This window comes from Rhinolophus hipposideros (genome assembly GCF_964194185.1).
Source record: "Rhinolophus hipposideros genome assembly, chromosome: 9".
NCBI classification, from domain to species: Eukaryota; Metazoa; Chordata; class Mammalia; order Chiroptera; family Rhinolophidae; genus Rhinolophus; species Rhinolophus hipposideros.
The window spans coordinates 8226160-8278935 of record NC_138055.1 but is presented as its reverse complement, the minus strand read 5'-3'; the positions used below and the strand labels follow the sequence as shown (position 1 = coordinate 8278935).

Genomic DNA, 52776 nt, shown 5'->3' with positions numbered 1-52776 from the left:
AGGGGAGAGGCCACTCCAGCATCAGATACTTTAGAGAGCATTTCCAACAAGAACAGACACACAGTCTGTTCCTGAAGTGCAATGGTGTATCGCTCAAAACAATGTTTTCTTTTTTCTTTTTTAAAGATTTTCTTCTTTTTTTAATCGGGAAAGGGGAACATGACTTTATTGGGGAACACTGTGTACTTCCAGGACTTTTCCAAGTCAAGTTGCTGTCCTTTCAGTCTTAGTTGTGGAGGGTGCAGCTCAGCTCCAGGTCCAGTTGCTTTTGTTAGTTGCAGGGGGCGCAGCCCACCATCCCTTGCGGGACTTGAGTTGTTGAATCGGCAACCTTGTGGCTGAGAGCCCACTGGCCCATGTGGGAATCGAACCGGCAGCCTTTGGAGTTAGGAGCACGGAGCTCCAACTGCCTGGATCCACCGGCCGGCCCTCAAAACAGTATTTTCGAGTGTCTACCGTTTATCAGACACTCTTTTCTGTGCTAGAGACCAACTTGTGTTATCCTAGTAACTGCAGCTTTTATTATCATTGGAATAAGTTGATGATGACGTCAGCCTTCCTCCGGCTGTCTGGAAAGACACACCAGCATCTCCTTGGAAATGGGCAAGAGGGGCCCCAGGCTTTAGAGAGCCCCAAAGCAATTATCTCAAAAATACCTTTGATAGCTGGTTTTGCCTAAATTATGATCCAGGGCCAGGGCAAATTATGATCCATTTGCTTACATCCGTACATGTTTTTTTTTTAATTTAGAACTGTTCTTATTTTCCTAATGTGACTTGAAGGGACTAAGCCATTGTCCTGTAGAATGTTTTCTGGATATGTCTGATTGGTTCCTTGTTGTGAGTTCAGCTGATCCTCTTGTCTCCTGTTCTCCCCGTGTCTCATACGCTTCACTCAGTGATTTAAATGCAGCAAGCAGCCAAATAAAACAAATCTGTGAGGATAAAGGAATTATGGGATTACAAGCTTCACAAAATGGGAATTTCCAGGACGCTTCACCAAGTAGCTGGAGGGATCACCTTCTTTTCACACGTACCTGGAACATTTATGATAAGTGACCATTTATATCGCCAAAAAGCAATATCTAGTTAATGTCAAAATGTTGGATTGAACAGATACCATTTTCTGACTACTACATAATTAAAGAAGAAGTCAATAACAACAACAACAACAAAATAGAAATGGAAAAACCCTTTAAATAATTCATGGATTTAAAATAGAAAGCACAATGGATTTTAGAATATGCTTAGAAATGAGCAATAATGAAAATCCCACATATCAGAACGTATGAGAGGCTTACATGAGATAAAAGTCTAAAAAAAATCAATAAACCAAACATGCAACACAAGAAGTTAGTAAGAGAACAGCTGAATAAACTCAAAGAAAGTAGGAAAAAAGGAAACGTAAAAGATAAGAGCAGAAGTACATGAAATAGAAAACCACAAAATAAACGTGACTAATAAAGCTGACTCTGGTTCTCTGAAAAGACTAATAAAACCGGCAAACCGCTGGCAAGACTGTTAGGAAACAGAGAGATGGAACCATAAACTATGGAAAAGAATTGAAAGGAAACATGACTTCAGATGAAAAATAAACTTAAATATAATAAGGGCATATTATGAGCAGCTTTTTGCCAATAATACAAGTATGCAGTTCTATTATACAGGGTATATTAATTCTCTATGGCCACTATAACAAATCACCACAGATTTAGTGGATTAAAACAACATGAATCTATTATCTTACAATTCTGGAGGTCAGAAGTCCAAAATCAGTTTCACTGGGCAAGGTGCCTTCAAGGCTGGAGGCTCTGAGGGGAGACTCCACTTCCTTCTCCAGGCCACCTGCCTTCCTTGGCCCATGGCCCCTTCCTCCCTCTTCAGAGCACATCAGTCTAACCTCTGGTGCTGTTGTCACATGTCCTTTCTCTGACTCTGACCCTTTTTCTCCCTCTTCTATGGACCCTTGTGATTACATGCGATCATGCAGGATAATCTCATCTTAAAAATCCCTAGTTTTCTCACATCTGCAAAGTCCCTTTTGCTTTATAAGGCAACATATGCACAAGTTCTGGAATGAGGGCATGAACGTCTACCAGGGGTGGATTGTTTTTCAGCCTACCACACTAGGCTCGCGTTCTAATTGTTCAACTTAATCGTCCTCCCTTCAGCGGCAGGAATGCCTCAGTTATCTTCCTCAGGCCGCCTGCTGGGACTCAGGTCTGACTGTTGGAATATTCTCAAGGGCAGGGGTCTGGCAAATGGTGAAAGGCAGAGGAGTCTTACACGGTGTGTACCAGTAGTTCAGGGGGGACCTCTCTGACACCCCACCTCTGAGCAACCCCAGGAGGAAGGCTCTCTGCAAGTGCCTCCGAGCAGGCATTCAGATCTATGAACATTCTACGAATATTCTCAATATCCTTCTTTGAAGTCGTTGTTATATTGTTTTATAAGATTACTTAATCTGGAGTGACTTCATTGTGTTGATTTTGTGGGCTTCCTTTCTTGGCATTAGATTTCTTTGTAGGTTTTGGAAAGTTGCGTTTGTACACTCATTTTGAGAGGAAACTTTTGAGTTCGCTGTTTTTGCCCCCTCTTTCCCTCCCTATCACTCTCCCTGGTCCGCATGTTTCAGTTGCTGGGCCTTTTTTTTTTAATTTTTATTGGGGAACAGTGTGTTTTTCTAGGACCCATCACCTCCAAGTCAAGTCATTGTTTTTCAGGCTAGTTGTGGAGGGCGCAGCTCCCTGGCCCACGTGGGAATCAAACAAGCGACCTTGGTGTTATGAGCACTGCGCTGTAACCACCTGAGCCACCCGGCCACCCCAGTTGCTGGGTCTTGCAAGCCCCCAGCCTTGATCCCATGCCACAGCGGTAGCTTAGCTGGTTCCTGTTCTGTGGTTACATTGGGGGGTGACTGATCGATTATACAGTAGTGGGAGCTCGGCGTTACCCCTGGTCACAAGGGTGGTGTTCTTCCCTCCCTCCTAGGCTTCCAGATCTTTTCATAAGCAGGAGACTTCAAATAATGAGCCTGGGCCTTGTCCGCCATTTTGTGAGTCATCTTGGGGGCAAATCAACTCATTTCTTGGTGGGACTTACTTCTGTGCATACTGTCAGGTATCAGCGGTTTTCTCTTTTCCATCAATTTTCAGCCTTTCAGATTATTTTCTTCTCTATGACTTTTTTCCCTTTTTCTTCTTAATTATGGGTCTGTCCCCTTGTTATTCTTTACTACCCTCTTGGAGGCGTCTCCAGAAAGGAATGGGTTGAATGCATGTGGTCACCTCAGCCGCGTCCACTGGCAGTCTGTATTATAGTTTAAAACTATCCTTGCAACAACATGGATGGACTTAGATAGATGGTGTTAAGCTAAATGGAATAAATAAGACAGAGAAAGACCAAAAAATGTATGATTTCACTTATTTGTGGAATCTAGAAAAACAAAACAAAACAAATGAATAAAGAAAATAAAGCAGAAACAGACCCCAAAACAAACTGACAGTTGCCCGAGAGGAGGGGGTGGGGGGGGGGAATGGGTGAAAAAGGTGAAGGGGGTGAAAAAGAAAAACAAACAAACAAACAAACTCCCCTTAGAGTTTGGGAAGAATATTTATGGGGAGCAATATAAGTCGGTGGGGTTTTCTCCTCTACTTATGCTTTAGTAGCAAAAATTTTTTTAAAAAATACAGATTTAAAAAGAAAAGAAATGAGTGAAATACAACTATACATGATAATATGGAAGTTTTAGTTATATGGGAAAAAAAACAAGACCCCATTCTTCCATCTACACATATTTTGGTTCATAAAATATTAGATGACTAATTGATTTAGAGACTTTTCTAATGAAAGGATAAAAGTTTTCATTAGTAGATTTAGCAGGGGAGCAGGGACAGGAAGAATGAAAGGTGATTCCATGTTTGCTAGCCTAAGGAACTGGAGTTTAAGAATCCAGGATGGTGAAGTACATTTGGAGGCAAAGACAGGAGGCCAAACCTCTGAAACAGATGGAAAGGAGGACAGAGAGAGAGAACCAGCAAAGTGGTCCAGACTTTGTGTTGTTCAAGGTCCTCAGTAAGGGGTAAGAGGAAGAAGGAATATAGTTGAGGAGTTTGCTATGAGATGCATTGCTTTAAAAGTGGAGTCTCAAGGAGGGGAGGGTCGACCCTTCCAGGTGCCAAAGACAGGCCGCAGAAAAGGGTCAGCCATACTTTACACTCAGTTCTGGTCCAGCATCGCTAGAGCACTCTTCCGTGAACTCTGTGCTTCAAAGCCATTCACTGACTTGAGTAAGAGTCTTCAAGCAGAAAAGCATTGTGACTTGGCTTAGAAATTGCTCTTAGGCAAATCCACAAATGCCCAGTCCCTTTATATCTGCTTACCCCAGAAGATAACAGTCGGCTCTCCCCTTTCTCCATGCATGGGTCCAAATGGAAAGTGTTCCTGTGTAGTTTTTGGTTTTCAGACCTATCTTCCAGCCCCTAGGGGAGGGTTGTAATAGTTCACAGCACAAGCTCTGGTGTAAATCTAGTTACTCCAGCAGCAGGAGTGAAACCTATGAGAGGCAGGGAGGCTCTGCTGTCAGACTGACTGGTACAGGGCAATAAGGCCAAGGGCTAATAGGACTCACCTGTGTGGGACAGGAGGCGCCCATCTGGCGCTGTCCATGGTTCTGAACCATAGCTGTTGGCCTCCATTGCACTGTTATTCCACTTCTCATCGGGGCAGTGGTGATTCCTGTTCAACCCCTCCCAGAAATTGGAAATCAAATGAGCAAGGATGTGAGAGAGAGACTGAAGAGAGGAAAACAGACTGAGTTCTTCAATTTAGTTCTCATGGGAGATTTATCACAAAGTACCCACTTAGCAATCAGGCTCATAGAGACAAGCCCCCTGAGTGAGATCCCATTACTCTTATGTGGTGAGTCTAAGGCTCAAACCAGGTCCTGCCGACCCCAAAGGCCATATTTCCCCCCCACACGCACACTGGATACTTTCTTCTTATACAAAGAGAGAGACACACAAATTCCATTAGGGAAAAATGGTTTTGTAGTCCATACAAGCATATTGTTTAATGTCTGGAGGTCACGTTAAAAGGTTAAAAAGCTGATTTTGTTATGGCGACTATTGCTGATCAGGGTTTGGAGCCAGGAACTTATGTCTAGGATTGGGGAGGGCAAGAGGATGGACTCAAACCTCAGCAGGGAGCAGGGGTTTTCCTTGCCTCAGTACCTCATACGTGTTCCAGTTTGGGACAGCAAAAGTAATGAGTAACTTCCAATGACAGACGAAGTCGTTAGGGCCACCAAAAAGACACACCAGCTCTGGCAGGGGAACAAGTAACACAGGTGATGTGGTATGAATCTAGAGCCAGGGGTTTTTCTCCAGCTCCTGGATGAATCAGCTTGGCAGCCACCCAGACTTCGATCAGATCCAGAGGTGCAGCCAACTCTGGATCCAGGTCAGGCCAGCTCTCTTCCCATGTCACCAGGGAATGGAGGTTTTTCTAACCTAATGGGGGCTTATCCTGATTCTACTTAGCCTACTGAGTGCTGCTGTCCATTCATTGGGCAGCAGAGTCCATCTGCTTGTGAACTGTCGCCTTTGAAAGGTCCACTTAGCGGAGGATGTCAGGGTGTCTTCCAAAGGATTTGTAGACACACCTTGAAGTGCTTACTGAGCCAATGTCCCCTTGGCTGCCATCTTCCCTCCTCCCTTACACTGGTGGGCCCCTCAGGCTTCTATGGCTAATTGGACCAGGCATATTTACCTGATGCAAGATGCACCAATCAGATTCTCTCTTCTGGAGATTTAGACTTGAGAGGCAGTAGTTCTCCTAGGTTAGCTTTGGCTACTGGACCTGGAAGGTCAGGGAGACCTGGGGCGGAGGGGCCCTTTTTGGGACAGGCATGATAGTCCTTGTGCCAACAGAGAAACATGACAGATGAGAGGATGGAATGAAGGAACTGAAGAAGGAGAAGCAGAAATGGAGAGGACGAGGTGGACAGAGGCACTGCCTGGGTGAGGCCAGCTTGCAGGGAACACTGATATTTTGGGGCTGGTGCCTGGACAGCACAGAGGTCAGAACATGGAACAGCAGAACTTCTGGCCTGATGCTTCCAGCTCTCTCCCTGCTATTTACCGATTCCATTCCCTATTTGAAGAAGGAATGAAGGAGCGTTTCATTAGGGGGTATGAATTTGTAATAACTGTTTAAGCATTTGCTACTTAGGAAAACGGGGATTTGCAAAGGGTATTCATTGGGTGTTAGATCTTTGAAGAGTCCTCTTAAAGCACAAGTCCTCAAAGTTGTCACCCCACGGATCACCACTTTGTAGCGCAAAAAGCAGAGTTTCATCAATGATTTTAAATTACAAGATAGTATTTTAAATGTTAAGAGTTGTTCCATATGGGAGAGCTCTCCCTCCCACCCAGGGGTATTGCTGCTGCTTTGCAGGCTTTTTGCCATTATGGTTGGGGATGAGCCATCAGTGCGTGCCACTCCCAGCTACACTGTGATTGGTTTAGAATTGCACATGTGACCTGAGTCTTTCCAATCATGTGAATCTCAGGACTTTTTCTGTGAATTCTGGGACACGGCTATTCTTGGTTGGTCTGGATGGTGTGGGATGAACATGTGGGGCTTCGTGGTGTGGTAACTATTTTTCTGCCTCAAGGAAAGCTGGTCTGAAAAGAAGCCAACATGGGGAGGACAGAGCCAAGGCACCTGCAGTGAAATGGAGCCAGAGCCCTGACATCACAAGTGATCTAATTAGTTCCATTTCTTGTTTTATTAATCCACTTGGAATTGGGTTTCTGTCATCCTTGACAGACAGCATCCTGACCTGTAATTTACCTGTTTTTTCTCAGAGCATGCTGAAAAGATATGCCTTTAACTCTGCCAGGATTAGATGATATTCAGGTTTTTTGTTTGTTTGTTTGTTTTACTTCCTGTAACCTGGAACCAAGAATCGAGGTCTGGATGCATTTTGTTGACCATTAACTCATCTGTGAATAAAGCAGCGTGTGGAGACACCTCTTTTTTTTCCCAGAGCAGAGTCCTTCCTATGGCGGTCACTCCTTCTATTCTGGCACTGATCCCAAGTATCATTTCTAACACATGACTCACAAAGTACATAATCTATAAGTGAAAGCCTCTTATCATACTCTGGAACGACAAACAAACTGATAAGCCAGAGAGCATTTTCCTTCATGGGAGAACCCCACATGTGCCAAAAGCCTTGCTTCATACCCCATCCATATACATGCAAAGCAGCTCTTAGCACGTGTATCGCTAATTGTTTTTCTACTTTGTGTTTTCTTGCTGTTGTGCAACGTCCAACAGTGTTATCTGATAACGGGGTTTTGTCCAGTCTTTCTGCTCTTCCCCAAGCATAGACTTTATCATTCTTTTTGCAGCTGGTTCACAGGCTTCTTGGTCATTGTATGACTGGCTTTTATGTGCACTTAAGAGGGCAGCAACTTAGAACGATCCTTGTATAGCTTTGGTCTCCTCTGCCCCTTTAGAAACAAGAATAATGAATCTTACATTAGAAAGCATTATTTTGTGTGTGTTCTGGAAAAACTGGATTGGTTGCTTTCTTGGAAGATAATGGAAAACGTTTTTTTATGGCTTCAGACTGCTATTTAGCAAAGCTTTAATTTTAATGGCAACATATTGAGGACTAGGGGCAAATGGACTGCTGGTGCAATAAATGAAAACACTGAACTTATACACACAATTTGCATTTATGGCTACATGCGTAAATCATTACCTGAGAATTTGTGTGCCCTAGAATATGCAGTTTCATATTTCATAGTTACACTGGAGAACTATTTATTCATTATGTTTATTGTGTTCTGAGGATGTATGTTGTCATTTTCATCATTACTTTACATCTCGAAGAACTTGTTTGGGGCCATTGATCCATTTTTGTGAACTGGAGATATAATGCAACATAATAGTAACCACAAAAATTCAAAAATAGCAAACATAACAACTTGCAAGCGAGAAAGCCCTATGTCAGTCTGATTCTTGGTGCTTTCTAGGCAATCTATCTCCTGGAACTGGTAGCTTTTAAAGTGGTATTTTTACTCCTGATGTTCTGAACACTTACAAAGGCATTTGTGTGCGTGTGTGTGTGTGTGTGTGTGTGTGTGAGAGAGAGAGAGAGAGAGAGAGAGAGAGAGAGAGAGACAGAGACAGAGAGAGAGAGAGAGAGAGAGAGAGAGAGAGAGAGAGAGAGAGAGAAGCAGATGGGTAAGAGCAGGAAAGTCTTTGAAAAAAATATATTGGGATCGCGAGACCTTTGTCTTGTCTCTATTGCTCCATTCTCACCTTTCTACAGAAGCCTTTTGCTTTTTCCCAGGCCAGGAGGTGCCTGGGAGGTAAGGTGTGCAAGGAACCCGCTAGGCAAGTGCATACTCTGCCCATGCCAAATCATACCTGTGTTCTGAGCTGGGACACTGACGCCACCTTCCTCGGGGTTGTGACCCTGTTTTCTTGTGGAGACAGGCTAGAAAAATAACCTAGAAATAATGATACATGTGGCTTCTTTCCAATGATCATACCTCTTTCCTTTTCCTTGGCTTAGTTATTGTCCCAGACCTTCACAAAGTTGGCTAAGCACAGTGATAGGATGATGAGATGGGCATGAGGGCTGAGCCGGGACATTCCAGTCCTTCTTCCTGCTACCCATGGTGGAGTTCCACTTGCCAACACCTTTGAGATTAGATTTGGCCAATGAAATGTGAGCAAAAGAGACACATCCCTTCCAGGAAGAGGCTTTGAAAGCTGGAGAGTAATGTGCAGCGTCCCTGTCAAGTTGCTGAGCGTCCTTCCAGGGGGAGACTCCGGGTTGGCCCCCCCCTTATGGAGGATTAGGGGGTAGAACTCCTCCCCCAACCCCCACCATGGACAGTTAACATAATCAAGAATAGGGCTTCCTCGATTTAAGCCACTGAGATCTTCGGGATTGTTCTGACCAGAACGGAGGGTGCACATATAAAGAACATACATGGATCCTTCTGACAGTTTCGTTTCCTTGAAAACTTGCACTGACCAGCACCCAACAGAATCCCATGAGCGTGCCTGTCCCCCACTCCCCGAGACCCTCTTTTACATAGAAGGACACGTATATTTTCCAGCTTTCATTATTCTAGACACCATTCTTTTATCTTTTGTTTGCCAATCATACACCAAAAATCCTGAATATTCTCAGTAGACCCTTCATCGGTACGGATTTTCAACCAAAATAATCCCAACAGCATTAAAGAAAACCCCAAAAACCTGAAGCTAATGTTGGGCCTAAAGTCTCCCGTGGTAAGCCCAACACAAGGATCTGTGTAATATTCAAAGATTTCCGGAGCACGGCGCTGCTGCGCAGCCGCTTAGATCTCAGCGGCGCCCAGCGCAGCGCGAGCCGCGTTCTACCCGGGTGGCGGTGGGGCTGTGGCGAGGGAAGGGGAGGGTTGCGAGGGGGAGGGTCGGGCGGGGGAGGGGGACAGATGCGGGGGAGGGGTGCCTCTGCAGAGCAGCGCGCACCACCCAGCCACGCGTGCCCCCGGCTCGCCACCGCCCCCTGCGGGAGCAGCAGCGAGCTGAGGACGCGCACGGCCTCCAGGCCAGGAGCGCACGGTGCGGCGGAGGGAGGATGGAGCCGCGGGAGAAGCTGGCTGTGCTGTGAAGGGCAGGTTGACCAAGAGCCTGGAGTCTAAGGAAAATTAGAAAGACCCCTGGGCAGATTTGAGCAGAACCGAGACTACAAGTTGTTAACCTTTTAAACATAGGATTACTAGTAAAAGTCGAGGGCTGTGAACACTTCAGGAAAATTGGTGCCACTGTTTTGGGAAAAGGAGATCTTGTACCAGAAGTGAAGCGCAGGACATACGTTGATGATCTTACTGTCACTGACGTATTAGACGATGGAGGAGAGGCTGTGAACATGGCAGGGAAGAGAAGGATTCCACTAGAAGATACACTAAACAGTTTTCCAATGTCATAAATCTGAACTTGCAGAGAATCTAGAAAGCGAAAGCTGGGTTGTTCCCCAAGCAATGCAACCTCCACGGTCCCTTTCCTCCAGACCAATTGTGACTGCAGATTTCTTTCTGGGTGACACAGAGCATAAAAGACAGAGTTCAGCTGACACCCTGACAAGCCAAGAGAAGCCGCTAAACCTTGGTAGGGCTCATTGTGGACTGAAGGGGCCGCTCACAGTGGTGGGGAGGCCTTGTCAGACGGGGCCTGCGGAGAAATGATGGCTTCACGAGGCTTTTCTTTCTTTAATAGCTTCTGTGATTATAAAATCAACACTCACTCACTGTAAGCAATTGGAAAAGCAAAGATAACTGGGACAGCCGATGGTCCGTATTACTTCCTGGAGATAGTGAACATTTTCGTTTTATTTTTCATTTGTTTAAACATCTTCATTCAAACTTACAAAAAGTTGCACATAAAGAGTATCCATACTCCCTTCTCCCAAATTCACCTGCTGTGAACATTTTCCCGTTTGTTTTAACATTGGCGTGCTCTTTCCCCATCCATCTGCCTATCTGTCATCCATCTATCATCTATAAACCTCTCTGTCATCTGTTTCTCATTTATATTATAAAATGGACATTTTGCTGTATTCGGGTGGACCCCTCACTTCCTTCGTACAATATTCATTACCAAGATTATGTGAGAGAAGGGGCCTGGCCACCATGTCACTGCTGTACCCCCGGCCCCAGAATGGCAGGTGACATGAGTGGATGTATAATTCATACTGTGGGATGTGATGATTGGCAGCTCCAGGCACCCTGCTAACTGATTATTCCCAAGTGAGCCTCTGACGGCCCAGCTGGCACCGGTGTGGCTGTGCCTGGTGCTGCGGCCACCCTGCCCAGTTTCGTCCACTGTGGGGCGTGCCTCACTGCTTCCCTGTGTTATTGCCTTTGCCCTTTTACCTTATAAAATAAGGGCACCAGGCTGTGAAAGTTCAGATAGCGATGAGAGGCAACGTGGGAGACATGAATGAAATGCAGTTTAGATAGACCTGGGGATCAGGAAGCAGGAAGAAAGGCACAACTCTGCCCTCCTCAGAGGTTGGGAAGGCGTGTTTTCATTGATGAAGGAAACAGTGTTTTAGAATATGTATTCAACGCTGAAACCAAATGGTCAACAATTGTGCCTAAAAGTCCAGATATAATTAGAGATTTTGAGAAATATTTAAGTTCTCCAGGAATAGAATCCTCCTGCTGATACAGAAGAGTTTAGTTCCTCTCACCCAGTCTTCCTTTTCAGTTTCTTTAGTGGCTTCTTGAGTATGATTTTACTTTCAGACTCTTGGTTCATTTTCTATATTATCACATATTCATTGAACGTATCTTTTTAATGACAAAGGTATATTAAACGTTGCTAACATAGGTTGTAGTTGTAATAGAAATAATCAGTTAGCAGGAATTAAGGATTAAGAGGTTTCTCTCACAGTTGGCAATGTCCTCGTAGGAAACAGTTTAACCTTGTCTAGGGTACCTGTCTTTTTGGTCATAAGATCTGAAATAAGGATATTCACTCTGTACGTTTTGTGAACCTTTAAACCCATTTTGATACAGTTGCATTTTAACATTCTGGAAGGTTAGCACACTCAAGGGTGCCCTACTAACTGCTTACAGAATTAGAAGGTGAGCATACTTCCTGCTAGACTGGAAATACTGAAGACCCAGGAGCCTTTGCAAAGGCAGGAATAACAGGTTTTGGCAACACATGCAGAAAAGAACCCAGCATGACGCACAAAGCCCAGGCCAGAAGCCTGGAGGGCTCAACAGAGTGGGCAGGGCTGGCTGGGGAAGAGAGCTAGTGCCTGGGGGGACGGAGCCCAGAGAGAGGGCAGGTGGTCATGGCTGTGCTGAAGACCCAGGGAGAGAGCCTGTGGAGAGGAGGCTCCCTGGGGAAAGGAGGTCACTCCACCACCCAGAAGCAGAGACAGGATGACACTGCCAGGTGGCTGCAGAGGGTGAGGGGCCTGGGTCTGCGATGGACTCCATCATCCATGGTCTCTGGCTCAGATTCTGGGCTTCTTGCCTTCCTGTTTCCACCCCCCTCCCCTTTCATTTGCATTCTCTGTTCCCAGGCAGCGCTCTTTGCTCTCTGAATCCCCATATATCTGCAGACAGACGTCCACCCTGACTTGGTCACATGCCGTGAGTGCACGCACACACACACAGGGTCAGAAAAAGGACCTGCTTGTAGCACCCCGGACTCAACTTGTGCCTTGTCACCATCTGACCTGAAGTCGCGGGTCCCAGCGCTCGCTCTCCTGGAGGGCTTAGGTGCCTATACATTCTTATTCCCAAAAGGCAAGGGCCTAGCATTTGACAAGAACCCTTAGGCCCAGATATGGTTAATTTGGGTGCTAAGAACCAAAGCCATAGGAAAAGAGACAGGTCATTAGTGGGAGAGCACCCAGGTGTCTCTTCCTGGGTGCTTCAGGAGGTCAGGAGCAGGCTGAACTGATTTCCTGCAGGGCCCCAGCCCAAGACTTCCCACAAAATGGGGTACACTGAGTAGGGTCACTTCATAAGAGTGAAGTGGGAAAAGACCCTGGTCTGGGAATCTGGCCACCCAGCTTTCATCCCTGGCTCTAAGGAGGGAAAGGAAGGAACGTTGGCCGAGCTCCCCCACACACATGTCAGGCCTTGCACAATTCCATCATCTAATTACGAGAGCAATCGTAACTGGAAGTAGTTTTATTGTCACTGAAGAGCTAAATAAACAGAAGCTCTAAGGTGAAGCAATATCCCCAAGGTCACCTTCTGTCAATGCCCAGAGTGGGCATTGACAGACAGATCCAGAAGGCTGGAAACTTATGCTACGCCTCACGCCACGGTGCCCCTCAAATCTTCACAGGACTCGTGTTCTTATTGCAGGCCTCTTTCTGGCTTTGCCCAGGGTCCCCCGTGAGCCCACAGCCAGATCTGCGCTAAGACCCTCTCCCAGGACCTGGCTACAGTGCAGTTCCCTTCCTCATTACCAACGCTCACCCGCCTTGCCTTGCGTTTGCCATCCCTCTACATAACCCCTATTTCCTCTTCTTTGGTAATATCCTGCTCCTTGCCTGTCCTCTCACAGGGGACCAGGCCATTTGAGGGGTCCAGCATGGATGTGCTAATGTGGAAATGCCCTCTAGAGGCCAGACTGAAATCTGGGTTTTACTGAAGACCTTTGGCTGCAACGACTGAAAACCCCTGACTTATCATTTTGGGTTTGGTTTGCAGGGGCTCATCTCCCACCACATGGCAGATTCCTTTCATTGTATTGTTTTGTTTTTACATCATCCTGGGGCAGGAGTGAGGTTTGGATGAAGCAATGCTTTGGTGAGCACTCCTGACATAGGGCTCTGACCATTGGCTGAACCAGAATTCCTTTTTCTGGTGATGTAATCACAGGTGGTGTTTGATGCCCATGTGGACGTTGGCCCTGGCAGCCTGAAGCTAGCTCTCCCTGGCTCATCCGCCGGGAAACCTCTCCTTCTGCAGTGGCTTTATTATCATTTAATGATTTAAGAAGTATTTGCTTAATGAAACAAGTCAAATAATAGAGAAATCTCATGCAAAAGTTTATGGTCTCTCTCTTTCCACCAATCCTGCCCCAACCTCTCTAAGCTCCCTCTTCTGCAGAGAAAACAATAAGCTGTGTTTCTTTTCCCCATTGCTTTATTTATTTATTTATGTGTTTGTTTGTTTGTTTGTTTGTTTTTTGGTTCATTCTTTGATTCATTTTAATTGAACACCTGCTGTGTGATAGGCTTGCCCTATGGTGCTGGGGGTACACCTTTGAGTGAGGTGCGGGGTGTTCCAGACCTCAAGGGGATTGTGTCATGGTGGAAGGAGACAGAAAGGATATAAGAAACTATGAGGATGGGTGAGGTAGTTTCAAATCAAGGTGATTGCTGGATGGGAATAAGCAGGATACTCTCCTGGAGACTGGCTGGTTGTGGGGAGCTGTTTTAAATAGGAGGTATTCCGAGCAGGTGACTTCTTCCCTGAGGTAGAAAGGATGAGAAAGTGGTAGCTGGGAGAACCTTGGGACAGAGATAACCCAAGTGCAAAGACCCTGAGGCAGGAGGGAAGCAGAAAAGAAGAGTGTGCCTGGAAAGCAAAGTGTGGGGGAGGGGGTTTGTGAGGGTTAGATCACAGGCAAGTGTTTAGATTTTATACTAAGTACAAGATGTGTGTGTGTGCGTGTGTGGTTGAGGGGGTAAATGCTGAATCCAGCTGGTGATGTGCCCTGCCTTCTGTTTAAAGCCTTCCTCCAGCACCTCTGTGACTGAATGAGAAAGAAGAGTGGATGCTGGAAGGTTCTTCCATCATCCCAGTGAGAAGTGATGGTGGAGGCCATGGGAATGGAGACTGATGGACGGATGAGTGGGTTTGGAGGTAACATCGATCAGGAGGATTTGGTGATGGATTGGATATTAGGGAAAAGAGGAATCAAGGTAAGTCCTTGGGTTTGGGCTCAAGCTCCCTGCTCATGGACGCCCATAGGAGTGTCCTTTATGGAGCTGGGAAAATCTGAGAAAAATAAGTTTTGTGGAAAAATACCCCCCAAGGAGTTCTATTCGGGAAAGTTAAGTGGGCAGTGTTCAGCAGACGTTGGAGGGCAGATGTCTAATGGGAAGCTGGTATCACAGTGTTGCGCTCAGGAGAGCACCAGGACTGGACATATGGGGCTGTGTGCCTGGGGGAGGGCGAGGCTGAGTGTCCTCGGGAGAGCGTGGGAAACACAAGGGGAGGACTCAAGTCAGGGAGAAGAGGAGGAGCTAGCCAGAGAGCAGAAGCAGGACGAGGGTGTCACCCACAACAGGAGAGGAGAGCATCTCCAGAAGCAGGCTGTGTTCAGCATGTCACGTGCTGCTGGGTGGATGGGCAAAATGAGGACTGAAAAACAGCCCTTTCTTCTGGCAACACTGGGATCATTGATGAGCAGTTTCTTTGGAGTGGTGGTGACAGGAGCCAGATCGGCATGAAATGAAAGCAAACAGGAGGCAGGAAGCTAGGGACGAACATGTAGACAGTTTTTTGAGATATATACATATATGTATATATGTATATCTCAAAGCATACACACAAATATATGTATATTTATATATATGGATGCTTTACTTTTCTAGGAAGAGAACGGAGGGAGATGTGACTCAGGGAGAGATTTTGGTTTTAAAAGTGAGAGATATGTACCAGAGCATGTGGTTTGTTGATGGCAATGAAGAAACAGAGTTCCAGACAGTGTGGGAAATGACAGAAGAGAACCCCAGGAAAAGAGAGTGGGCCTGAGCCCCAGAGTAAAGACGGAAAGGTAGACTCTGAATGGGCAGACAGACCACGGGAGACCATGGAGTGAGGAATTTTGTCTCTTTTGTTCAATGTATATCCAGCTCCTAAAACAGCGCCTGGCACCCAGGCGCTCAATAAAATGTGTGTTGAATGAATGAATGCGGGTTTCTAGAAGGTAGAGGTGAAAGTGAGGGGGGTCCTCTCTGCTTCTATTGGTTCTTGGAAGGCTGAGATGGGGTAATTGGCTGAGGGCTGGGGACAGGATGTGCTGGGGGCTGGGAGAGAGTCAAAGGGGAGCAGTGGTGTAGGAGAGGGGTCCGTCTCTCTTCCCCATGCAGATGCTGACAACATTTCGTCCAGCTGACAACACCAACACAGTAATGCCCACCTTGCCCCCATCGAATTGCAGCTCCACCTTTCTCATTGACTAAGTTCCGAAATATACTTCTATGTGTTTTTTAGTTCCTGGCTCATACCAGACTCTTTTGATTACAGCAGCTGTATAGCTTTTCTAGTTTCTAATGTGTTACAAAGACCACTTCACTTCCGCGTTTCTTCTTCATGACTTCACTTTCAACCACATTTAGTCTGTCCTTTGGACTCAAATAGCCTTTTTTTTCCATTAAAAAAAAAATCTAAGAACAATGATGATTCTGTTTGTATTTGACTCTCATTTTCATCTATGAATTCATTTGGGATATTATACTTTATGTCCCTCAGTACAACTTTTTCCTCATTGAAAATACAGGCTCTGTAACTTCCCTTTTTCTTTAATGTTTTTATTGGGGGATAATTTACAACTAAGGGCAAAGTCTTAGGTTTCCAGGTAGTGTAACCACCACACAGACTGAAGTGGGGCTATTTCCAGAATCCCAGATGGATAGTTCCTCATGTCCCCTCCCAGTTGTTCCACTTCTAGAAGGAACTCATGTTAGCTCTTCTACTGTCATAGATTGTTTTGGCCTTCATAGATGGTTTTGAACTTCGTATAAATGGAACCAGACAGTATGAATTCTTTGACTTTTTTTTAAATTATTATTGGGGAAGGGGAACACTGTGTACTTCCAGGACTTTTTTTCCCCCCAAGTCAAGTCATTGTCCTTTCAATCTTAGTTGTGGAGGGTACAGCTCAACTCCAGGTCCAGTTGTCGTTGCTAGTTGCAGGGGACACAGCCCACCATCCCTTGCGGGACTCAAGGAGTTGAGCCAGCAACCTTGTGGTTGAGAGGACACTGGCCCATGTGGGAATCGAACCGGCAGTCTTCAAGTTAGGAGCACGGAGCTCTAACCGCCCGAGCCACCGGGCCGACCCCCTTTGGCTTCTTTCTTTCAGCATTACATTTGTGGAGGTCATCTGATACTCACTGGAGGCGGAGGCTGCTGTGAAAAGGGAGAAACACGCCTCCAATAAACTGTCCGTTCTCAGTCAGTCATCCCACGACGAGGACAGTTGTCACGGGCCAGCACACCGCCCTCCTCAGATCTGCACATGGCTAACACAAACGCTTGTTTCAGGTTTCAACTGAGGGTCACCTACATGCTTCTCCAAATGGTACTGTGAAATTCCACTTGTTTTTCAACTCTAAAATTAGTGTTTGCATCAAGTATATACGACAGGGGAAAATGCCCAGGCTTACTGTTACATTCCGTATATTTTATATTTATTATGACTATTGTTTTTACAGAACCGTTATAAATACGAACAGTGCTAAGGTCCATGGGTTGGCTACTTACCCGATCTGGCATGTTTCCTGCAATGATGAGGGAGTATGTTTGAAATCAGTTTTATTAGCTGCATTTCCTAGGAGGGAATTTGTGATGCGAGTCTTGTCCCACTGCCCATGACACCAGGTCTCAGGACTCATGCTGGCCGCGTGGCCTACAGTGTTCTCAGTCAAAGAAACAGAGCATGGCAATGCCACAAATTAAATGACACCCAGCGTGTACTATTGCAGATGACCAGAAATCTCAAGCTGGGGGAGGGTGAATGAAGGAATGAATGCAGGGGACCGTCAGTGTCTGCCCCAGCGGGGCACGGCTGGCCAGCGCTCTGCAGGCTTCCATCCCTCCTCTGTTCCATTCTTTTGCAGCCCTCTTTCCTGCCCCTGCCACATGGACCTGTGTCATTCCTTCTCCTTCGGAGAGGTAGGAAAATGACCTTTAAGTCCATGTGTAAATGCTTTGCCTTTATGTCCTTCCAGCTGAGGACAGTCAGTCCAGTGCTGTCCCCAGTGCAGCTCAGTAGGGTCACCAATGAAACATTAGTAGCAACAGAATTAGTGGGTTTGCCACCAGTCATCCTACACAGAAGTTATCCATTAAGTTATACAATTATCCATAGAAAGGATGTATAGGCTCAGAGCTTCTGGGCTTGGGCCTGTCCTCTTTCTCATTCTCTCCTTGAGGAGCCTTGATGTCTGGATGGGCAGCTGCCTGGGAGTCCTGAGGAGACCAGCAGGAAAAGTCAAGCTTTGAGCGCTGAGCTGGAGAACCAGGGGCAGCAGACAGTGTCCTCACACTGGGGCTGTGATACTGAGCAGAAGAGGGAAGCCGGTACCATCTCGCCCAGTTCCCCACGTTCTTCTAGAAACAGCCTGGTTCAGCCCTCCAGGCAGCTTTCCGTCACTGGCAGCCACAGTCCCTGCCAGGCTCCCTCGATCCCAGTGCCCTGTCCTTAGGCTCCTTCTTGCCCTTTGGCCTTTCACCTTTGGCCCTCAGCCCTGCTTTGCCCCTCTTCTCCCTGCCCCTCCCCTCTCCTTTGCTTCCATCTCTCCAGGTGACTTTGTCGATCAGTTCTCCCCTTCGGGCTGCAGGCCCTTCCTGACTTCGTCCCTCCTCCCTCCTTGGCCACTGTCATCATCTGTCCTTCCTCTCCATCCCTCCAATGTCTCAAATTCAGTGACTCCTCCTGCAGTCCCTACAGCCACTGTGTCAGGCTGTGACCAGGTTGGGCCCTGACACATGAGCAGAAGCCTGTGAGGTGAGACGTGGGAGCCTTCACTGCCCGGAACACCCTGTGCAGGACGCCCAGCTGCCAGGGGCTCACCCAGCATGACGCAGGCTCCACAGAGACATGGAGAGACATCTAGTACCTATGGTGGGTCCTGCTTGGGCCCAGGACTGCAGAGGGCAAAGGTCATGCTCTGGCAAGAAAGCCCCTCCCTTTAGCTTCCTCACCAGGGCAGTGGAAGTAGAAATGGCCTGAGGACTGGAGTAATTCCGAGGCCCCCATTAACTGCCAATTTGAAATTCCTTTAGAATATTTACACTCATTCTTTCTCTTCTCTTATTGAGTGTGCTGTCATTTCAAAAACAGTGCTGATACCAGTATAACAGTTTGTTAGTGAGTGTATGTTTTTGAATTCTAAAGTCCTCTCCTACGAGTTTAGGTGATTTTTATTCAACTAGGAAAATTAATGTGACCACTGCCCCACAGGCCACATGAAGGTTCCTACATAAGAGACAGGCATTTGTGCATTTGCAAGTGTTTATTGAACTATTTGACTTCATGATACATTTACAAAGGGAAAAAAATTGTGGAAGACTCAATCTTTCATTTTATTGCTTTACATCAATTAAATAATTATTTCTCTAAAAATCTAAAGCTATTCTGATAGTATAGAATAGATTCTTACTTATGTATATTTGGAAAATAACAGATTTTAAATATAAAGTAAATTTATCAGAAATTTTATTTAAAAAAAATTTCTTATGACCTCATTTTGAGGGATAGCATCCTGCCTACCTCAGATGAGGCTAACTTTTTTAAAATATATAAGTGTATTTATTTATTTTAAGATTTTTTACTGGGGAAGGGGTACAGGACTTTACTGGGGAACAGTGTGTACTTCCAGGACTTTTTTTTTCCAAGTCAAGTTGTTGTCCTTTCAGTCTTAGTCGTGGAGGGTGCAGCTCAGCTCCAGGTCCAGTTGCCATTGCTAGTTGCAGGGGGCGCAGCCCACCATCCCTTGCGGGAGTCGAACCAGCAACCTTGTGGTTGAGAGAACACGCTACAACCAACTGAGCCATCCGAGAGGCAGCTCAGCTCAAGGTGCCGTGTTCAATCTTAGTTGCAGGGGGCACTGCCTACCATCCCTTGTGGGAGTCGAGGAATTGAACTGGCAACCTTGTGGTTGAGAGCCCACTGGCCCATGTGGGAATCGAACCGGCAGCCTTCGGAGTCAGGAGCATGGAGCTCTAACTGCCTGAGCCACAGGGCCGGCCTGAGCTCACTGCTTTTTGATGATTTCTGTTGATCAATCTGGAGTGGTTGCAAATGGCCAGTTTCCATTTTTGAAGAAAAGTATTATATTCTGCTGTTCAACACAGGTCTCTCCTGTCTTCTTTAGAAACATTGAAGTCTACCTGTCAGTTTTCCTGATTCTAGATAGAGATGGCAGAGTTGAAGGAAGCAGGGAGTGAGGCAGTTAGAAAGATGAGCAGAGAAGAGGTCTGGGGCAGTTACAAAATGGAAAAAGAACGAAAGACACAAGGAGAAAGCAGAGGGACCATGTGAGAAGGGATGGGAGGGATAGACCTGGTGCCCCGGCAGGGAGCAGGTAACCCAGAGGAGACCCTGAGCAGAGGGAAACAAAGGTCCAGGGAGAGACGGTGAGGGGGAGAAGGGGCGTGGAGGTGAAAGGAAGGGGGAGCAGGGAGGGAAGAACCTCACCTGGAGAATGCCCTTCAGATCCTTAGATAGGTTTTTGCTTTGTTTATCCAGGTCATCCCAGGGTGAGAAGGGTGTTCCCTGGTGGTCCACGAAGGTTTTCCAGATGTACTGAAACTCTGAAAGGCGACAGGGAAAATAGAGGTGAGCTCCAGTTCTAGGGGTGGGTGAGGGGACACAGGTGTCTGACTCTTAGGGACACACTCTCCCCATCATAATTTCACTGCCTCCTCTTTCTTCTTTCAAATTCTTTCTTCCAACAGGAATCTGAGGCTGCCCAATTCTCCCCCTTTCAGGAAGCCCCTTCTTGCATGTGTATCCGCCCTCCCTCCCCTGAAATCAAGACCACCTCTCTGCCCTGAACTCTCTCTTCCAATAGACACCCCAGTCCTCTCCAGGGCCCAGCACCACCTCTGCAGGCAGCAAACAGGCTTCTTCACCAGGGTTTCTCACCCTCTCCTCTTTCTAGCAACTTTCCACAGGACTCTCCCAGCCCACCTGCACCCCCATGAGTCCCACACTGACCCTTGGAGGCCATGATGGCGATTTGTGCCCCAGCCGCCTGCAGTTGGCGCAGCCCAGCCTTATATTTGTCCTTCTGTTCGAAAAGCTCAGGATTACGTTTGTCGTCCTGGGTGTACATGCGGGCAGCGAAGACGCACAGGCTCAAGTGGCTGTTCTTGCCCAGGAACGCAGCCAGTTTGCTGGCACAGTCATGGCAGGGGCTCCAGGAGATGAAGCAGGTGACCCTAAGGTGCCGCTCCCTGTTCAGCTCCCAGGACTGGAGCAGCTCCAGGAGACACAATTCTGCATGGCAGCCGGGCTCCAGGGCACAGAAGAGGGAGGAAATGTTCTGTCATTGGTTGTGGGAGGTGGGCGTTCATGAGAGGCGCGGTAGGAGGACCAGGGTGACACAGGCTAGGCACTGGCCTCCAGCACAAAATTGAAGTGGGGAGGCCACAGCTCAGCATCAGCATGAACGAAATTTCAATGCAGAATTTACATGATCAAACGTAAGGCAAAACTCATGATGAAAACAAAGTCAGCGTGTTACAAAGGGCCAGCAGTGATGACGTTTTCATTTATAGCTGCAAACTATGGCTCCTTGTGGCACTGTAACTGATCAGGCTTTATTTACATTGTTGATGCTTTGCTCGTCATAGAATTTGCATTAATTTTGATTTTAACTACTGCATTAAATATGACTTATCTTTACTCCTGAGTGTCTGGGGCTTGAGGTCTAAGTTGTGCTCGAGCTCCAGGCCGTCAGGAGTATCACCTAGTCAGGAGTATCACCTAGTCAGGAGTATCACCTAGTCGGCCCTACAGGGAGGGGCTGAGGAGCTGAGGACTGAGGAAGGAGGCAGGTGAGCGCCAAGGTCATGGGCCTGATGCCAGGGAAGTGCGGCTTCCTCCAGGGAGGGTTAACCCTGCTCTCCGACCCCACCACCCCCACCACTCTTGCCCGACCACCCCCACCACCGCACCTGTGCACAAAAGCTCTGCAAGCTTGGCCTCGGGGCCTTACCCTGTGCTGAGCACAGGGCTCGTAGTGCAGGGAGGATGGGGGAGGCGTGCCAAGGGAGTGGTGTCTGGGAAGTGGCATGGATGCCCTTGTTGGGGCTCATACGATTAGCGAGATTTGCCCAACATGCAGAGGGAAAGATTTGCAACCAGGGACCCAGGGGAGAGGAACAAGTCGGGCTGACTGACTGCACCAGTGCAGAGCCCTTGGTGGCAGTGGAGGCAGAGCTGGGACCAGGGGCGGCCCTGGGCTAAGTGCAGCTGGCAGTGCTGGTGTGGGGACCAGCTCCCTCGCCAGGATCTCCCAGTAGTGACTGGAGGGAGCAGGAGGGAGATCTTGGGCTCTGTGACCAGAGGCTGAACCAGGCAGGAGCCAGGGAAGAACCTGCCCCTTTGTCCAGACGCCTTTGCCTCTGACCCAATCCTTCCTCAGAGGCACAGCAGGAGGGGACAGGCTGAGCCCTGAACCTGGCTCAGGCTGGCAATGGGCTGTTGGTGTCGTTTCCTGTGACACTGTGAACAGTTTCTGAAATGTGGTACAAAGCTACGAATCACAGTAGAAACTGTCCTCCTCCCTTCCCCAACCCGGGACTCCAGGCAGAGCCACAGCAGCTGCTGGGACCAACTAGAGAGAGCTTTCTGGGACCCCCCGTGTGCACAGAGAAGCTTCTCCCTGAATATCCCCGGTTTGGCAGGTCCTGCCTGCTGTGTTTGGTCACCTTGTTGCGCAGGAAGCCCTTGAACTTGTCCACTGGGATCCAGGCGTCATCCTCCTGGAGCTCTACCTCGTAGCACAGGTAGGTCTTGTGCTCCCATTTCTTTTGAGGGAAGTTCTCAAGGAAGGTGTGTTTATCCATGAGGGGTCTGTACACAGGCAGAGGGAACCCAAAGACATAGGCTCCTCCTGGGAACGCTCTGTGCTCCTGCCCTGCACCCCACACTGCTTCCCCTCCACCCTGAGCTCACCCATGCACCCCAACTCCCAGCTACACACATAAAGGATAAGCGCCCACTCACCTTGCTGGAGCCACCTAGCTTTCCTCTCTGACCCCTGCCGGGATTCTGGGGAAGGCAGAGCGGTCCTGTTTTGGTGTGTACCCACAGGCCAGTGCCGGCTGCCCACACCTCTGACGAGGGCCTCTCTGCCCGGAGAGGGCTGGGTCACCTCTCTTGGCATCACCACCTGCGCTTGCCCCGCCGACCCACAGCCCTGCTGGGTGTGGACCCATTGGCACATGTCCTCTGGGTTTCAGGCCTAACCCGAGCCACACGGGGCATCGTGCAAAACACATTCCTGAGTGGGACCATCGGGGAAAGAGAATGCCACACTGTCCTCCTCACATCACTTATGATTATCTCTTTTTTTTTCTAATTACGAAAACAGTGTACAACCTTTACAAAAACATAAATCTGGAAGTGACGTCCTAGCCAACAGTTCAGAGGAGATTCCAAGCAGAAATCATAGATTTCAAAGGGATGAGAGGAAGAGGAGGAACGGGGACCATCAAGGACGAGTCCCCAGGGTGTAGTCCCAGAGCCTAGGGGAGATGGTAGGACAGGAAACCTGGGCATCAGCTGAGGGGTCCTGTTGGACATACCAGGACCATCAGGAAGGAGGCGGGGAAGCAGAGGAACCCCAGGGGACAAGATGAGGTCCCATCAGGGAAGCCAGGAGCAGGGGTGCTACAGGGGGTGAGCGGTACCTGGCCTTGAGTGCTGGCGTGGCCTCCAGGTCTCAGTCCTTTCACCGTCCCTGGCTCTGCGTCCCCTGCTTCTCTGCTTGGTCACAGTGTGTCCTCCTCCGGGGATTCTCTACAAGGAACTAGGTACCTTATATACATACATCAGAACCAGGAAACTGCTGAGTTGGCGATGCTGGTCGCTCCTCCTTCATGACTCAGGACACTTGTGCCATATGGATGTCATAGAAAAAGGAACTTCTCCGCCCAAACATGACATCCCTATGCCCTTGAAGACATTTTAGGTTTTGGTTTCTGTTTTCCCAAAGGCCCTATCTGGGCTCCATGAGGGCTGACCACAGGTAAAGGAGTCTCGGGAGTGGGGATCACTCTGGGCAGCATGGTACAGAAGAAGGAAATGGGAGTTATGGCGAACAGGTGTTCATACCCTGGGAAAGCCGGGGCAAAGGACGCAGAGCCCCCCGACGACAGGCCCTGGGCGTCCATCCCTGAGTCTCCCTCAGCAGCCAGTGCAGGGCAGGGCCTCCTCCAGGCTCCCTGGGGCTGTTGGATGGAAGCAAAGTGGGCTGTGAGTGAGGGGGGAGAATCTGCTCTGACAGGCAGCAGACGGCCTTCATCCTGGTCTAGGAAGGGAGGGGAGGGGACAAACATGTGCCAAGCTGTCCTTAGGAGGCCACCATAAGGATAATAAACTGGACATGAAGCGTGGTTACCCCATTACACAGAGGAGAAAAGAAAGGCTGCCAGAGGGAGCAGGGCTTGGCCATGATGGCACAGGGAGCAGAAGGATGCAGGGCTGTGCTCTTTCTCTCCACCTCCAGGCCATGCGGAATGTGGAGGACTTTGTATTCCAAGCTCCAGTGTGACCCTGAGCCATAGCTGGCCGTGTTTGTCCCCAAGGGCTGCCCATCTGTCCCACTGACTCTCCATCCTGCCTCCTCTTAGAGTACCCAGTGCTGGCCCAGTGCTCCCTTCCAGGAGATGTCCCCAACTCAAGGACAGCTGGGCCATGGCCCTGAGACCCCCCTGGCTGCCCGCACTGAGAACCAGGCTGCTCACCCGCCCAGGCTGGCCCGTCACATGTTTCAGCAGAAAGCTCAGCACAGCCTCCCCCTCCTTCTGGGGTGGGTGCCCCTCCACATACACAGACAGGGGCCCTCCACCTCCTCTGCGCCGAGGCCCTCCCATCTCCTCTGTCCTCTCCACCTTGGCTTCCCCTAGGCCAGACAAGGTGTTCCCTGGGCTGGTGGCTCGATGGTTTCAGGGTGAGACCCTATCCAGGGTTGTGTGGGTCCTGCTACTGCCCATATTTCCCAGGTCACAATCTACACACACACACACACACACACACACACACACACACACACACACACATACACACACACCCTCCACACCCAGGAGTCACCAGCGCTCCTTGTGCTGTCTTTACAATGTCTTTACAAGGACCAGGGTTGAGGAGACCAGGCCTAGGGTCCCTGAGTATTTCCCCGATACTGTCCCCAGGTCTTGCCTTCCAGGGAGGATGGCATTCTGATCCAGGCCAAGCCTCCCCCTGCACCCCAAAGTTCCTCCAGTCAGTCAATCCATTAAGGGCTTCTGAGTCCTCCCCCAGACCCTTCCCCTCCCCAATACCTTCAGAGGGAGGGACTCCTGTGCATGAGCTCTGTGCTGGGGGCAGAGGGTGACCACAAAGTGTGAGGTCCTGCCTCGCCAGGTGCTGTGCCCTGGGGGACCCTCTGGAGGTTGAAAAAATACTGCTTATGTTGAAATGGTAAAAAGAAGGATTTGATAGCGTGGGATGGAAGGTGATGCCACGAAATATCTCCTGGGCCTTGTGGGTCTAAGAGCTCTGCCTGGGCCCCACAGTGAGACGGCTGGGAGGGCAGGCGGAGTGTGGACACTGCCCTGTGACTGGGAAGCTTGCTTCTCCCCATGGTCTGGGCGAAATAAGCCTTAAGGAACCCTGGCTCACATAATCCAGTAGACTACGGGAAGCTCGGGTAGAATTCGTGCATCTGGGGGGCGGCCGATTGGCTCAGTTGGTTAGAGCACAAGCTCTGAACAGCAGGGTTGCCAGTTCGATTCCCATACAGGCCAGTGAGCTGCACCCTCCACAACTAGATTGAAGACAAGGAGCTGCTGCTGAGCTTCTGGAGGGGCGGCCGGATGGCTCAGCTGGTTAGAGCGTGAGCTCTCAACAAAGAGGTTGCCAGTTCAATTCCCACATGGAATGGTGGGCTGTGCCCCCTGCAAGAAAAGATTGAAAAAGAATGGCGACTGGACTTGGAGCTGAGCTGCGCCCTCCACAACTAGATTGAAGGACAACGACTTGGAGCTGATGGGCCCTGGAGAAACACACTGTTCCCCAATATTCCCCAATAAAAATTGAAAAAAAAATTCATGCATCTGTGAAGCACTTCTTGGGTTGTTGGTGTAAAAGAAGGTGAAATCACTTGGCATGAATCCCACATCAACTTCACTAAGCATTCAATTGGATACTGATGGGAAATGAGTATTGAATCTAATGACAAGTTGGGAACGTCCAGTTTTTAGAGGGGTTTAGCCCTCATTCTCTTGTAGCTGAAATGTTTTTCTTCTGTATTATCAGATGTCCCGCCCAACACACTCTCCTTATGCTGTCTGGACATATTTTCAACTAGCACTAGGCACACTGAGCAGCATTTAAAGAACTCACGTTGCTCTTTTTTTTTCTATTGTGGTAAATGCACATACATAAAATTTACCTAAGGAACACACTGTCATTTTTCGTCTTTGCATGATGTTCCTTGGAAGTCTCATTTGTTCCATTTTGATGGCTGCCCTCTATGTTTTTTAACTGGATGTGTCACTTTTCCAATGTGCCTGGATATCACGAGCCCCAGAACTGTAGGTGAGCGTCTCAGATCCCCAGTAGCTGTGCTTTCGTTAGCTCCCAGGACCCCCTGTGCAGGCACCCGGTGTGACCTACTATGTATCAGATGTCACTGGGTCTGTGAACACTCCAGGCTGTTGTGAGATTTTACATTGCCATTTTAATTAACATAATGATCTATAATTTTATTTGTACAATTAAAATTAAACATCAACACATAAACATTTTTAAAAGAGAGAAAGAAAGATGCCAGACCAGCCAGACCTGAGAGGCAGCACCCCGTTTTAGGCTTTGCTCCCTCCTCCTGGATGATGACCCCAGATCAGCAGGATGCCTGCAGTCCCCTGGGCCGGACCCTGCAGTCACGCTTGACACTCTCGTCCTCTCCTCCGTGTTCCTGTTGTTTCTGCCTTTGGTTTTTGCTCGTGGTGCTGTTGTCCTTGAGCGTGTGCAGCCGTATGACCTAGGAGCTGACAGGGGGCCACCATGACACTCCCGCACTGTAAACTGAAGGAGTCAAACTGAAGCAGACAGGAGCGAAAATCAGCAACAGTTACTGAGCGCTGACCCTCCCTCAGGTTCTCTTCCTCCTGCCTGAATAGGAGTTATGGCGCAGTTAAACACCCCCAGCCCAGCAAGGAGCATCAGTCATTCTCACCCCCACTGAACAGGGAGGCTTTTGGGGTTAGAGTCACAAAACAGAGCTGGGATCTGAACCAGCCAGGCAGCCACGCTCTAACACTTTGTCTGGGATGATTGAAGAAAGTCTGAACTAGGTTACCAAGATTTATGTTTAAGTATAAAGCTTTATGCAATTTAACAAGCAATGTCCTTTACCTCAGGTATGATGTTTCAAAACAAAAAAGTTCCCTTGTAGAGGAAGAGGAAGTTATAAGGTCTCCAATTAGGAAACTATTACTTTTCAGAAAGGAAGTTAACCTGACCTTTAATTCCACAGACACAACTTTCCCACATTTATCATCTAGAGTACTCTCATTCCAATGATAAGTGTACCACTAAAAGGCTTTTTACAAGGTGTAACTAAATATTCAGTATAGAAAGTATGTTTTCACTTTATATGTTTTAACTATAATACTATGTGAACACCAAGGACCCACTCGCGGCCACTTAAGAAATAGACACGAGACAACCACCACCGCTCCAGCCCCATCTCCTGTGAGCCATACATCAGCAAAATCATTCTTGCCTGACTTCTACCTCAGAAGGTCTACGAATGTCCTTGGGCTTCTTCGGCCTGATTTTTTTTCCTTGCTCAATATGTTTACATCATGGACAATAAAGGGTAGCCATCAAAGACCTGGGCTGTGGGCACAGATTTCCTGGATTCAGCTCCTGGCTCCTGTCCTCCTACCTGTGTGACCTCAGCGGACTGACTAAGCCTCTCTGTGCCTCAGCACTGAGCTCAGGTGAGTGAAATGGATGAACACAGGCACAGCCCTGGGAACAGGGCCCACTTCCGGCCAAAAGGTCATAAACTGTCCTGTATCTGAAACCATACTGTGCCCACAAGTTGGAGTCCTGCTTCGCTCCCCGCCCCCCAAGCATGTCATAAACATTTCCCCAAGTCTTAAACATACATCATAAACAAACTCATAATATTCATATATTGGACCGAGTGCATCCATATTCAAAAGGCTGCATAATGTTCCACGTGCGGATATCGCCTGATTTACTTGATCAACCAATTCCCGAATGGAACACACATCAAGGCTGTTTCCAAATTTTCGGTGGTATTGGTGAAGCTGCAACACTGAGGTTTTTGTTTGTTTGTTTGTTTGTTTTTATAAATGCTCTGTCATTTTGGACAGATGGTTCTAGAAAACTTCCTAAGTATTGGATACTGAAGCTTTGGGTCCCTGTAGACAAACTTCCCTATGAAAATCTTGGAGTTCCTCTCCCGGGAGGAGGGTGTGAGAGGTGCTGTGGGACCTGCCACCTGCCAGGTCTGTGCATCTAGGGTTGTCCCTGGTCAGGGCAAGAACAGGAGCCAAGCCACAGCTGCGAGTTCAGCCCCAAGCCCCGCCCTGGCCGCTATTCTGGAACAGTGTCCCTGATGTTGCTGCCATCCCATCACTCTGGATGAAGGCTCTCCCTTCCACACCTGGGCTCAGCAGAGTCACCCAGTGAGAGGGTCCCATGTCAGCCATCCACTGCTCCCTAAAGGAGGAAGGATGCAGGGTGGGACCTGTCGGGACAGGTCACTATGGGATGGGCAGGGCGCGACGCCCGGTGGACATGGGCAGAGAGCCTCAGTGGCTGTGACTAGGAGGGTGGGGCAGTCATCACCCAGAGGAAGGACGTCGGGACAGAGCCTTCGGTCTCAGGGCAGAGGCCACCAGCAGAGCAAACAAAAGGTTCTCCGGCTGGTCCCAGGTGGCTGGGGCTTCAACGAGGACCAAGGACCCCAGGAGCGGGCTCTGTTTTTCTCCCTGCTCTGGCCTCCGGAAGCCTGGCGTCTCCAGACGTCTTCAACTTTCACTACAGAAGCCTGGGACGGGGTGAGGGTGGCACACGGCCTACCGAGGCTACTGTCTGGAGCCCAGGCCAGCGATATCCATCTTGCTGGACGCGGATGTCCTTCACAGCAGGGACAAGAAGCTCTCAGTGGGATGTTCTCATCCCACAGCCCATTGATTTATACCAAGGACGCTGGCAGTGTGGAGCTGGGTGGAGGCAAACAAAATGAAAAGCTCAGACTGGGGGTGCCCCCCTTGGGGAAAAAGTCCAGATGCAGGGCCTACAGGCGGATATAGGAGGGTTCTGTGGGCTGGAGAAGGTGGGGTAACTTGGGGTTCATCTTCTTGAAGGCAGGAGGGTACCTGGCCCACACTGCAGCCCAGTTTCCTGGCCGTGGTGTGACCCCAAGGGGCTGGTCAGCGGGTTGTCATTTAATGAATGAGGGAACCAATGAATGACTGAATCAGCCTTGTCTTCCCCGTGGGGAGGGACAGGGTTCCAGAGGTGGAGTCTGTGGGCCTCCCATCTGGCTCACAGGGTCATGCTCCCCACTGCTCCTCCCCTTCTCGTCTCCTCTGCCTGGGGAATCTCGCCATGTAGAATGTGCTTATTATTCCCTGGAACATTCTGGAGAAGCTGGAGCACATAGACACTGCCGGGTCATATGGGACACTTCCTGGAGCCCAGTTCTGAATGTGCCCAGACCGTGACCACACTGCTGACTGAGCGACCTCAGCTTGAGGACTTTGCACCCTGACTCGACTACAGCAATGTGTCCCACCAGACCTGCAGGAGCTCAGACCCTGCACAGGACGGGGCCTCAGAGGATCAAGGCTTCCAGGGTCAGTTGCCTGGAGGGGACAGTGGGAGGCCCAGCAAGCCCCCAGGGGGCGTGTCCACGGCAGGTCCTGGGTGAGAACTCAGTGACACTGGGGACAAGATTTAGAGTCCATGTGGAAGGACATTTGGGGGGAAGGCAAAGCCCTGGAGGGGGGCCTGTATGGCGGGGTGGCCTCTGCTCTTTGCATGGAAACCAACTGTCTCTTCTTCCATCGCAGAGTTTGTGAAATTCCAGGAAGATTTCGTGGACCCCCAGAGAAGGCCTCTGAGCCCTGGCCCAATCTGCACACAGATGCCTGAAGGTGCACTGTGCTGACCCCCCACCCCACACCAGGCTCCTCTTTGGTTCCTACTTGATCCATCATGGGCCTTCCTGGCCCCTCTGGGAAGACCTTCCTTTCTGTAAGTTTTCGTCTTCGCCAATATTTCCACAGCCTCTCATCTCCTGTCCCTGTGCTCATCTCAGCTTCCCTCTCTCCTCTGTCCCCAGTTCCCTCTCCCTCCTCCCCGTCTCTCTCCCTCACTTTTCTCTCTTGAGGCCCCTTTGCTTTTCTCTACCTCCCCAGAATGTTTTATCTTCCTCTTTGATCCTACTCCAAAATTAAGTATTAGATATCTGTCATGTTATACACATACATGGAAACCCCAATACATTGAAAACATCATAAATGAAAACATCTATGGAAAAACTTCATATACTAAGAGCCTAGGCACACGTTGTGAGAAAGCATTTGCAGTGTATGTAACTGACAAAGGATTACTATCCAGAATATCTAAAAACTCTTATAAAGCAAGAGGGAAGGAAAGACAAACCGCCTCACAGAAAAATGTACAAAGGACTTGGCCAACAGTTCTAGAAAAAAGGAGAACGGGCGGGACAGAAAAAATATGAAAAGACACTGGATCTCTCTAGAAATCAGGAAACTATAAAACCAAACAGCAGTGGGAGAGATTTCACATCCCATTGTCACTGCAGGTTCACTGGGGTGTCTGAGAAAGGACTCAACCCAGAGCAGTGGTGATCAGGTTCTTGTTTCCGCACCAGAAAGAATCAAGAATCAAGAGCAAAACATATGCAAGAAAGCACAGGGTCTTTACCGAAACAAAAGTATACACCTAAGAGGGAAGTGCAGGGGAACTCAGAGATTGAGTCACAGAGGAAGTCCTGACCAGGTATTTACACCTCCCAGGAGCAGGTTTTGATAACTGTCGGTTGACAAGGCTCCTCAGTTTCTTGTCAGGAGGCGGGATCCTCAGTTTCCCTCTCTTCCTTATTTGGCTCCTCCGTAACTCTCATGGCATCAGGTGCATGCTGGGAGTTGTGGTAACAGCAGCGCAAATGAGATTATAATGACATTAAAATTAGCTAAACGTCAGAGTCTGGTCACAGGGCTTAGCCTTGCTGGATGAAACTGGTTCTCGTTCTTCTCCAGCTGCAGGTGCCAGCTAGTCACCTGTTACTTGTGTAACCAGTGAGGTGCCTCAGTTGTTTCCTGGAGGGGGTTGTCAATTTCGTAGGCTACCTATCCTGCCTCACCATCAGGTGGGAAAATGAGAGGTCTGATAATACCTGCACTGGTGAGGACATGGGAAGGGTGACGCTTTTTATTCCCCTGGGGTGTTCATTGGCATGAGAGCTTTGGAAAGCAGTGCGGCAATACCAAGTATGGGTGAAGATATCTATGCCACGTGTGCTAGCATTTTTCATTCTAGAAACTTCCCTAGATAGTCTCGCTCACAAGTACACAACAGGTAATCCCTGCAGGGCTATCAATGATGGGGGAAAAGTGGGACAATCTAATTGATCCCCCATAAAGGAAAGGAACAAATCATTGTTCAGTGCGGTCATGGGAAGCTGTTATCAAATTCAGGTTTGGCTTGTTGTTCACCAGACAATGATAGAGAGACAAGGGTTGGTGGAAAGAAAAGCAGCTGTATTCAAAATGCTAGCATTCCGGGCGGCGGGATGGCTCAGTTGGTGAGAGTGCGAGCTCTGAACAACAGGATTGCCGGTTTGATTCCCACATGGGCCAGAGAGCTGCGCCCTCCACAACTACGTTGAAAACAACGAGCTGCCACTGAGCTTCAGGAGGGGCAGCCAGATGGCTCAGTTGGTTAGAGCAGGAGCTCTTAACAAGGTTGCCAGCTCAATTCCCATATGGGATGGTGGGCTGCGCCCCCTGCAGCTAAAGATTGAAAATGGCAGCTGGACTTGGAGCTGAGCTGCGCCCTCCACAAGTAGATTGAGGGACGACTACTTGGAGCTGATGGGCCCTAGAGAAACACACTGTTCCCCAATATTCCCCAATAAAATTTATTTTTTAAAAATGCTAGCATTCAAGGAAGATGGTGGACTGTTGTCTCAAAGACCACCTTCCCCGTTTCTAGCATGACCAGAAGGTTTTAGAGGCACACAAGAAGACGCAGAACAAAGGAAAGGGGGAGTTAGATAAGTGATTCCTGGGAGTTAGTCAAGTGATTCCAGAGGTCCAGCTCTGTCCGGAAAATTCCTCCTAGGGTCTGCTTCATTTTGAGATAAGGTTATCTTGGACCCGGATGTAGGGGTGCTCCATGCGTCATCTTGCAGCCTGGTTGCCGGCATCCAGATATCTGTGGGCTGAAACAGTTTCTTTCAAGTTAGTGTTCTGGCGATTAACTAGATTAACGAGGTATGTGTGCAGCCTTGGGAAAACAGAACAAGTAAGTCAGGCAGTAGGGGAAAGAAACAAAGACAAGAAAGAAAGAAGAAAATAATAAACTATAAAATAATAAACAAAGCTAGGTGGTTAAATCTTTGCAAGTACACAGTCAGCCTTGCAAGACGGTATCCTCAATGACAGTCAGAGTCCAGTGGGCCCCCGATGGGGTGCACTAATGCCAATAACATAATGTTGACTGAAAGAGCAAATGGCCAGAGAGATAGACACGAATGACACCACGCATGCAAATAGTCCCCAAATAGCCAGGTACTGTTTACAGAGAGACACAGACACAAATGCCCAAGCCAGGAAAATGTAGAGGAGAGGGAACACACTGTCTGTAGGATATGGCTGCCTGTGGAAAGACGCAGCTTCAGGGCCAGCTCCACCAGCAGCTTCCTGAGAGCCCTCCAATGAATACACAGTATGAATTAACCTGCTGGGGAGACCCCCTTCCCCACCAACACTCCTTGTCCTGTTCCCATGACGATCTCCATCGTGCTAAGGGCAGCCGTGGCCCAGCTGAACTTCCTCACGTGCTGGGCCTCCCCTGACTAGCAGTGACCATGACCTCGGAGAAGGCAGACGCAGAGCCTGGAGAGGCTGCTCTGGGTGTCAGGCAGAAACCGCCCCACTGTGCGACCGTATGACGAGTTAGCCAGGGAACACTCTTAGCTCCTGGCTGAACTTTAGTGTCCCCCAAATTCATATGTTGAAGCCCTACCCCACTACGTGATTGTGTTTGGAGGTGGGGCCTTTGGAGGTGATTAGGATTGGGTCACAAGGGTGAGACCCCAATGAGGGGATATGTGTCCTGAGAAGAAGAGGAAGAGAGATCAGAGAGTGCTTAGCCTCCACGCCTCATGTGAAGGCTGAGGGGACTCATGCAGAGGACCCAGCACAGAACTAGGAACTCAAAGCATATGTGTCCCTTCCCTGTGTCCATATTTTCTGTGTCCACAGAGAACACAGGAGTCCCGATCCAAGGTTCATACTTTCCCATCACCTCCATCGTTCAGCAGGCAGGGGCAGAGCACGCCTTGGGCACAGACTTGGGCTGGGTGCAGGGGTGGGGTGGAGAGGGCTCCAGCCTGCCCCCCCAGGGGAGCTGGGCCTCTGTCCTGCTCTCTTCAGCAGGGCTTGTCCCATCCTCCTCTCTCTGCCCTCACGACTTTCACTTTCCCTTTGCAATCACAGTGGGTCCCGCTGCACAGAGGGGTCTGTCTCCACCAGAGGTCCAGAGGGAGGGCCCCAGGGAAGAAAGAGAAGGTGGATGTGAGCCTGAGCAGGCACTCACGGGGCCCTCCCATCTCTGCTGCCAAAGCAGGAAGTAGATGGGGCCTCCGCTGAGAGGGCTGGGAGGTGCTTAGACAAGGGACTTTCCAAAGCAGGGCCCCTGTGAGAAGAAATGGATCTCCAGTATTTGAGGGAAGAGGCAGAAGCCTGGTTGGAATACTACTTCCAGAAACCCTGGACCAGGTACTGCTGCCCACCCTTGCCTGCTGGCCCCCTCTCCGTAGCCCCTTCCTTCACAGGGGGCCCTAAGATCCTCTGTCCTTGGGGCCCATCCTGCTGCTGTCCAGCCTGGCTTCTCTCCCTCTCTGAGTTCCTTCTCTGCAGGTCCCACTCCCTCGGGGGTTTTTGCCCCCACTACTGATTCTGAATGTCCCTGCCCGCACCTCCACCCAGCCCTGTTGTCCTGGCCCACCCCTCGGTCTGCAAGTCTGTGGGGCTGGGCTGTCCCCTCCCGGCCTGTGGGGCAGCCTGCCCCATGGTCTTTCCTGTGCTCCATTAACAGTTAGAATTGGACTAAAGGATGAGGTGAAGCAGTTGGTGGATTTAGTTTTAAGCACTTTGATCGATTTGCTCTTCTACTGACCCTGGTGTACACACCGTGTGAGAATAGCTGTCTGGGGCAAGAAGATAAGCTATCTGCTCCAAGGATGTCTCTACTGTGAGCAAAAAAGTACATGCAGACTGTTCCCAGACACACCCACAACCTTGACAGTCATCACTACCACCAGCCCAGGCCTGGCGAAGAGATGCCTCAGGTCAGGAGATATGCTGATAGTTTACAATTAAGTAGAAAAGAGCGCCCCACCCAAGGCACACACTGCTGCCAGGTCACACAAGGTAATGGCTGGGCATGACTGTGCCTAGACGGGGGACCAGGTCCGTCACTTACCAGCCCTGTGACTCAGGCAGGCTACTCCCCTCTCCTTCCGCTATTCTCTGGGATGGGTCCCCCCCAGGAATTGGGGAGGTGTAGATGAGTTCAGATACATACAGCACTTAGAACAGGAGTGCTGCCTGTGACTTTAGGTGTTAACCTCATATTTAAAAATAAATAAACATGCATGGGTAAGAAGTTAAGCATCAATTGAGTGGAAATATTAAAAGCTACTCTTTGGGGGCCAAGGTTTTTCGTTGGTTGGTTTGTTTGTTTTGTTTTTTCTCGTTTTTATTTTTCTAACAGGTTGGAGGATGGTGGGCAGGAATCTGGGTGGAGTAAGAGGGGTGCTTTTGGAGGGAGCAGAGCCTGGGCTCCTATGGGACCCGGTCCCTGCTGTCCCTGCCCCTCTCCTCTCCCTCTCCCTCAGTCTTCCTGCCTGGGAGGCAGCAGGAAATACTCAGGGACCCAGGAGCCTTTGGGGGAGGCACAGCCCAGGTGTACAAGGGACTGTGTTCAGAAGACACCACATGGAGAAACTCCAGGGAACACTCTCTGCATTTTCTGTTTTCGCTTTTGCCCCAGAAACCCGATGGAGCAGTTGTATCGTGACTATTTCTACTTCCACTTTTACAACCTGCCCAACCCCAGAGGTCGGCTAGGCTGCTACATCTGCCACCAAGTGGAAGGAACACAGACTCACTTACCTCTGCCCTTTACAAAAGGGGTCTTTGAAAACCAGGTATGGGCCCCACTATACTCTCATCAAAAGCAGGAACTAAGCCAGGCGGTGATGCGGAAAACAATTATAAGTAAAATGCCAGATGCTTCTTACCACACGTTGTCCTGCATCCTGGGCCCGTGATGTCTCTTGATACTCCTCCTGAATCCTGATACACGATGGCGTTTGACTTATCCCACGAGGCCTCTTTTAGAGAACCTGCTGGCTGTCGGTCTCTACGTCTTGTCACCTAGGGTGGCCTCTAGCAGCCTTGGAGGAGAGAACATCTTAGAAAGTCGGGTTTCTTGTACATCAACGCCTTACGTGGCCACGGTAACTGCTCTGCTGGCCGGGTCCTCCCCCAGCCACAATCCTGACTCCTCCACAATCAGGATGTGTGATCCCCCAGGGGAAAGCCCGCACCCCTCCTCCTGCCTGCCCCCAGCCTGCTCTGAGCCGTGGCCCAGGTCTGCCTGGATGAGGACTGCGGCCGCCATGGACGCTAGGTCAGCCCCCTCACCCCCTGCCACTCAGATTGCAGACTTTTCAGAACCTGTTTGGGGGAAAAAGCCATGATGGGATGGAGGGGTGTGCACTGCAGCGGTACTCTCCCACTGAAGCATAATCGGGGTTACCTATGTCATGTAACCCTTTCTAGTACCCAGTGTTCAAAAGTTAAGAGGTATTGATGAATTTAATGTTGATAGTGTGCTTTGTAATATATCTAAGATATTATTTCAACCTATAATTTACACAAATTTCTTCAGGAGATAGCTTACGTTCTTTTTTTCGTACAAGTCAGTGAAAGGAGATGTGTATTTCACACTTGCTCAACACAGACGAGCCACATTTCCAGAGCGCAGTCGGCATGTGTGGCTATTGGCTCCCCTGTGGACACAGCTCTGTGCCCCCCCCTGCCACCCAGCAGACAGCACCCAGGGAACAAGCCTGGACCCCAAGGCCCAGCCCAGAGCAGGCGCTCAGTATGCTTGTAGCTTGAATGAATGGGAGAATGGATGTTGGAATTCATGGAAGAGTCGATGCGTGTGGAAGGGATACCTAAGTACAAACAGAAGGAAAAGGAGAGATGGAAAGGAGTAAATCAATGCATAACATGCCCCTGGGCCCTTTCCCTTCGTTCCCACACCATATCGCCCTGTGACATGCCTGCCGTGCCAGCCCAGAGTATCCGCTTTCCTTCCTTCCCCATCTCTCCCAGTTTTATCCCAAGAAGAGCCGCCATACAGAACTCTGCTTCATCTCTTGGTTCCGCAACCAGAAGAAGTTCTTGGACAAGAAGCTGTCCCCTGGTGAGAAATATCGTGTCACCTGGTACATGTCCTGGAGCCCCTGTATTAACTGTATGAATGCTGTGATCAGGTTCCTGGAGGAGAACGAGAACGTGGACTTGAGGATCTTTGTAGCTCGCCTCTATTACTCCTATTCTCCAGAACACCGGCGGGGGCTTCGCAGGCTGTGTCAAGCAGGGGCCCAGATGAATATCATGTCATCAGAGGGTGAGAGCAGAGGGAGCTGGGGTGGGGTGTGGGACGGGTTAGAACCAGGTAGGGGCGACCTAGAGAGCCCTAGGGAGAGAGCGAGAGGAAGGGAAGCCTCTTTTCGCTGCCTGCAGAGGTGGTGCTGGACCATGGAGAGGACTGGGGAGTCTACTGGAAGAGAGAATTCAGGAGAGAGAGGTGGTCCTGGGCAGGGGAAGGTACACAAGGACTTGGGGGCTTCCAGAAAGGGGGACAATTGGGTAGCCTCAAATTCCAGTTGGAAGAAGGAAGTTGAGGGAAGAAAGAGGAGGCAGTGAAATTATGATGGGGAGAGTGTGTCCCTAAGAGTCAGACACCTGTGGCCCCTCACCCACCCCTAGAACTGGAACTCACCTCCATTTCCCCTGTTTTCAGATTTTGAGTACTGCTGGGAAACCTTCGTGGACCACCAGGGAACACCCTTCTTCCCCTGGGATGACATGGATATAAATTATCAGAGACTATCTATGACTTTAGAGACGATTCTCCAGGTGAGGTTCTTCCCTCCCTGCTCCCCTGTCCTTCCACCCCCACGCCCCTTCTCCCCCTCACCATCTCTCCCTGGACCTTTCTTTCCCTCTGCTCAGGGCCTCCTCTGGGTACCTGCTCCCTGCCGGGCACCTGGTCCATTCCTCCCATCCCTTCTCACATGGTCCCTCTGCTTTCTCACCTCCCTGTGTCCCTCCTTCCTTTTCCATCTTGATAACTGCCCCAGACCTGTTTTCTGTTCATCTTTCCAACTGCCTCACTCCTGCTTCCTTCAACTCTGCCTTCTGGATCTATAATCAGGGAAACTGAAGGATGGACTTCAATCTCTGTAAAGAAGGCAGAAGACCTTTGTGTAACAGCAGAATAAAAGACTTTTTTAAAGAAATGGAAACTCACCATTCATCAGTATCTCCAGATTGATTCCCAAAACCCAGCAAAATGCAATGAGTTCATAAGAAACTGTTTTAAAAAAAAAAAATCTGATAGATTTACTTCTCATTTAAAATCTGTTATTTTTCAAATATATGTAAGTGAGAGTCTACTCAATACTAACAGAAGAGATTTCTATTTTAGAGAACTAATTATTTTAATACCTTTAATTAAAAAGCAATAAAATGAAAAATTAAGAATCTTCCACAAAATTTTTTTCCCTTTCTAAATGTATCATGAAGTTCAAATAGTTCAATAAATGCTTGCAAATATGCAAATGCTTTTCTCTCTTGTAGGTACCTTCATGGGGTGGGGCCAGTTGGCATACTAATTCCCACTTGGGGTCAAGTAAAAATCAGCTAATCCTTATAGCAGGGGAACCTGGCATTTAAAAACCTACACTCATTGACTAACTATTATACTGATAGCAGCAAGTTTTTGAAATGACAGCCCAAGCAATAAGAGAAGAGAAACAATTAGTGTAAATATTGGGAACAAACATTCAAATTGGCAGTTAGATGGGGGCCTCGGAATTACTCCAGTCCTCAGGCCATTTCTACTTCCTCTGCCCTGGTGAGGAAGCTAGAGGGAGGGGCTTTCCTGCCAGAGCATGACCTCTGCCCTCTGCAGTCCTGGGCCCAAGCAGGACCTACCACAGGCACTAGATGTCTCTCCATGTCTCTGTGGAGCCTGCGTCATGCTGGGTGAGCCCCTGGCAGCTGGGCGTCCTGCACAGGGTGTTCCGGGCAGTGAAGGCTCCCACGCCTCACCTCACAGGCTTCTGCTCATGTGTCAGGGCCCAACCTGGTCACAGCCTGACACAGTGGCTGTAGGGACTGCAGAAGGAGTCACTGAATTTGAGACATTGGAGGGATGGAGAGGAAGGACAGATGATGACAGTGGCCAAGGAGGGAGGAGGGACGAAGTCAGGGAGGGCCTGCAGCCCGAAGGGGAGAACTGATAGACAAAGTCACCTGGAGAGATGGAAGCAAAGGAGAGGGGAGGGGCAGGGACAGGAGGGACAAAGCAGGGTTGAGGGCCAAAGGTGAAAGGCCAAAGGGCAAGAAGGAGCCCAAGGACAAGACACTGGGATCGAGGGAGCCCGGCAGGGACTGTGGCTGCCAGTGACGGAAAGCTGCCTGGAGGGCTGAACCGGCTGTTTCACAGAACAAGGCACGTGGGAAGGGTAGAGTGTGGGCCTGGCTCAGCTGCTCGGTGATGCTGTCAGGTCACAGCCCCTGTTCCCCAGCTCAGCTCTAGGTGCTCGTCTGCTGCTGGTCTCCTCCAGGCTTCAGATGGCTGCCCACCTCCAGACATCACAATGTCTCATTCCAAGGGGGCATGAGAAAGGGGACAGGACAAATCCCGGAACTTTCAATCCTGTACATCCTTTCAATGGACAATCGGAGTGACCTACCATGAAGGGTGAACTATAAGATACCCCATAAATCCCAGTTTCCAGTGGCGTTGCCTTTGGAGACCCCGTTGGTGTTGCAAAGGGAACAGGACTGGCTCTTGGGTTCCTCACCCGTAACATGTGGAGAGTAAGAATGACTGACCAGGGGGCTGCCCTGACGGTTAAATGTTGAGTATTTACTTAAATGTCCGAGATAGACAATTCTCAACAAAGGAAGAGGTTATTATAAAATAGAAGGGAAATCTCTCATTCACTAAATCACTCAATCCACAAGTAATATGTCAGTCTTGCAGCAAGTTCTGCTCATACCATGTGCAGCCAGGTGCTGGGACGAGGTGATGCCAGAAGGCGCCCAGGGCCTCAGCAGGGCGGTCAAGGCTGAGACCCAGGACAAGGCCAGTTCCTGCTCCTGAGTCCCCTTCTCCTGGGCTTCGTGATGGGGACTTCCCTCCTTCCCTCCAGGGGCTCCGCCTCTGATCCCTGGGGGCTCCTCCTGTCCTCTGACCCCAGTGTCTGGCCTGGCCTCTCTCTAGGGGTCCCGCATGTCCTCTAGACTGATGCTTTCATTTCTGTGTCTCTTCCTGCTCCTGCTGCAGGTGTGTCAGGGAGCCTGTGAGTCCCATAGGTGATGGTGCCATGCCCAGGTGACGGGGACTGATGGAGAGGTGTCATGTTCAGCGCAACTCCCAGGCTGTGGGAGAGTGAGAAGGGGTGGCGCAGGGTTAAGAAAGAAACAGAAATTAAGAAAATTGTAACACAGAGGGCCAAGTGTCTCACCGCCTCAAAGGACTGTGAGTCCCGAATCGAGCCATCGTGTGGCTTTTATTGATAAACATACAAGGAAGTAGCATTGTTTTTTCCACGGTCTGTGACTCTCATACCTCATACCAGAAAACTGATTCAAACCAATCACCCTTGCTTGCAAACAGCCGGAACAGAAAGTCCCATGATGTCTTAACAATTATGGTATATGCCATCCCAGGGACAAATCCTTTATGCTGGAACTTATTGTTAAGAATGGAAGGAGAGCTGATGTTAACACATTACTGACTCACTTCCCAAGTAGGTAGTGGGAAGGAGTATAGCCAAATAGGCAGAAGTTCTTTTCAGCCGGGGAAAGGTGGAGGCTGTGCCCACCTCTATCAACCCCGTGAGTTCTCCTACTGGTCCCCACACGGTTCCTCCTGGCTTGGGTTGTTTCTCCCGTGAGAAATCTTACCCGTCATTGGCTGACCAACCATCTTTTGGGGGCCAAACAGAGAGACATGAAGTGTAAGCACAAAGATGAAGCAAAGTCCCTGAAAGGAACAGTCTCACAGGCTCTTCTTTCATTAGGGAAAGGCACAAGGGCACAGACGGCTAAGCTGCTGCGTGACAACAGAGAGTGGACGCCTTTCCCTTGTCTTTAAATTAGCCTCCACTTTTTGGTGCATACTCACCTTGTCTCAGGCCTGGGTGAAGCCCTTTTCATCTCCAAGCTCACCCCAACTTCTCCAATATTCAGAGGGACTGACTGCTAAGTACCATTTTGCTCTGAGGAAATGTCCTTTTTCCCTTTTCCCAAGGTCACAGGTAGGACGAAGTAGAAACCAGATTCATATCGTCCCTCCCTTTTTTCCTCCGTCCCTCTCTCTTTCCCTCCATTCTTTCCCTTCTAAAGGCCCATTTCTTCTCTCCATCTGCCCAGAGTGGTTTATCTTCCTTTTTAATCCTGTTCCTTCTTCTCTCTGCTCTTTCCCCTTTGACCCCCTCCTGGCTGCCTTTCTCCTTCGCGTCCATGTTCCCCTTTAGCTCCCTGACTCGATTTCTCTTTGCCTCTCTCAGACCCAGCATGAATCAAGGCCTTTAGCTTCCCCTCCATCTTCTTTGACATTCACCCCCAGATGACCTGGCATGAGTCGTCTACACGACCATGACCTGAGTCCTTCCTAGAGATGCTACCCTGGGCCCTGGTTCATGTCCATGAACCAACACAAATGACAAAATGCCCCTCTGTGTCAGTGTCCTTTTTGGTCCCTTGGCAGAATTTGGAGTCTGTCTTTTTATCTTCATTCTTTTGGGGCAGGAAACCTTATCCTCTGCTCCCTCATGTGGATGTCTACCGGCTACTGAAGTGGCTGCCCCAGTCTATTTGCACTAGTAACCAGCCCAGTCCCTCCCGGGAAAGAGAGCACATTTCTTGAAATAATGGACAGAGACCCTGCTCAACACCTCCATTCATTCGGTTTCTGAGCCCATCGCCCCTTGGCTCAGCTCCTCTGGTCACAGGCTGTGTCCTTGCCCTTCAACTGGACCTGTAAAAGGGGGAGTCCTTACATAATGGTGGGTTATACTTGTTACCAACAATAATACAATTATTGGGAATCCATTCTCATATATAGAAAATGATTTTAATATTACAGGTTTCTAGTAAAACACGCAAGCAATTTATAATCAATAGAATGAGAAAGAAAATCTCCCATACCCCGACCCATCCCATCCCATCCAGCCTTCTCCAGAAGTATCCTGTTTCTTACAGCTGGAGGTCATCAGTTCTCATTGCTGCGTAGTATTCCACCAGATGAGCTCACTGCACTTCCTTTATCAGTCCTGCTGTTGATGACATTGGCTGTGGGCGTGGTGACTGTGGCAGAGATGGGGAGGCCATGAGGAGCCTGAGGGGAACCAAGGCCACTGGAACCCAGCTTCACCAGAATTGAGTTTTCTTCACAACAGCACTCATTTACCCATTCAATCAACATCTTAAATCTTTTCCAGCCTGACGTGGGAAGGAGCTATTGTATTGGTCTTAATTTTTATTTTTCTGATTACTAAGGAGTAGATGAAAGTGGTGTCTTTGTTTTAAGCTCTTTCCAAGAGAAATCTTATCCATGTCTCACTCCATTTCTTCCCTTAAGATTTGGTTCTCACAGCCTGCTATTGGCTTTTCTGCTAATGAAGTGCCACTGCCTCCTTCTCAAAAACTTGCAAATCTTCCTAAATATGGAATAATGGAACACAGAGATGAGAATATCCTTCCTCCCTGTAGCAATTGAGAGAGAGAGGTCTTGCTATGTCATAAATTAGTTCAAAGAACTGGTTCAAGGAATCTGAATATAAGGTTAAAACCTTACATTCACAGAGTACCAGTCTTGATTTTCTGTGTGGTAGGACAACTGTGTGAACACGGGTAATTATTAGTAAGTAGAATAGAAATGGGAGTAGGGGCTCAGGAGGCAACTGCGTTCTTATCCTGTCTCTACCACTTGCTGGTTTATGATATTTGGCAAATTACTTAGTCAAATTATAGGCATAAAATGGAGACAATAATAGAACTTCCTCATGTGTGGTTGTGAGGCTTAAATTAGTTTTTTATGTTTATATCTACATATCTTATGAAGAATGCCTGACCCACACTAAGCATTATAGAGTGTTTGCTGTTATCTATTACTAGAAATCTGTCTCTAAAAGTAGCATTCCACATCATCTTGCAAAGGCTATATAAGACCCATACATTGAAAACATTACTAAGAGATAGTAAAGAAGGCCTAAATAAATGGAGAGATATACCATATTCATGGATCAGAGGTCTCCGTGTTGTTAAGATGTCAATTCTATAGATTCCATGCAATTCCAATCACATTCCAAGAGTTCTGCCCCCTTGTGGTAGCTTTGTAATGCGTCGACTAGGCCAGGCCAAACGACTTTCCCAGAATTCCCTTTCTAGTAGTTGTGGATCAGTGTGCCCAGCAGGAGGGATTATCCTAGCTGATGAAGAGGGAGGAAGTGAAATAGCAGCCTGTTCTAGTATTGGGGTGCTGACTTGATTCACCTCCTTGGTGTGAAGCAGCAACTTCTCCTTTGAGCATCTCTGACCCCTGGGCCAGGTGTGTGTCATTAGCTCCATGATGAAGGGCCCAGCGACACCCAAACCACTAAAGGCATAGGCAAGAACGACTACATGGGTTTCTGTCCATCCTCATGCTCTCCACAGCTCATACTTGTGGGTCCAGCTTGTTCTTGCTCTCCCACACCTTCCATCCATTGTCCTTTCTCAATTGCTCATCCTGTGGACCTCATCTTGCAGCATTAGACATGAAAACAAAACCTTACAGAGACTGCTTAACGAGTCCCCGCAATTGCATAAATCACAGTCCTATAGGAAACCCTTATATGCACCATCTTGTAACTGGATGACAAAGGAACCCTGGGCTCGTGCTGTCTGCGCCACTCAGCCAATAGACAGACACAGGAGTTGGGTTATAGAATAAGCATTTATTACCAGAGCGCCAGGATCAGGTCTGAGAAGGCAGCAGGTTAACACCTCCAAAAATTGCCTTAACATTCTCAGACCGGCATGGGGTATTTAAGGGAAAATCAGGTCATTTTCCCAGAGGCCGCAGGACATCTCAGAGGTCTGTTCTCATTTCATGATGTCCCCCTCTGTCATCGTATCTCTTGTGGTGCCAGTGGCTCAGGAACCAGTGTTCCAGGAAGGGTGGGGGCGTAACCTGGGAAAAGGTTTGTAATTAGCCAGCATCCACGAGGTGATCTTCTAAGATAAGGATCCTGAACCGGGACAGAGCATCCCAGAGGCATTCTGAGCCCAGGGGGCCCAGGGGGGCCCTGCTTCAATGTGATCTGGCAATCCCACTTCTGAAAACAAAATCTGTATTCCCAAGAGCTCTCTGCACTCCCATATTTATTGCAGCATTATTCACTCTAGCCAAGATATGGAAACAACCTAAGTGGCGGTCAATGGATGATAGGAAAAAGAAGATATGGTAAAGACACTTTCTTCAATAAATGGTGCTGGGAAAACTGGAAAGATACAGGCACAAAAAATGCACCTAGACCACTTTCTTACACCATATACAAGAATAAACTCAAAATGGATTAAAGACTTAAATGTAAGACCCTGAACCATAAAACTCCTAGAAGAAAACATAGGCAATAAACTCTCTGACATTGCTTTCAGTAATTTTTTTTTGTTTTGGATATATCTCCTCTGGCAAAGGAAACAAAAGAAAAAACAAATACATGCGACTACATCAAACTAAAAAGGTTTTGCACAGCAGAGGAAACCAAATGAAACCAAATCAACAAAATGAAACCAAATGGGAGAGGAGATTCACCAATGACACATCTGATAAGGGGTTAATATCCAAAATATATAAAGAACTCACAGAACTTAAGACCAAAAAAACCCAAACAATCCAACTGAAAAATGGGCAGAGGGGCCGGCCCAGTGGCTCAGGCAGTTGGAGCTCCATGCTCCTAACTCCGAAGGCTGCCGGTTCGATTCCCACATGGGCCAGTGGGCTCTCAACAACAAGGTTGCCAGTTTAATTCCTCGAGTCCCACAAGGGATGGTGGGCTGTGCCTCCTGCAACTAGCAATGGCAACTGGACCTGGAGCTGAGCTGCACCCTCTACAACTAAGAACAACAAGTTGACTTAGAAAAAAGTCCTGGAAGTACACATTGTTCCCCAATAAAGTCCTGTTCCCCTTCCCTAATAAAATCTTAAAAAAAAAAAAAAATGGGCAGAGGACCTTAATAGGTATTTCTCCAAAGAGGAGATGGCCAATTGACATGTGGAAAGATGCTCACCTCACTAATCCTCAGAGAAACACAAATTAAAACCACAATGAGATACCACCTCACACCTGCCAGAACGGCTATCATCCATAAATCAACAAAGAAGTGTTAGGAGGATGGTTAGGAGGTTGTGGAGAAAAAGGAACCGTCCTGCACTGTTGTTGGGAATGTAAACTGGTGCAGACACTATGGAAAACAGTTTAGAGGTTCCTCAAAAAATTAAAGATAGAACTACCTTATGTCCCATAATCCCACTTCTGGGTATTTATCTGAAGACGTCCACTCTGGCTCAGATCGGAGGGAAGGCTCCAGAGGAGAGAAGATGGATGTGAGCCTGAGCAGGCACTCATCAGGGCACTCCCATCTCTGCTGCCAAAGCAGGAAGGAGGTGGGGCCTCAGCTGAGGAAACTGGGAGGTCACTCAGACAAGGGACTTTCTAAAGCAGTCTCTGTGAGAGGAAACAGAGCCCCAGCACACCAGAGAAATGGCAGGGCAGGGACATATCAGTGGAGGAGACTGCATCCAGATTCCCTGGGTCAGGTACCGCTCATTGCCCACGCTTAGAACAGTAGCAGAAGCCTGTGAATTTAGGTATTAACCTGATATTTAAAAAATAAACATGCATAGGTGAAAATGGAATGAATTGAACTGAAATATTAAAAGCTACTATTTTGGGGCAGAGGGGGTTTTATTATTGATTTCTATTTTCTAACTGGTTGAGGGATGGGTGCGAAGGAATTTGGGTGGGGTAGGAGGTGTGCTCTTAGAAGGAGCAGAGCCTGGGCTCCTATGGGACCCAGTCCCTGCTGTCCCTGACCCCTCTCCTCTCCCTTTCCCCCAGTCTTCCTGCCTGAGAGGCAGCAGGAAATACTCAGGGACCCAGGAGCCTTTGGGGGAGGCACAGCCCAAGTGTCCAAGGGACTGTGTTCAGAAGACACCATATGGAGAAACTCCAGGGAACACTTTCTTCATTTTCTGTTTTTCTCTCTTGTCCCAGAAACCCAATGAAGCGGTTATATCCCAGGACCTTCTCCTTCCACTTCCGCAACCTGATCTATGCCAATGGGCGAAATTGCTCCTACCTCTGCTTCGAAGTGGAAGGAGTGCAGTACCACTCATCTTTTACCGTATCCTTTCACCGTGGGGTCTTTCGAAACCAGGTATGGGCCCCACTATACTCTCATCAAAAGCAGGAACTAAGCCAGGCGGTGATGCGGAAAACAATTATAAGTAAAATGCCAGATGCTTCTTACCACACGCTGTCCTGCATCCTGGGCCCGTGATGTCTCTTGATACTCCTCCTGAATCCTGATACACGATGGCGTTTGACTTATCCCACGAGGCCTCTTTTAGAGAACCTGCTGGCTGTCGGTCTCTACGTCTTGTCACTTAGTGTGGCCTCTAGCAGCCTTGGAGGAGAGAACATCTTAGAAAGTCGGGTTTCTTGTACATCAACGCCTTACGTGGCCACGGTAACTGCTCTGCTGGCCAGGTCCTCCCCCAGCCACAATCCTGACTCCTCCACAATCAGGATGTGTGATCCCCCAGGGGAAAGCCCGCACCCCTCCTCCTGCCTGCCCCCAGCCTGCTCTGAGCCGTGGCCCAGGTCTGCCTGGATGAGGACTGCGGCCGCCATGGACGCTAGGTCAGCCCCCTCACCCCCTGCCACTCAGATTGCAGACTTTTCAGAACCTGTTTGGGGGAAAAAGCCATGATGGGATGGAGGGGTGTGCACTGCAGCGGTACTCTCCCACTGAAGCATAATCGGGGTTACCTATGTCATGTAACCCTTTCTAGTACCCAGTGTTCAAAAGTTAAGAGGTATTGATGAATTTAATGTTGATAGTGTGCTTTGTAATATATCTAAGATATTATTTCAACCTATAATTTACACAAATTTCTTCAGGAGATAGCTTACGTTCTTTTTTTCGTACAAGTCAGTGAAAGGAGATGTGTATTTCACACTTGCTCAACACAGACGAGCCACATTTCCAGAGCGCAGTCGGCATGTGTGGCTATTGGCTCCCCTGTGGACAGTGCAGCTCTGTGCCCCCCCACCCAGCAGACAGCACCCAGGGAACAAGCCTGGACCCCAAGGCCCAGCCCGGAGCAGGCGCTCAGAATGCTTGTAGCTTGAATGAATGGGAGAATGGATGTTGGAATTCATGAATGAGTCGATGCGTGTGGGAAGAAGGCACGACTAAGTAAAGGGAGGAGAGATATTTAAAAAAGGGATAAGTCAATCAATAACATGCCTCTGAGACTATTGCTGCCTGGCCCCTCGTCCCCACTCCAACCCTCCCTGCCACATGCCTGCTGTGCCAGTCCAGAGCGTCCCCTTTTCTTCCTTCCCCATTTCTCCCAGGTCTATGAGAATAAATCGTACCATGCAGAACACTGCTTCCTGTCTTGGTTCAAAGCTAACAAGCTGTCTCCTGGTGAACATTACCATGTCACCTGGTTCCTGTCCTGGAGCCCCTGCGCCAGCTGTGCAGAGGAGACAGCCAACTTCCTGAAGCAGCACAGGAACGTGAAGCTGAGTGTCTTCACTGCCCGCCTCTACTACTTCTGGAACCCAGTATTCCAGCAGGGGCTTCGGAAGCTGCACTACTTAGGGGCCCAGGTGGAAGTCATGTCCTTCCATGGTGAGAGCAGAGGGAGCTGGGACAGGGCTGTGAAAGGGTCGTGGAGTGCCCCAGGGAGAGTGGGGAGTGCAACTTGGGAAACTGAGGCAGGAGTGATGGCTCCTGGCAGGGAGGAGACCAGGCCCTGAGCACGGACACCTGGGAGGGCTGAGAGAAAGTCTCCTGGGCAGGTCCTGACTGCTTTCACCCCTCTTTATCTCAGATTTTAACTACTGTTGGGAAAACTTTGTGTACAACCGGTACATGCGTTTCAGGTGTTGGAAGAAAGTGCATAAAAATTATAAATTTATGTCCAGACGGCTTGAGGAAATCCTCAGGTGAGTGCTCCTTCAGCCTTCTCCACTCTTCCCCCTCACCTCCCACCACCTTCACCTCTGTTCTTGGGCCTCCTGCCTCCTTGCTGGCTCTGGTCATTCTCCCTGCACTTCCTCTCTCTGCCCCTCAAGGTCTCCCTCTCTCCAAGGAAGTCTTCTCCCCCAACTTGGTTCCTCCCCTCTCACCACAGTAACAAAATCTTGTTATTAAACTGAACATAAGTGGTCCTGAGTGTGTAAGTGTGAAAATCAGAAGACTTGAGAAACATCCTTCAAGGCATACTTAACCAGAGAAGGAGAGCCCACTGGGAGAATGACTGCATTGGGTTGCTAGGGCTTTCAAAACAAACTCTGTAGCCAAGGCCATTGTGATTTTTAAGGCTCCATGCATTTGCAGCAGCTAGCATTTAAATAATTTAATTCTTTACTAGGGCTTTGTTCACAAGGTAAGTGTTCTTCCTGCTTAACTCCCTTTGTTCTCATAAGCTGCTGAGATGGTGTCTCTGTGTCAAACAAGAGGAGATAACTTCAGAGTCTGGAGGAAAATTCAGGAGTTTGTTTTGCAGAAGAAAAGAATGTCTCCAGGCTAGCTACAACCAGCCGCTGACGCCCAGGAGTCTGATACAAAACGTTATCTAAGACTGAAGAAACAGACTTCTTTCTCTGGATTCTCTGAAACTCCCCCTTCCTCCTACTCCTAAGCTGCATAAAAACTCCCTACTTTTCCTTTTTGAGGAAGACAGGCTTGACAGATGTGGTTCTTTCATCCTCTCTGGCCAAATCCAATAAACCTTTTTCTATTTTCAAGCACCAGTGTCTCAGTGCTTTGGTTTACTGGTGCCTCGGGCACACAGACCGGAATGTGGGGAGGTGATTCAGTAATAACTCCACAGACTGGGTGACTCTAGAACAGAACTTCATCCCCTCACAGTTCTGGAGGCTGAAAGTCCAGGATCAAGGTGTCGGCAGGTTGCGTTCTCCCGAGGCCTCTCTCCTTGGCCTGCAGATGACCGCCTTCTCCCTCTGTCCCCACATGGTCTTTCTTCTGTGCGTCCCTCTGTGTGTCCCAACTTCCTCTTCTGGCAAGGACGTCAGTCAGATTAAATCAGGGCCCACCCTATGTGCCGCATTTAAACTTAACCACCTCTATAAAAGCTCTATCTGAAATACAGTCATATTCTGAGGACCTTGGGGTTAGAACTTCCACATATCAATTTAGGGAGACACAGTGCAGCTCATACAATGACCCAAGGGCCTTTCTGAGCTGAGTGGGTGATGCAAGAGCAAGATACTTGTACTACGTGTCTGTCTCCCAGGTACGCCCATGTGTCTCCCAGGTACGCCCATGTGTCTCCCAGGTACGCCTATGTGTCTCCCACGTGTGCCTATGTGTCTCCCAGGTACGCCCATGTGTCTCCCAGGTACGCCCATGTGTCTCCCAGGTGCGCCTATGTGTCTCCTAGGTACGCCCATGTGTCTGCCAGATACTCCCATGTGTCTCCCAGGTACGCCCATGTGTCTGCCAGGTACGCCCATGTGTCTCCTAGGTACGCCTATGTGTCTCCCAGGTGCGCCTATGTGTCTCCTAGGTACGCCCATGTGTCTGCCAGATACGCCCATGTGTCTCCCAGGTACGCCCATGTGTCTGCCAGATACGCCCATGTGTCTCCCAGGTACGCCCATGTGTCTGCCAGATACGCCCATGTGTCTCCCAGGTATGCCTGTGTCTCCCAGGTACGCCTATGTGTCTCCCAGGTACACCTATGTGTCTCCCAGGTGCACCTATATGTCTCCCAGGTACGCCCATGTGTCTCCCAGGTGCACCTATATGTCTCCCAGGTATGCCTATGTGTCTCCCAGGTACGCCCATGTGTCTCCCAGGTACACCTATGTGTCTCCCAGGTGCACCTATATGTCTCCCAGGTATGCCTATGTGTCTCCCAGGTGCACCTATATGTCTCCCAGGTACGCCCATGTGTCTCCCAGGTGCACCTATATGTCTCCCAGGTACACCTATGTGTCTCCCAGGTATGCCTATGTGTCTCCCAGGTACACCCATGTGTCTCCCAGGTATGCCTATGTGTCTCCCAGGTGCGCCTATTTGTCTCCCAGGTACACCTATGTGTCTCCCAGGTATGCCTGTGTCTCCCAGGTATGCCCATGTGTCTCCCAGGTGCGCCTATATGTCTCCCAGGTATGCTTGTGTCTCCCAGGTACGCCTATGTGTCTCCCAGGTACGCCCATGTGTCTCCCAGTTACGCCCATGTCTCTCCCAGGTACGCCCATGTGTCTCCCAGGTATGCCTGTGTCTCCCAGGTATGCCCATGTGTCTCCCAGGTACGCCCAGGTGTCTCCCAGGTACGCCCATGTGTCTCCCAGGTACGCCTATGTGTCTCCCAGGTACGCCTATGTGTCTCCCAGGTACGCCCATGTGTCTCCCAGGTACGCCCATGTGTCTCCCAGGTACGCCTATGTGTCTCCCAGGTACGCCTATGTGTCTCCCAGGTACTCCCATGTGTCTCCCAGGTTTGCCAGACCTGATCTTGACTCACCTGCTTCCATTCCAGACCTTGCTGTCCCAAGAGCCCCCACCCCCTCACACTCCATCATCATCACACCCTGCCCCACACCCCTCACATCCCACCTTCATTCTGCTGCTCCCTATTCATTCCCAAATAGGTATGTAAGGATTGAGATTATCAGAGCTTTCCAAACAGCAGAATAAAAAGTGGAAGGGCAGCCGAGAATTGGGTCAGAGACAGCGCAGGAGCTCAGTACAGATCAGGAAGTGAAGGTCTGGTCCTGGACCACAGAGCTGGCTACCAAGTGAATGTCCTGGGGAGGAACTGAGTGAGGTTCCCGACAGGGTGGGATGGGCTCTGGCGCCCAAAAAGGAGCAAGAGATGAGCCTGATATGGTGGAATTCTGGGCAGGCAGCTGCAGAGGAAGGGAAAGCAAGAAGCAAGGTGTGCATGGGAAATACTGGCATAAAATCATTGCGAAGAATGTCTTGGGTTCCCCTGATTTGGGAGCCTTAAAAAACAGGAGAGACCATCTGTTTCTCCTTTGATCTTTGTTCTGGTGGGAGTTGTTGCTGGTGGCAGACACCTGTCCCTTCACTCACCATCCCTGTCTACACTGCTGCCTGGGGTGTAGGGCAGAATCCAGGGTCTCTGGCTGCATTAGCCTGTCTACCTTAATGCTCCCCTCTCCGTGTTTCCTCCACGGAATGAGGCACAGAGGGGCACAGATGTGGACGACACTCTTCACTGCCTTGGTCATCAAAACGGTCCAAAGGGGCCAGCTCAAAATGTCTTCTTCTGGAGGAGACATTTCCGGCCTCCTGAAAGGCCAGTCTTCGCCATCCACAGGGACCTCCAGGACATCTCCTGCAAGACAGTCACTGTCCTGCTCCCAGCACGTCTCCATGCTCTGCCCCCCTCGGAGAGCTCACAGGAATTCTCCAGGCAGACATGTAGGAGTGCTGTCCTTAGGGAAAGGCCAGCAAAGGGATGCAGCCTTCAGGTCCACCCCTCCTGCTTCTCGGGCGGTGGGGGCGTCTTAGCTCTGAGTTTCCACAGCACCTCAGTGTGCACTGATCACTCTTCCTGGAAGGGCCCCGCTTCTGGAATCTTCCATCGGTTGTGGTCCCTGGACATTAGGACAGATTGGGGTGGAGGGGACGCCATTCCTACAGATCCTCTAACCTCCTGCCCATGCTCTTGTTACCCCTGGGCCGTCCCAGGGCCTCTGTGGCAGAATGGGGTGTGTGTAGGGTGGAGGAGCAGTGGGGAGACAAGCCGGGAAAGGTTCCTTTGGGACTTACATTTGTGTGCAATCTGGATGTGAGATGACAGGTGACTGCGCTAAGACCTCCTCCCCAGGATTCTTTGTCTTGTCACCTAGAGGTCTTAGCGAAGTAGGAATATGTCTCTGTGAGTCCCCAAATGATGCAGGGGACTTTGGAGTGAGTGAGGGAGTGCCGGGATCCTGTCTCGTGAGACCGAGGAATGGAAACACAGACCCAGGAGAGGCAGAGTTTTAAAGGAAGATAGTTTATTGAAAGCAAAGGGTCAGAGCTCCCCGGCAGTGAGGGGATCCTGATTGGGGATCCAGGGACTGAGGCAAAAGCTCTTACTTTTACACCTTCCCTTGCCTGTTTGGGGAAGGGGAGCTGTTTGAAGAAGGGAAGTGGCGCCTTCTAATGAAATTCATCATCGGCTACCAGGTTTGTTCCGCTTGCCCGTCCTGAAGGAATTAGCAAAATAACCCACTCTTACACATCAGATCTGCTCCCGTTTGTCAGGCCAAAAGGAATTTTATAACTAACCTCAAGGCATTGTTACATTTTGTCCTGGAGCAAAGAGTGATTTCAAAACCTGGAGTTTCAGGACATGGCCTTTTTTGTTTATTCCACCAGGGACCTCCCTGTCTACCTAGGGACACGTTAGCTAACCTGTCTCATTAGTGGACATGCGACAAGGCATACTTCACGTCCAGGTCCTCAACTCCTGACCTGCGATGCCCTAGGGAAAATGAAATCCCCTCCCCTTGTGCTATCCTTCTCCCTCCAACACACACACTGCTTTTCAGGGAACAATGAGGAACAGGAGAGAGTGCGGCCACACCGCCTGGACAGCATCCCAGCTCTGCAATTTATTTGTTGTGCAACCTGGGGAGAGTGTCTTCATGTTAGGCCAGGAGCAGAAACTGCCTTAGGCCTGAGACACCGCAGGGAATGGGCTGAATAGAAACCATTTTATCTTGGAAGCCATTTTGTCTTGCTCCCTGCTTGCTTGTATCTGCTGGCTTGTATTTTTCTCACAGTAGCCCGTGATCAACGGACCTGAACATTCCGGGACAATAGCATGGGAACCAGGATACGGAGCAGGAGGACATCGTCACACCCCGAAACCCTCAGTGATGAAGAGAGCAGCGAAAAGCCCTTGAAGCCTGGAAGAGAGACAGCCTTGTTTACCTTCCCTTAAAAAGCTCCATGCCCCGCTTGCTCGGGGAGGTGATGGTCTTTTCTAACCTGGCCTCCCACTGCTCAAACACACCGCTCAAACACACCGGATAAATTTGAATACACCAATTTTGATCTCCCGCCACTCAGTCCTCCGGTTGTGCCTAATACGTAGCCTCTCTGTGATGGGACCTCGTGTGAGTTGTCAGTTTTATGATCCGCCCCTGTTAATGCGATGAGGATGGCATACAGGATCTGCTCAACACACCTGCCTTCTCCACGGCTGGAGATGAGAATGCGAAGCCCTGCCCTCACTTTTTATTATCCCCAGTCTTGTCAGGACACTGAATGGCAACTAACTGCAAAGCAGCGGTGGGGTGGAGAGGGCTCCAGCCTGCCCCCCCAGGGGAGCTGGG

At 49.2% G+C, this 52776-nt stretch overlaps 2 protein-coding genes across 2 annotated transcripts; one reads left to right on the top strand and one right to left on the bottom strand.

Annotated features, from left to right (window-relative positions):
• Positions 1-9427: 9427 nt before the first annotated feature.
• Positions 9428-22360, bottom strand: APOBEC3A (apolipoprotein B mRNA editing enzyme catalytic subunit 3A; the record flags this gene model as incomplete). Its single annotated transcript, XM_081060504.1, has 5 exons — positions 9428-9447; positions 9543-9678; positions 19983-20098; positions 20505-20832; positions 22223-22360. 5 exons carry the CDS (start codon positions 22358-22360, stop codon positions 9428-9430), a joined length of 738 nt encoding a protein of 245 aa, XP_080916630.1.
• An 11100-nt stretch (positions 22361-33460) lies between these two features.
• Positions 33461-48007, top strand: LOC308502582 (DNA dC->dU-editing enzyme APOBEC-3F-like). Its single transcript, XM_081060503.1, has 9 exons — positions 33461-33571; positions 34848-35004; positions 36203-36500; positions 36897-37012; positions 45277-45344; positions 45433-45595; positions 46801-47080; positions 47283-47397; positions 47881-48007. The coding sequence occupies exons 1-9, from the start codon at positions 33501-33503 to the stop codon at positions 47885-47887; spliced, it is 1275 nt and encodes a 424-aa protein (XP_080916629.1). The 5' UTR covers positions 33461-33500; the 3' UTR covers positions 47888-48007.
• Positions 48008-52776: the final 4769 nt, after the last annotated feature.

What these genes read in the sequence shown, in the direction of transcription:
- LOC308502582 (XM_081060503.1), top strand. Translation starts at nt 33,501, where the DNA reads ATGGATCTCCAGTATTTGAGGGAAGAGGCAGAAGCCTGGTTGGAATAC. An exon ending in CTTTAGAGACGATTCTCCAG is followed by an intron (nt 37,013 to 45,276) that starts GTGAGGTTCTTC and finishes CCTTTCCCCCAG; the next exon opens with TCTTCCTGCCTGAGAGGCAG. An exon ending in TTGGGGGAGGCACAGCCCAA is followed by an intron (nt 45,345 to 45,432) that starts GTGTCCAAGGGA and finishes CTCTTGTCCCAG; the next exon opens with AAACCCAATGAAGCGGTTAT.